The following is a 72,089-nucleotide window of genomic DNA, read 5'->3' as shown; positions in this document are numbered from 1 at the left end:
ACTTATGCTGTGAGGGACTTTTCCAACATGCAAACATGTCAAAGTGTCACCCAAATAAAGCTTGATGATTTTATGGTCACATATTTTTCCTTGATCAGATCCCTGGAACTCACCACAGAATTGCAAATCTTCAGGCCCTGCCTCAGATCCACTGAATCAGAAACTCTTGGTTGGGGACCAGAAATCTGTGTTTTGATAATCCCTTCAGTTGACTGTGTTGCATGCTGAAGTTTTACTACTGCCTAAGTTTTACAGGGCAGGAACCCCTCCATGAGGCCTACAGTTCTCCAGCTTTTTTGCTATGACCTGGTAAGTAAGTTTCTGTATTATTAATCTGTTGCAGTGTAACAAATTATCCTCAGAATTTAGTGGCTTAAAACAATAAACATTTTTATCTCACAGTTTCTGTGGGTCAAGAATTTGGAAGCAGCTTAGCTGGGTGGTTCTGGCTGAGGGTTTCTCATGTGGTTACAGTCAGGATGATGGTTGAGTGTCAGTCATCTAGGGGCTCGACTGGGAGCGTCTCTCCCAGGATGGCTTGCTCCCATGGCTGCTGGCAAGAGGCCCCAGTTCCTCACCATGTGAGTCTCTCTGTCAGGCTGCTTGGGTAACCTCGTGACATGTCCCCCAGAGTGAGAGATCCAAAAGAGAGAAGGATAGAAGTTGCTACGTCTTTTATAACCTAGCCTCAGAAGTCACATTTGCCATTTTCACAGTATCTTATTGGTCACGCAAGTCAGCCCTGTTCAGTGTGGGAGAAGGCTTCACAAGGACACACATACTAGGTGGCAGGGATCTTTAGGGGCCATCTTGGAGGCTGACGACCATATTCTCTCTAAATCAGGACGGAAACATTGGCAACATAAGTTTCCCAAATGTCAACCTAAATAAAGAGTTAAACTGAGGCAAGATGAAATTATGAGAAATTGAGTTTATTAGGGAACATCTGAGGAATTGCAATTCTGGAAACGCATGCTGTAGCAAGTTACAGGCGAGTCCTTTGAGGGTTGGGGGTGGGCTATATTTATGGAGTGCAAAGTGAAGGAAGTACAGCCAGAGCACGAGCAGTAAGTTCGTTGACTTGAAGATGGGGAGAGCTTCTTGGCAGATGTTCATTGGTCAGGAGATAAATCTCAGTCTTCCATAAATCAAGCATTTAAAGGAAATAGTCCTTCCTTTCTTAAATTCTGTTCTTCTGGGGGTGCGTGTATGAGATTCTCTATTTCATATCCTCTGGTTCCATTTTAGATTGAAATCCTTTCACATGAGCATGGCATGTATCTATAATCAAAGGGGATAGTTTTTCTGTCTGTTCATGCCCCTGTTATTGACCCCTCAAAACCCAAGGTATAAAAAACTGTAAATCATGATAATCCCTCTTTTGTGTTTTTTCTAGTTAACTGCCTATTATACATCTCTGCCAGGATGTCCCACAGCACCTCAAGCTCAAAATTAAATTCCTGATATACCCCGCTAAACCTATTTAAAACAAAATTTTCTTCTCATAGTCAAAAGCATCACCATCCATCCAGCTGCCCAAGTCAGGAATCTGGGAACCTCTCTGAACTCCTGCCTCCCGAGTCCTGTTACTCAGCAAATCCTGCTTACTTTATCCCCTGAATAGCTGTCAAACTGCTCCACCTCCCTATTTCATGACCACAATCTTTTTCTCTCAACACAACTGATGTTGCAGCCATCAGCTGGTCTCCCGTCTTTCCCTAGTTTAGAAGTGGGACAGAGTGGAGGCAGGGAGGCCAGCTGGAGGTTGTGGTGTCATTCCTGTTGAAAGAAAAAGTTGTGATGGTGAAGAAGAAAAGTGACTAATGTGAGAGCTACTCAGGAGATAAAGTAATCAGGACTTGGTGATTTTTCTAAAGTGTTATTTTCTTTAAACCCTTAGATAGTTCACTTTTGTCCTTAAAGTCCCAATTCACAGTATGCACGCAACACCTTCTTGACCCGCAGTGGATTTTATCTCCACTTCCTCTCTCGCACACTACACTCAGCCAGTCTAAACTTACTTCAGACCCATGATTGCCAGTTCCTACTCACACCAAACCTTTTTGCTTTTCCTCCTCCATCTGAAATGCCTTTGGCCTCATCCTATTCATTTGCGGAGTTTTTGTGTGTTCTCTGGGGCTTGGTTTAGGTGTTCCTTTCTCTGTTAGGTCTTTTCTGACTCCCAAGTTCGGGGTAGAAGATTTTCTGTGGTCTCCCTCAGCAACCCTGGTTAACTAAGCATAACATTTACCAGTATTGAGATGATGTTACTTGCAGCTCTCCTCCACTAAACTCTGCATTGCCCAAGGCCAGGACCATGTCTTACTAAGCATTGTGTGCCCAGCCCCTGACACAGGTTCAGCATTTTATACAGTTTGTTGAATAAAGGACTACTTTCATATTATCATTTAATATGTTATTATGCTTCTATTCTCAGTGAGAGGTTGTCTCCTTTGATCGACGGCTCATTGTTTCCCTTTGTATTCTCTGCTCTCCCTCTCTCCCTTCTGCCCCGTACCTCCTCCCCTCTTTCCCACTTCCTTTCTTCCCTTCATCCTTTCCCAAACCTTTATTGATCTCCTACTGTATTCCAGTAAGTGCTCTTGTGACTTCTACTATTTCTTCACACTTTCTGCCCTAGATTTCTCCAGTTGCTATTTTCTATTTTAACCAAGAATATGGATAATTTTCAAGATCATTCTAACATATATCTAACCTTATAATAAGTATAGTAGACAAAAGGCTTTGTGTTGAACCACAGATGTGATGCATTTGACTCATGGTGATGCACGTCTTGTTTTATTTTCTTTCTTAAACATATAAACATACCTGGGCGAACAAGTGGACAGAGTTCCTTCTAGAGGACTCTGCTTGTGAGGAAAAGAGTACTAAGGCTATCTGCAGAACTTCACAATGTGTGAGTAGAAGTTAATGTGGCTGTGTCCAAAATCACAAATCATGGAGACTCATGTGACAGTAGTGTGCTGGTAAACTGATTCTCTGAAAAAAGAATCCCTGATTTATAGCATTTGCTAGTTTTCATGGTATAAATACTCCTACCATAGTTGATTTCGAGCTACCAGTATGACATCATTGAACATGGAGTTTGGAAGTGAGGGTAGAATAAGTTCTCGCCAACTGGTACAAGCTGGTCCAGCACATCACTGCTGTATCAGGGACCATAGGTTTCCAGGAAGGAAGTGCTGGCTGCTATTATTAGTTTTCTCAACACCTTGCTCTCTTTTCTGTTCTTTTAAAAATTTTATTGAAGTATAGTTGATTTACAATGTTGTGCTTGCTCTCTTTTCTGAAACTTGCCCTACCCACTGCAGAATTGTCAGCCAGATTTTTCTGATTGGATCAGGGATGCGCCACTCAAGTTGGGCTGAGCAAAGTACTTTCTAGAAAACTTGGATTTGGAATTATTCTGGCTGATTTCATGAACAGAGGTATAAATCAGGGGTTAGTTACAGTGACCGTTTCCATCACATGGGCTTAGGATAGAATAAACCCCATCTGCAGCAAGAGAGACATAGCAACAGGATACAGAGAGAAGGAAATTGCTGCATTTCCATAGGTCTTTAGCATCTGAGCATGAAGAGTGTTCCTCTCTGTCGGTGGATGGGAGAGACTCCCTCATTCTACCTTACCTTTGCTTAAGCTAGTCCCATGTTATTTGAAAATAGAGATGCTAATAGCAAAAAGGATATGGATGAAAAACAACAGTTTATCATACCTTTCTTTCTTGCATTCATCCTCCCAACTATTTATCCAGATATTAACTTCTGAAATCATAAATTCTTGATTAAAGATTTAAGAGAAGGAATGGTTCTTAGAGAGGATTTCTTTCACTGTATCAACTTCCAATGGACTGGTGGTTTTCAAAGCATCTTTCCTGAGAGCCTAGCATTTCTCTGAACTGCCTCTGGCTCTGGAAGGACAACTACAGTGGGCAGAGGTCCAGGCTTCAATTGTAGCATCAATCAGAACAGCTCTGGGCTTATCTCTTTTAAATGTTTTTTGTTCTATTTATGATTTCATTTACATAAGTATTTGCCCTGCTGAAGCTTTAGGTAAAATTGTGGGGAGATCAGCTTGATTTCAGAACCCGTAGTGCTCCCTTCCTTCTCCTGCTCTCCTCCCAGGTATCTGTGTCCTCTCACATCCTCATTAGATCTGTTCACCACTGCAGCTCTCAGTAAAGGGATAGATAACTTAGAAATGCAAGTATATAAGGCTTGAAGTGTTACCTTTCTAAGACTACCTGCATCCAAGTGGAGGACAACTGGAAACCAAGAGAAGCAGCTATAATACTAATACTAATAATAACAATAATAAAAATGTCATCCAAAGGACTTCCCTAGTGGCACAGTGGTTAAGAATCCACCTGCCAATGCAGGGGAAATGGGTTTGATCCCTGGTCTGGGAAGATCCCACATGCCACAAAGCAACCAAGCCCGTGCACCACAACTACTAAGCCCACATGCCACAACTACTGAAGCCCGTGTGCCTAGAGCCCGTGCTCCACAGCAAGAGAAGCCACTACAGTGAGAAGCCCGTGCACTGCAATGAAGAGTAGCCCCCACTCACCACAACTAGAGAAAGCCCGTGTGCAGCAATGAAGACCAAACCCAGCCTCCCGCCAAAAAATATATATATATATATCATTCAAGATGTGGAGAAAGTACATTTTTGGTAGATGTGGGTATGTGATGTAGTTGAGTTGGGGATGATTTTCCAGAACCTTTGGAATTTACCACGTAGGTGAATAACTCTTCTGGGAAGTCATAAGATCTGTTCTGAAGTCAAGGGCCTGATTCCCCATCCTCATCCGGGAACTGAACTTGAGATGAACTGACATCTCCAGTTTTTATGCTGGTTTTTGTTAGACAAAGTACTTGAATTATTAGTACTAACATTTTTTTTTTTTAAGTTTCATTTTCCAGTAGAAAACATGAATGAATGCGCTGAGCTGTGGTACGTCTCTAATGGCTTTTTTGAGACAAGAGTCCTTAATGATGTTTAACTAGCCCTTACTTTTCTTTCTTGGCTCAGGATTTGAGAATGGTTTCTAATAGACGTCACAGGTCTCTAGTTGGTGGTGACTCATCAAAGCTACAGCATTAGTAAGATAATCAGCAGGAAGATGGGCATGTGAATCTGACACAAAACAAACCAAAACCAAAACCAGAGTACAGTCTTCAGCATAGACACTTAAGGCACCGCACTCATTGTGGAGGGGAGACAAAGTAGGGGAGTACACACGGGCTGAGGGATTCTAACATGCCTCAGGCTTCCCATGGAATAAAATACACTCCTCAGAAACCTCCAGGAGAGGAGATAGTATGACATTTTACACATGTGTAAAGTGTGGAAATTACCTTCATTCCCATGGGCTTTCTTTCTGCCCTTAGAAATGTAATCACATATAATAGAATTTTGTATTGAGCCCATCGACTTTGAATGTGTTCTCTGTAGCCCCTGGATTTTATTGTGTGTAACCTAATTAACAAAATATTGAATAGATGCAGTAGTACATTAAGGACAATTGCTAGTTGAATGCTCAAAAGTTTTAGGAAGAAATAGAAAAGATGATTTTATTGCTAAGTAAATATGTAATATAAAATATCTTGTACTTTCTTGTTTTGTTTTGTTTTTGATTTGCCATGAATATTTTAGCTCTGACATCTTGCTGTAGGTTTTGTTTGTGGGGACTGTTACTCAATTGGACAATTTATGTATGACTTTAATTTTAATAAAAATTTGTCTCTGAGAATGATACCTTGTTTGCTTATCTTAAATATATAGGCTAAATTTTGTTCAATTAACAATCATTGTTTCCTTTTTCTTACTTTTCCCTTAGGTAAGGTTCTTTTTCAGATTTTCTTTTATAGTTATTTTAATGTCACTGCTTTACTAGAGTGCCTATTATCTGGTGCTATGATTTGATCTTTTCCTATGAACTTTTTTGCAGTGATGGGACTTTTTCTATCACCAGTTTGTTTTCATCATTCCCTCTTTCCCTGCCCCTGGGTGCAATTTGATTGTACATGGACAACTATATTTTTTAGAACTTGACATCTCCTTTCATATGATTTTGGAAGGCTACAAGAGCTAAGATTGCTTAACATATAAAATCTTTGCCATGGTCAGAGCTTTCTTTCTTATAAGTTCAACAAACAAACATGTTGACTAAGTATTTGCTACCCTTCTTCCCCATACCTCTGGGATGAAAAGTGCTACCAACATAAGCTGGAACTGAACATTTACTGAGTATCTACTTAGTGGTAACTGCTAAGAAACACATCTGCCATTTCCTTTACCTTTTATGACAAACCCATATTAGAAGTAGTAATATCCTCAGTTCACCCATGAGACAACTTTAGTATGTATCAAGTGAATCATACAAATTTCACGGGGCTGGGCATTTCCTACATGTTTCTCTATATAGTTTAAGACTATCATAGGAAGATGTGTGCTTTAAGAGTATCAAACAGCATTTCTGACATCCTGATGTCCTTGCCCCTACACTCTTTCTGAAATTCCATCTACGTATTGGTGGTACCTTTGATTTATTCTTTTCTCTTTGTGAAAAGAGGCTGAAATGAATACAATTAAGAGGGAGTTTTATAGATACCTGTTACTTCTTCGCATTTTCACACTTAATTTTTTTTAATAGTAGAGACTTCTAGAACTCAATATTGAGGATCCATTGGGGTTGCCTTATTTACAGGAGGGCAAAACCATTTACTAATTTAATAAGTATTTACAGAGAACTGAGTGTTTGTGCGTGTAAAGTTGTTTGTTATTTCGAATTCTTTGCTGTCTCTAAGGAGATTGGATCCCAACTGGAAAAGCCAAGAGACAGGCAAATTTTTCTGAAAAGAAAAGGGACATAGAAAGATGGGGGCATATGGATGAAGCTGGTAAGATGGAGGTTGGAGGGGTGCATGAGAATCTGCATTTTAACAAGGTCCATAGGTGATTCATAAGGCCATAATAGTTTGAGAAGCATTGCCTAAGGCAATTTTAGGCTCTCAGGTGGATTAAAAATACCAAAGACCGCCTTTACTGGTTTAAGCTTGCTTGTAATCGCGATGAGCTGAAAGCACATGAGCTGGCAATTAACCAAAGGTGGTAAGAGTTCAGCTGTAAGCCAGTGGTACCAACAGAAAGGCTGTTAAGTGTTGGGAAGAAAGAGCAATCACAGCCAATTAGGTCCACCGAGAAGATTTCAAGCTGGCTGCCTTCAGGCATTTTAAGTTCTTTGAACTTGCACTTGCATGACCCCTTCTGCCATAGGGGGCAGTGCGGGATAGTAAAATCCAGATTGGGTCTCCTACCATTGTTCCTTTCAGTAGCCCTGTGACCTTGAGAAATCAGTGACTAATCTCCCTGAGCCTCAGTTTCCTCCTGGAAGTCTAAAATAAAACAACTCCTTCCTCACAGAGTTGTGGTAAGGATTGAAAGCAAAGTAAGTAAAACATCTGACACATATTAGGTACTCAGTTTCTTCACTCAGCGCTCTCTCTAATTCACAGTTACCTAACTCATACTAACAATGAAGAAAACTATACTTTTATTGGCGCTCAAAGATTGTTAACATGTTATGTTGAAGAGGTAAGTTTTGAAAGAAGTTGTGGGCAGCGGCTAGCTTGACTGACAGCGAAGTTTTCCAGAGGGCGGTGCTCTTACGTGGTTTCTTCCGCTGGGAGCTCAGCAGGGAGAGAGAGGTTCAACCCCGTGCTTATAGCGACTGCAGGAACTCAGAAGCTGGCTTCAGCGTCCTGTGATTTTCTTGCCTTTCCAGGCAGGGATAAGCCCAAAATCATGTTGCAGCATGGCAATCCCTGAGGCTCAGCTTTCCAGAGGTGGTTCTCCAGCTTTGGCGGCACAGTAGAATCACTCAGGGGTTTGTAAGAAGCACTCCCAGGGCCCACCTGAGGGCAGCTGAAAAGAATCTCTGGGGTGGTATTTTACGAAAGCACTCCAGGTGATTTTAAGGTGTTGCCAAGGTTGAGAACCACGATGAACTGTGCTTTACAGACTTAGTACCACTGTGAACCATTCATTACAGGCTTAGTACTTAAGTGCTGGTAAGTGAGGACTTCGTGCCAAGGCTGTGGCTCCTCTGGCTGTCAACACGCTCCCGTGGATCTCCTGGCTCCTAAGAAAGATTTCAGTTTAATCTGTTTTGGAGTGTGACACCTGAAAAACAAAACAAAACTGAAATAAAAGCTGAGTTTTACATATCCAGATGTTATACTCTTTTTTTTTCTCCCAGTTTTAAATGGGATGTTTGGATCCTGGCTGGTTTCATTCTATATACTCTGCAACATTTGAAATACTTGGTAATAAAGAGTTTATTTGCTTAGAAATTTGCTTGCATTTCTAGTTCCTATTTATCCCCTTGTAATAGAGAAATCGCTCATTCTCAGTCTGTTGGGGGAGATGTTGATTCTTGTACCCAATATGTTTTCTAAATTTTTGTTGATCTTGATCGGCTATTTTTACCAAAATTAATCAGCAAAGACACTTAAGATCAAAGCACGTTTAACTAGGGCAGGTTACAATGCACTGTTTGATGTCAGTGTGGCTCCAAGCTCCTTCTAAAACCTAAAGCTGGGGCAACAATAAACATGTTTGAATTCATGTATAGTGAATGGGGATAATTAAGAGTAACTTCCTCTCAGGGTTAAACCAGTTAATATTTACAAGTGTTATGAGCAGTGCTGGTGCCTAGTAAGCATTGGCTTATTTTATTATTCTAGGAAGCAGGGTCAGAGAGAAACAAATGTGTTGGGAAATAGGGGCACAGATTAGTTGGCTGTGGTAGTGAAAGGCTTTACTTTTCTATCTATGAAAATTTGAAACTTAGGGAACAAGTAAAATAATAACACATTTTACAATTTATACAGATGATTGAAAGTGTTTGTGATATTCTGACATGTTTCTGATAGTTCTATGTTTTTTCCCCATGAAGAAGTTGTGTGACTTAGAGTGGCCTGGGCAGTACTGTCAGTGCTATGAATAATAAGGAGGTTTTTAGTTTTATTTTTTAATGTCTGTAGAACTTTATGAAGACAGAGAAATCAGTTGAAATAGCTGAAGCATCCTTAGAGAATGAGAACTGTATACATTTTTGATCTATTACTGTTTTATGTAATTTTTTCTGACACATTAATTTTATCTTCAGAACAGACCTTCAATCTCCTTACTTTGTTTCTAACACTGCTACAATCCTAGTTCTACCCTCTACTTCGTTTCAACTCTACTATAATCACAGTAATTTCCTGTTTCTACTATTCACCAAATAACAGTCAAAGTAATCTTTTACAGCACAAATTGAATCATGTGGCTTCTACACTTAAACTCATTGTATTTCTTCCTATTGATCTTTGAGAAAAAGGACCAGACCTCCTTAGCACGGCCTTCAAGGCCCTGCATGATCTGGTTTCAGCCTCCTTTTTTTCAGTCCTACTTTTGACATTCTCAGCATTCCTCCATTCTGCTCCTCAGTTCTTAGATGCCAAACCTCTTCTCCAGGCCTTGGTAGGTGCACTTCTCTTGGCCTGGAATCTTCCTTCCTCTTGCCTCCAACTCCTTGCCTGTCCCACTCTTCAAACTGGGCCCTTTCTCCTCTTTCAGATCTGACTTTGCATGCCTTCTCTTCAGAGAGGCTCTTCCTGGTCAACCTGTGGAAGGATCCAACCTATTCTACACACCTGTTCACTGTTATTTTCCACTGCTGCATCATGTTTCTTTTATTTTTTCAAAAATTAATTAATTTATTATTATTAAAGTATAGTTGATTTCCAATGTTGTGTTAGTTTCAGGTGTACAGCAAAGTGATTCAGTTGTACATACATATATATCTATTTTTTTCAGATTCTTTTCCCTTATAGGTTATTATAAAATATTAAGTATAGTTCCCTGTGCTATTCAGTAGATCCTTGTTGGTTATCTATTTTATATATAGTAGTTTGTATATGTAAATCCCAAACTCCTAATTTATCCCTCCCCCAACTTTACCCTTTGGTAACCATAAATATATTTTCTATGTCTGTGGGTCTGTTTCTGTTTTGTAAATAATTTCATTTGTATCATTTTTTTTTTTTAGATTCTGCATGTAAGCGATATCAGATGATATTTGTCTTTCTCTGCCTGGCTTACTTCACTTGGTATGATAATCTCTAGGTCCGTCCATCTTGCTGCAAATGGCATTATTTCATTCTTTTTTATGGCTGAGTAATATTCCATTGTATAAATATGCCATATCTTCTTTATACATTCATCTGTCAATGGATATTTAGGTTGCTTCCATGTCTTGGCTATTGTAAATAGTGCTGCAATGAACATTGGGGTGCACATATCTTTTCGAATTATGGTTTTCTCTGGATATATGCCCAGGAGTGGGATTGCTGGGTCATATGGTAATTCTGTTTTTAGTTTTTCAAGGCACCTCCATCCTGTTCTCCATAGTGGCTGTACCAATTTACATTCCCACCAACAGTGTAGGAGGGTTCCCTTTTCTCCACCCCTCCCCAGCATTTATTATTTGTAAACTTTATGATGATGGTCATTCTGACCGGTGTGAGGTGATATACCTTATTGTAGTTTTGATTTGCATTTCTCTGATAATTAACAATGTGGAGCATCTTTTCATGTGATTTTTGTCCATCTGTATGTCTTCTTTGGAGAAATGTCTATTTAGATCTTCTGCACAATTTTTGATTGGGTTATTTGCTTTTTTGATATTGAGCTGTATCAGCTGTTTGTATATTTTGGAGATTAATCCCTTGTTGGTTGCATTGTTTGCAAATATTTTCTCCCATTCTGTGGGTTGTCTTTTTGTTTCATTTATGGTTTCCTTTGCTGTGCAAAAGCTTTCAAGTTTAATTAGGTCCCATTTCTTTATTTTTGTTTTTTTCTATTACTCTAGGAGAGGAATCCAAAAAGATATTGCTGCAATTTATGTCACAGAGTGTTCTGGGTATGTTTTCCTTTAGGAGTTTTCTAGTATCCGGTTGTACATTTAGGTCTTTAATCCATTTTGAGTTTATTTTTGTGTGTGGTGTTAGAGAATGTTCTAATTTCATTCTCTTACATGTAGCTCTCCAGTTTTCTCAGGACCACTTATTGAAGATACTGTCTTTTCTCCATTGTATATTTGTACCTCTTTTGTCATAGATTAATTGACCATAGGTGTGTGGGTTTATTTTCTTAACAACACTCGCTACAATTCATTAACTTTTTTCCTTATTATGTTTCATTCAATAGACTAAAAGCTCCACAAAGTCAGGCAATGCCTCTGTCACAAGGAGATGACATTACCATACACAATCTGTCAAATATCATGGATTCTTTTCCACACTTGGAAGTGCTAATTGTCAGCCACCTCCTAAGTGGTGAATGTCTGCAGTGGGAGGACTCCATCTCCCTTTTTTTTTTTTTTAACATTTTTATTGGAGTACAATTGTTTTACAATGGTGTGTTAGTTTCTGCTTTATAACAAAGTGAATCAGTTATACATATACATATATCCCCAAATCTCTTCCCTCTTGCATATTCCTCCCTCCCACCCTCGCTATCCCACCGTTCTAGCTGGTCACCAAGCACTGAGCTCATCTCCCTGTGCTACGTGACTACTTCCCACTAGCTATCTATTTTACATTTGGTAGTGTATATATATCCATATATCCATATATACACTACCACTCTCTCACTTTGTCCCAGCTTACCTTTCCCCCTCCCCATGTCCTCAAGTCCATTCTGTAATAGGTCTGCCTCTTTATTCCCGTCTTGCCCCTAGGTTCTTCATGACCATTTTTTTTTTTTTTTTAGATTCCATATATATGTGTTAGCATACGGTATTTGTTTTCCTCTTTCTGACTTACTTCACTCTGTATGACAGACTCTAGGTCCATCCACTTCACTACAAATAACTCAATTTCCTTTCTTTTTATGGCTGAGTAATATTCCATTGTATATATGTGCCACATCTTCTTTATCCATTCAATTGTCGATGGACACTTAGGTTGCTTCCATGTCCTGGCTATTGTAAATAGAGCTGCAATGAATATTGTGGCACATGACTCTTTTTGAATTCTGGTTTTCTCAGGGTATATGCCCAGTAGTGTGATTGCTGGGTCATATGGTAGTTCTATTTTTAGTTTTTTAAGGAACCACCATACTGTTCTCCATAGTGGCTGTTTCAATTTACATTCCCACCAACAGTGTATGAGGGTTCCCTTTTCTCCACACCCTCTCCAGCATTTACTGTTTGTAGATTTTTTGATGATAGCCATTCTGACCGGTGTGAGATGATATTGCATTGTAGTTTTGATTTGCATTTCTCTAATGATTAATGATGTTGAGCATTCTTTCATGTGTTTGTTGGCAATCTGTATATCTTCTTTGGAGAAATGTCTATTTAGGTCTTCTGCCCATTTTTGGATTGGGTTGTTTGTTTTTTTGATATTGAGCTGCATGAGCTGCTTGTAAATCTTGGAGATTAATCCTTTGTCAGTTGCTTCACTTGCAAATATTTTCTCCCATTCTGAGGGTTGTCTTTTCGTCTTGTTTCTGGTTTCCTTTGCTGTGCAAAAGCTTTGAAGTTTCATTAGGTCCCATTTATTTATTTTTGTTTTTATTTCCATTTCTCTAGGGGCTGGGTCAAAAAGGATCTTGCTGTGATTTATGTCATGGAGTGTTCTGCCTATGTTTTCCTCTAAGAGTTTGATAGTGTCTGGCCTTACATTTAGGTCTTTAATCCATTTTGAGTTTATTTATTTGTATGATGTTAGGGAGTGTTCTAATTTCATTCTTTTACATGTAGCTGTCCAGTTTTCCCAGCACCACTCATTGAAGAGGCTGTCTTTTCTCCATTGTATATTCTTGCCTCCTTTATCAAAGATAAGGTGACCATATGTGCATGGCTTTATCTCTGGGCTTTCTATCCTATTCCATTGATGTATATTTCTGTTTTTGTGCCAGTACCATACTCTCTTGATTACTGTAGCTTTGTAGTATAGTCTGAAGTCCAGGAACCTGATTCCTCCAGCTCTGTTTTTCTTTCTCAAGATTGCTTTGGCTATTTGGGGTCTTTGTGTTTCCATACAAATTGTGAAAGTTTTGTTCTAGTTCTGGGGAAAATGCCAGTAGTAGTTTGATAGGGATTGCATTGAATCTGTAGTTTGCATTGGGTAGTATAGTCATTTTCACAATGTTGATTCCTCCAATCCAAGAACATGGTATATCTCTCCACCTATTTGCATCGTCTTTAATTTCTTTCATCAGTGTCTTATAATTTTCTGCATACAGGTCTTTTGTCTCCTTAGGTAGGTTTATTCCTAGGTATTTTATTCTTTTTGTTGCAATGGTAAATGGGAATGTTTTCTTAATTTCACTTTTAGATTTTTCATCATTAGTGTATAGGAATGCAAGAGATTTCTGTGCATTAATTTTGTATCCTGCTACTTTACCAAATTCATTGATTAGCTCTAGTAGTTTTCTGGTAGCATCTTTAGCATTCTGTATGTATAGTATCATGTCATCTGCAAACAGTGACATCTTTACTTCTTCTTTTCCAATTTGGATTCCTTTTGTTTCTTTTTCTTCTCTGATTGCTGTGGCTAACACCTCGAAAACTATGTTGAATAATAGTGGTGAGAGTGGACAACCTTGTCTTATTCCTGATCTTAGTGGAAATGGATTCAGTTTTTCACCATTGAGAATGATGTTGGCTGTGGGTTGTCATACATGGCCTTTATTATGTTGAGGTAAGTTCCCTCTTTGCCTAATTTCTGCAAGGCTTTTATCATAAATGGGTGTTGAATTTTCTCGAAAGATTTCTCTGCATCTGTTGAGATGATCATATGGTTTTTCTCCTTCAGTTTGTTAATATGGTGTATCACATTGATTGATTTGTGTATATTGAAGAATCCTTGCATTCCTAGGATAAACCTCACTTGATCATGGTGTATGATCCTTTTCATGTGCTGTTGGATTCTCTTTGCTAGTATTTTGTTGAGGATTTTTGCATCTATGTTCATCAGTGATATTGGTCTGTAGTTTTCTTTTTTCGTGACATCTTTGTCTGGTTTTTATATCAGGGTTATGGTGGCCTTGTAGAATGACTTTGGGAGTGTTCCACCCTCTGCTATTTTTTGGAAGTGTTTGAGAAGGATAGGTGTTAGCTCTTCTCTAAATGTTTGATAGAATTCACCTGTGAAGCCATCAGGTCCTGGACTTTTGTTTGTTGGAAGATTTTAAATCACAGTCTCAATTTCAGTGCTTGTGATTGGTCTGTTTATATTTTCTATTTCTTCCTGGTTCAGTCTCAGAAGGTTGTGCTTTTCTAAGAATTTGTCCATTTCTTCCAGGTTGTCCATTTTATTGGCATAGAGTTGCTTGTAGTAATCTATCATGATCGTCTGTATTTCTGCAGTGTCAGTTGTTACTTCTCCTTTTTCATTTCTAATTCTGTTGATCTGAGTCTTTTCCCTTTTTTTTTCTTATGAGTCTGGCTAATTGCTTATCAATTTTGTTTATCTTCTCAAAGAACCAGCTTTAATTTTATTGATATTTGCTATCGTATCCTTCATTTCTTTTTCTTTTATTTCTGATCTGATCTTTATGATTTCTTTCCTTGTGCTAACTTTGGGGTTTTTTAATTCTTCTTTCTCTAATTACTTTAGGTGTAAGGTTAGGTTGTTTATTTGAGATGCTCCTTGTTTCTTAAGGTAGGATTGTATTGCTATAAACTTCCGTCTTAGAACTGCTTTTGCTGCATCCCATAGTTTTGGGGTCGTTGTGTTTTCATTGTCATTTGTTTCTAGATATTTTTTGATTTCCTCTTTGATTTCTTCAGTTATCTCTTCGTTATTAAGTAGGGTATTTGTTTACCCTCCATGTGTTTGTATTTTTTACAGAGTTTTTCCTTTAATTGATATCTAGTCTCATAGCATTGTGGTTGGAAATGATACTTGATACGATTTCACTTTTCTTAAATTTACCAAGGCTTGATTTGTGACCCAGGATATGATCTATCCTGGAGAATGTTCCATGAGCCCTTGAGAAGAAAGTATATTCTGTTGTTTTTGAATGGAATGTCCTCTAAATATCAATTAAGCCCATCTTGTTTAATGTATCATTTAAAGCTTGTCTTTCCATTTTTATTTTCATTTTGGATGATCTGTCCTTTGGTGAACGTGGGGTGTTAAAGTCCCCTACTATGATTGTGTTACTGTGGTTTTCCCCTTTTATGGCTGTTAGTATTTGCCTTATGTATTGAGGTGCTCCTATGTTGGGTGCATAGATATTTACAGTTGTTATATCTTCTTCTTGGATTGATCCCTTGATCATTATGTAGTGTCCTTCTTTGTCTCTTGTAATAGTTTTTATTTTAAAGTCTATTTTGTCTGATATGAGAATTGCTATTCCAGCTTTCTTTTGATTTCCATTTGCGTGGAATATCTTTTTTTACCACCTCACTTTCAGTCTGTATGTGTCTGTAGGTCTGAAGTGGGTCTCTTGTAGACAGCATATATACAGGTCTTGTTTTTGTGTCCATTCAGCCAGTCTATGTCTTTTGGTTGGAGCATTTAATCCATTTACATTTAAGGTAATTATCGATATATATGTTCCTATTACCATTTTCTTAATTGTTTTTGGTTTGTTATTGTAGGTCTTTTCCTTCTCTTGTGTTTCATGCCTAGAGAAGTTCCTTTAGCATTTATTGTAAATCTGTTTTGGTGGTGCTGAATTCTCTTAGCTTTTGCTTGTCCGTAAAGGTTTTAATTTCTCCGTCAAATCTGAATGAGATCCTTGCTGGGTAGAGTAATCTTGGTTGTAGGTCTTTCTCTTTTATCACTTTAAATATGTCCTGCCACTCCCTTCTAGCTTGCAGAGTTTCTGCTGAAAGATCAGCTGTTAACCTTATGGGGTTTCCCTTGTATGCTTTTTGTTGTTTTTCCCTTGCTGCTTTTAATATTTTTTCTTTGTATTTAATTTTTGATAGTTTGATTAATATGTGTCTTGGCATGTTTCTCCTTGGATTTATCCTATATGGGACTCTCTGAGCTTCCTGCACTTGATTAGCTATTTCTTTTCCCATTTTAGGGAAGTTTTCAACTATAATCTCTTCAAATATTTTCTCAGTCCCTTTCTTTTTATCTTCCTCTTCTGGGACCCCTATAATCTAATGTTGGTGTGTTTAATGTTTTCCCAGAGGTCTCTGAGACTGTCCTGAATTCTTTTCATCCTTTTTTCTTTATTCTGGTCTGTAGTAGTTATTTCCACTATTTTATCTTCCAGGTCACTTATCCGTTCTTCTGCCTCAGTTATTCTGCTATTGATCCCTTCTAGAGAAGTTTTAATTTCATTTATTGTGTTGTTCTTCATTGTTTGTTTGCTCTTTAGTTCTTCTAGGTCCTTGTTAAATGTTTCTTGTGTTTTCTCCATTATATTTCCAAGATTTTGGATCATCTTTACTATCATTATTCTGAATTCTTTTCCAGGGAGACTGCCTATTTCCTCTTCATTTTTTAGGTCTGGTGGGTTTTTACCTTGCTCCTTCATCTGCTGTGTGTTTCCTTGTCTTCTCATTTTGTTTATCTTACTGTGTTTGGGGTCTCCTTCTCACAGGCTGCAGGTTCGTATTTCCCATTGTTTTTGGTGTCTGCCCCCAGTAGCTAAGTTTGGTTCCGTGGGTTGTGTAGGCTTCCTGGTGGAAGGTACTAGTGCCTGTGTTCTCTTGGATGAGGCTGGATCTTGTCTTTCTGGTGGGCAGTTCTACATCTGTTGGTTTGTTTTCGGGTGTCTGTGACCTTATTATGATTTTAGGCAGCCTCTCTGCTAATGGGTGGGGTTGTGTTCCTGTCTTGCTAGTTTTTGGCATAGGGTTTCCAGAACTGTAGCTTGCTGGTCGTTGATTGGAGCCAGGTCTTGGTGTTGTGATGGAGGTCTCTGGGAGATTTTCACCGTTGATATTACACACTCACAAAAAGAGAAAAAGGGAAATATATATATATATATATATATATATATCGTTGCTCCCAAAGTCCACCTCCTCAATTTGGGATGATTCGTTGTGTATTCAGGTATTCCACAGACTCAGGGTACATCAAGTTGACTGTGGAGGTTTAATCCACTGCTCCTGAGGCTGCTGGGGGAGATTTCCATTTCTCTTCTTTGTTTGCACAGCTCCTGGGATTCAGCTTTTTATTTGGCCCTGCCTCTGTGTGTAGGTCGCCTGAGGGCGTCTGTTCCTCCCTCAGACAGGACGGGTTTAAAGGAGCAGGTTATTCGGGGGCTCTGGCTCACTCAGGCCTTGGGGAGGGAGGGGTACGGAGTGAGGGGCGAGCCTGCGGCAGCAGAGGCCAACGTGACGTTGCACCAGTCTGAGGCACGCCGTGTGTTCTCCTGGGGAAGTTGTCCCTGTATCACAGGACCCTGGCAGTGGTGGGCTGCACAGTGTCCTGGGATTGGAGGTGTGGAGAGTAACCTGTGCTCACACAGAGGCTTCTTGGTGGCGGCAGCAGCAGCCTTAGCCTCTCATGCCCGTCTCTGGTGTCCGCGCTGATAGCCGCGGCTCGCGCCCGTGTCTGGAGCTCCTTTAAGCGGCTCTCTGAATCCCCTCTCCTCGAGCGCCAGGAAACAGGCAAGAAAAAGTCTCTTGCCTCTTCGGCAGTTCCAGACCTTTTCCCGTACTCTCTCCCAACTAACTCTGGTGCACCAGCCCCCTTCAGGCTGTGTTCACGCAGCCAACCCCAGTGCTCTTCCTGGGATCTGCCTGAAGTGGGAGCCTTAACTCCCAGTACCCCCCCATCCCGGCGGGTGAGCAGACAAGCCTCTAGGGCTGGTGAGTGCTGGCCGGCACTGGTCCTCTGTGCGGGAGTATCTCCGCTTTGCCCTCCACATCCCTGTGACTGCGCTCTCCTCTGTGGCTCTGAATCTTATCTCCCTCCACCACCCGCAGTCTCCGCCCATTAAGGAGCTTCCTCTTGTGTGGAAACCTTTCCTCCTTCACAGTTCCCTCCCACTGGTGCAGGTCCCGTCCCTATTCTTTTGTCTCTGTTTTTTTTTTTATTTTTGCCCTACCCAGGTATGCGGGGAGTTTCTTGCCTTTTGGGAGGTCTGAGGTCTTCTGCCAGCATTCAGTAAGTGTTCTGTAGGAGTTGTTCCACATGTAGTTGTATTTCTGATTTATTTGTGGGGAGGAAGATGATCTCCACGTCTTACTCTTCCGCCATCTTGAAGCTATTCTGTTTAATGAAGTCATATCTCTCACAGCACCCCATCATCACCAATACAACCAGAAAGTTCAAATGAAAATGACAGGTATTATCAAGTTTGACAAGAATGTGTATAATCCTTGAATCTCATTAACTGCTGCTAAGGATGAAAATTCATACAAATGTTTTGAAAATATTTAGAAGTATGTGGCTGTAGGTAGGTGGCCTCAGTTCATTGCCACATGGATCTCTCCTTAGGGCTGCTTGAGTGTCTTCATGACTTGGCAGCTGGCTTACCCCAGGATGAGTGATCTGGCCTTCGGTCCTCAGGACTGTCTCAGCTTCGGCTGCTGGGGCCCCTCTTGAGCCAGCAGCCTCAGTGAGGCCGCCCTCCCCTTGGGCTCCGGGGCAGTTCAGTGATGGCAGAGGGAAGAGACCCCGAGCCAGGAGTTCCCATCTTCCTTTTATTACCCAAGTGGTAAATGGTGTCAAACACAAGCTACTGGACAAGGTACTAAAATGATCATAATAATTCTTTAAATCTTTTGGGTATTTTATGAAGGGTAAATTTTTCCCATTTCATTTTATTTTTTAAAATTTGATTTTTACTAAGTTTGTATTGAAATATGAGCTAGTTTTATTAAGTACCATAGAAAGTACTGTCAAAATACAAAGTACATGTTTTCAGATGGTTTCCATTTTTATTTTATTTTAGAGAACTAGGTCATACACACAAAGAAATATTTAACATGTTTGTATACCTTTAAAATAGCAAAATGAACAATGAGATTCATTAGTAAATAAAACAAAACAATAATTTTGAATACCCTTGTATGTCCTCTATAATTTCATCCCTTTCCTCTCGCCTCCAAAAGGGAACTTCAATTCAGAATTTTGTTTACTGTTTGCTTATTTTTTAAAATGTTTTTTATCACATAAGTATGTTTCTCTAAGTAATAGATTGCTTAGTTTTGTTTTTGACCTTTATATATATGGAATCATACTGTGTATATTCTTATGTGTCTAGTTCTCTTCACTCAACAGAACTCTTAACATTCATCTCTTGATAAATGTCATATAGTTCATCCAATTTTACTGTGGTACATTATTCCATCACATGACTACAACACCTGATTTTTTTCCCCATTCTACTCTACTTGGACAATCGGGTTGTTTTCAGTTTTTTGATTTTATAATAAAATATTGATAATATTTCTATATTTTTAGGTATATCTCTTGGTGGACTTATATGAATTTCCCTAAGATGTATACTCATATAGAATTGAAGAGTCGTGAAAAATGTATATATTAAATTTTACAAGAGAATGCCTGATTATTTTGCAAGTTGTACCAATTTAAACTCACTAATAATGTCTCAGATTTTTTTTTTTGTTTTACATCTTAGTCAATACTTTTAAATTTTTATAAATCTCATGAGAAATAAAATGATATATCACTGTGTTTTTACTTTGCTTTCTCTTGATTAATACTGTTTGAATATCTTTTCACATGTTTAATGGCCTCTTGTTTCCTTTTCTGTAAAATTCCTGTTGATGTATTCTGACCATTTTTATAAAGGATTATTTATCTTTTTCTTATTGTTTTGTAGGACTTACTTATATATTCTGAATACAGACCTTTTAGCAGTTATATATGTTGCAAATATCTTCTTGGAAAGTGTGGCTTTTTACTACCTTTATTGTTTGTGTGTGTGTGTGTACATTTGTGTATGTATGTATGTATGTATGTATGTATGTGAGATTTCATGAATAAAAGTCTTTAAGTGTAGTTGAATTCATCTTTTTCTTTATAATTTTTACTTTTTGAGTTATTTAAAAGAAATTCTTCCTCACACTGAATCATAAAGTTATTCCCTGATATTTTTTCCTGAAAGTTGTACATTTCTTAGTCCTTGGTCCACCTGGAATTGATTTTTGTGAATGGTGAAGTGGGTATTTCAATCCATTTTCCCCATAAGAGTAACAATTGTCCCAGCTTTTCTGTTCAGTCCAATCTTTGCTTAATTAGCTATAATGATAGCTCTATGTTATATTAGGTTTTTATGTATGCATGGTCTATTTCTGAGTTCTCTACTCTATTCAGTGGTTTGTCTATCCCTGTGTCAGTACCTTGGTGCCTAAATTACTCTATAATTAAGCCAATATCCAGAAGAACAAATACCTCTGATCTTATTTTCCCCCCACCTCAGTAGTGTTTTAGTTATTCTTAGACCATTGATCTTCCACATAAATTTCAGAATCAGGTTGGCAAGTTCCACAAAATATACTATTAGGATTTTTATTGCAATTGCATTGGACCTACAGAATATTTTGGAAAGAATGATAGCTTTACAATATTGTTTATTTCTGTCCATGAACATGATATACCTCTCTATTTAAGTCTTTAATATTTTAACGAGTTTTTATGGTTTTCTAAATAAAGGTCTTACACAACTTTTGTTAGATTTATTACTAAGCATCTAAGTTTTTTGTTGCAATTTTAAATGACATTGCTTTAAAAGCAGATTTTTCTAACTTCTACTGATTTACTGAGATACAATAGGATTTTGCATAATGATTTTATATCCATCGATCTTGTTAAACTCTCTTAATATTTCCCGTATGTTATCTTTAGATTCTTTGGGGTTTACATACAGGCAGTCATCTGATACTGAGTTTTGTTTCTTCCTTTATGATCTTTGTTTTAATTTCCTTCTGTTTCTATTTTGCTTGCTAGTAGGGTATTGTTTAGTTGTTAGGAGCACAGATTCTGGAGTCAGTTTGTCTGGGTCAACCCACCTCTGCTATTAACTTGCTATCTAACCTTGGACAAGCTATAAAACCTGAGTTTTCTCATCCGCAAAAATGGATGAAGGTACATCTATCTCATAGGATGTTGTGTGGATTAAATAAATTAATTCCTGTAAGGTGCTTAAATCAGTGCCTGGTATGATAATGTTCTGATAAATGTTCAATGTAATTAATAGACCCTCCAGTATGATGTTGAAATAGCATGTACTGGGTTTTGTTTTTATTTAATCCAGTTTGAAAATATTTGTCTTTTAATTGTAGAGTTTTTTCAAAGTTTTAAAAAACTCTGTGAAGTGAGGAAGTTATATATTGCATTTCTCTTCTTTTAGCAAGTTCACTAATGATTTTAAAGTTCCTTTGTAACTTAGCCAAGTCTAAAGTTAATATCATTATTTTCCTCCTAGGAAGCATTCTTGTTAATAGCTTGCTAGTGTTACGCCATTGAGGTATGTTAGTTTTAATTTGCTTTTAAAAAAGCCTTAAAAATTAGACATTTTCCTGATTATTATATGGTCGATATTTATGTTTACCTCATGTTTATCATTTTCTAAGCTCACAATTTCGTTTTGCATTTTAGATCTTCTTTCTGAAATAATTTTTCTTTCTGCTCTTCCTTCTTTGGAAATTTCTTTGGAGTTTCTGTTGGCACTAAACACTCAGTTTTTTTTTTTTTTAAACACAGTTTTCTTCTTCTCATAATTCTTTATTATTTTCTTTTAGCATTTTGAAATGCTAAAGCATTTCCTCTGGCTTCCATTGCGACTGTTAAGGTTCTCTTTCATTCTTTTGTAATTTCTGTTTATGCCATTGGTCTCTTTTTTTTTCCTGCCGGTTTTTAAGATAGTTTCTTTGTCCCTTCATTATATCACTTTTATGCTGTGTCCTATCTGCTGTTTAACCTGTAATTTAATTTTTAATTTAATGTTAGATTTTTATGTCTAGTGGTCAAATTTGTGTCTTAGTGCTTCTGAAGTGCTTTGTTCCATTGGCATACTTTTAATAACTTCTTTTATTTTTAAAATGTATTAAACTAATTATAACAAACTTATAGCTTTGTGAATCTTATTCTATAGTCTGTTGTTATGATTGACTTTTGCTCATGTTACCTTGGTCCTCACATGTTTATGAATTTTGTTTCTTATCTCTATAAAATCTTTGAAGTGTGGGTTTTAAGTACCTTTTCTCTTGTAGGATTGTGTTTGTTTCAAGTGCTAGATAATACTACCAACCTGAGTCGATTTTCAAATAATTTTAGCTTGGGATATAACTTCTAGTTTTAAATGCATGTGATATGGGCTCTATTCAGACCTAGGCAAGTATCTTCCCCATCTCAATTTGTCCAAAGGGACTTTTCTCTAGATTACTCACTGATACTGCTTTGTGAAAACCCTAGCTTCATCTGATTATCTCTGATACAAACTTTTGCATTCTGCACGCCCCAGGCTTTGCCTCCTGTCCCCTCAGTCATGGGATCCTTTACAACTTGGGATCAAAACCACCAGAGATTGTCATATGCTCTCAAAGTAATGTCTGCTCCAGAGTTTGCTTACCTCTTAGGAAACACACTTTGTACTTTTTTCCTGGCATCTGTAGATTTCCCTTAGCTTGCCATTAGCTCAGCCATGTAGTTAAAATGTGGGATAAAGATTTTTAAAAAATATTTTCAGGTGGTCTGTACTAGAAGGACTTTCTGGACATCTAGTCTGACATATTCACAGCACATTCCCAATCTCTACATTTTAACTACTTCACAGAAGTATGTTTTTAAATTAAAATAATAGTAGCTAATATTTATTTATTTTACTTAAGTATCAAGATTCTGCTAAGTGACTTACATGTGTTATCTAATTTAATGCTTACCACAATCCATCCTAGTATATACAATGGTAGTCTTTATTTTAGAGATGAGAAAACTGAGGTCTAGAAAGGTTAATATAATAGCTTCTCCCAGTTCACACTGCCTGACTGTTTGGAGCCAGACCTCAACCCAGGGTGATCTGACTCCATTGAAGGTTTTATTCTCCTTTTCTCCCACTTTTTATAATGAAATGTTTCAAACATAAAGAAAAGTTGAAATAATACAATTAACTTATACCTCCAACATTCCAATGTTGTAAACATTTTGTCGTATTTGTTTTCTCTTTCTCTATGTACATACATATTTTTTGCTGTACCATTTGAAGGTAAGTTTTAGATATCATGACATTTCACTTCTCAGTATTGAGATTTCATTTGCAAAGTGACCTTTTAGCTATCTTCAGAGTGGTCCCTTTGGTGAATTCTTATTGCTTTCCTGGCAATGAGGAAAATTTTTTACTTAAGTGGAGGGAATCTTTTTTCTTTGAAATTCAAGGTTTAGTAAAGTGCCTGGCACTTAGGGGAATCAATGAATTTACCTAGGTGAATAGGAGCAGAGGTAAAAATTATCTAAGATAAAAAATATGTTCTAATTTAAATGGCAGGAAAAAGAAATACATTGAAGAGGCTAGTTACCTGTCCTTGAGAATTATGCTATAGCATTTCACCCTGACAAGGAATGCAGAGAAAACTTCCATGTGTATCTATGTGGAAACAGTTATTCCCCTGTCATGCACTATTTTGTCCTTTATCTAGATGGTGATCCCCTGGAGTAGGGACTCTGTCTTCTGTTCCTGGCATAATTGAATCTATGAATTCATACCAATGTACTATTTATAGTAGATGTAATTTCTACCTTATTATTGCCACTGTTCCTGGTACTGAAAGCCAATTCTACTGATATTGTTACTGCTACTGAAACTATTACTATTTCTATCATCAATATCTTTCTGAGGAAGACAGAGCCAACCAAGGGATTTTATTCCCATCTTATAGCTAAGGAAGATTTGAAGTGAATTAGCTCAAACTTGAATCTAGATATTCTATCTCCAAGTCTAATGTTTCCTCTGTGCCATTCCTTTTGATTCATCATTTGTTGAACTATCACTATGTACCAGGAACTATTCTGCAGGTTAAAGTAGCCAAGAGACTAAGAGCCGAAACAGTGTGTTTGCAGAACTGCTGATTTCACTAATACCTGACATCCATAAAAGGGCATGACTGGTATCAGCTGCTTTTTAAAACTCAAGCTATATAAATGATTATGCACATATTAATAGAATATGAAAATATACTTTTAGATGAATATATATTTAGATATTTATAGGTATCACCTATGAAGCGTAAGTATTATTTATAAAATGTAATATATATATTACATATGTACATATGTGTGTGTGTATATATATTATTTATTTATATTCATGTGTCTCTGTGTATACTGCAGTGGCTTGTGCCTAACTCTGTCTGGGAATGGGTGGGAAAATCAAGAGGTAAGGAAGCTGATGAATCAGGGAGGTCCTGGGGTTCCTGAGGCTGCTGATGAGAGATGAGGGCTAAGGAAGAACGGGTTCATTGCCTTGAATGCCAGCTGGAGTCAAGCTCTGAGTGTTGGGGTCAGTAGGTACCCAGTGTATGGGTTGATTGTCTGAGAATATAGAACTAGGGGGGTGTTTGCACACGTTTTACCTGGACCAGCTACCAGGGTCCTGCTCATATCGCGGCATGTGGAACATTTGCTAGAGATGGTACACGAAGTAGCAGGGAGTCAGTGAGCATCTGGGCTGATTGCCTTTAATAAGCTACTGTGTTCGATTCCTGAATCTATTCCTACGTTTATACTATTTCTGCCTTTTAAGAGCCTCCTGCTAATGCACCAACTACTACTAGATTGTTCCACTCTGACCTCTGAATTGATGTTCAACTTTTTAAAGAAAAGCAAACACTGCTAATTTCATAATGAATTTCTTGTGTGACAAATTGGTGCTTGATGGTGGTGATCTGGTACATTGGTTCAACATGCCCCCCCAGAGAAGAAGATGGAAGATCTGTCCTGTTCTTAGATCTTTATACTCATATTTGGACAAAAATTTGTTATCTTTCTGGTACTCAGGAATACTTTGTCTGATGTTTATCTCCCTTATCATCATCATCCACACATCTATTACATGGTAGCAAAGGAATACATATTTAATATCAGGTATCAAGTGTAGAAACGCTACATAACTGTGGAAAATCAACTGCAAATTGGCAGTTTTATTTTATGTAACATTCGACCTTTTGGCAGTAGCTATCTCTACGTAATCTCCAGACTCTCCTCATTGTAAAGTGCTTTCCTAGCAAAAATATACTAGATAATATAAATGCAATCTGAAAAAAAAAACTTGGTAATGTCTATAATCCTTTGTATTATAGACCTCAAACTTGTTAGAGGAATATAAAATATTGGTGCAGCAAGAAGTGCATTCTTTTTTAAAAATTTTATTGAAGTAGAGTTGATTTACCATGTTGTGAAGAAGTGTATCCTTAATGACATCCTTATTTCATTTTTAAGCAAAATGGAAGGAAGCAAAATGGCTCAAGCTCAGACCTTAAATGTATTAACATAGAAATACCACAGGGCATTCTAGATACTGTACAAACAAGTCAAGCAGTAAAACATAATCATAGAAGAGTGAGGAAATGAGAAGGATTGAGAAATCTTTTATTGGGACTTTATTCATTAGGAATCTGTGGACTCCATGGAAGGTAAGAATAATTGCATACTCTTTAAGGGATGGATCAGGTGACCATCTAATGAAAGTGGCTTCTTGGGACCTGAGGTTACCAGTTCATAGAGTGAGACCAGACAAAAGGCCCATCCTTGTGCTACTTTTTATAACCATCTGTCCTGTGGAAGGGAGTTAAAACGTAAGGAGGATTCACACCAAGGCTTTGGTTCTCACTGAATGCAGAACAGAGGAGACAGGATGCTGGAGAGTGAGGGAGAGAAAATACAAACAAATAACTGTTATTTAGTGTTTGAATGGAAGATTCAAACACTAACGTCTAAGTTGGGAGCTGAGAGGGGCTAGGAATGTGGGGCTTAATGAGGAGAACTTCACATGACTCTGTGTTGCTCCTTCCTCAAGAACTGGCTGACTGTTTCACACCATAGAAGTGAAGGCACAAAGTTCAATTTTGAATATTTGCTGTCACTTAATATTGAATAGCTCTGTGATATTGGAGGATTTCATGAACCTCAGTTTTCTTACCGAAAAATGGGGCTATTGATATCTACCATAGAGTTGCTTTGAAGGCTAATACATGTCCAAAAGTCTACCAGTGTCTGGCAAAGGCCAGGTACATAATACCAGTAGCTATGTTGTATTTGCAATTCTTAGTGCATTTTGTCTCTAATATGATGTGTCCTCCTGTCAAAATCACCCCTGGCTGCTGCACAGTGAGAACAGGACAGTGTCTTACAGAAGCTCACGAACAGCCCTCCGGTGTCCCTTCCCTCCAGCTCCCCAGGTGAAGTCCTCTGGGCGCAGCTGTCAGTGGGGTCCCAGGGTGACCCCAGCAGTGATGGCTGTGTCCGGGGTGCTGTCTGTGTTGCTCAGAGTGCGGCATGCCCTGGCCGACTCAGTACATCACCACCACGCCAGTTCCCCACGGAAGGGGTCCAAGGTCCCCTCTCTCAGCCTGAATCTCCCTCTTACCTGGCACCCAAGCACAGCCACTCATGTTGCTAAGAAGCTAAGTTTCTTAGCTTCTGTCTTTAGCCCCTTCCTCTGCAGGTGCAGTGGTGAGTCTGTGGCTGTAGCAGGAAACACACACTTCTCTGTCTCCCACGTTCATTTTCTCCCCCAGGTGCCTGGGGGAAAGCTCGTGCTCACAGACCCCTTCCCAAAGGAAGTCAGCTCCCGCGAAAAGGCCCCCTGCCTGTCAAGGCTTGAATGTCAGGGTGGAAACAACTTAGGCTAAGCTCTCAATCCTAACACCTTGTTTTCTTCATTGTTCTCTCCTTGATCAAAATGACCTCATTTGTCAGTGTTTTGCTTATTTCCTATCTCTGCATCTATTCTGTAAGCACATTGAATGAAAGGACCACTTTTTTAAATTGTTTTTTTTTAATCTCTCCACTATTATGTTCCTAAGACCAAGCACAGTGTCGAATATATGAAAGTTTGGATGAACAAAGGAGCAAATCTTTCCTATCATCTGTGCCTCGGTTGGGTGACTTCCTTTTCCAGCCCAGAGGAGCTGTGCTCCCTGCGGAGCCGGGGCTCAGGTCACATGGGCCACAGCCCCGCCTCAGCTCTGATGAATCCCCTGCACCTGTGCTTGTGTGTCACCTGTGCCTGTCACACGCCCAGCGCCGCTGTAGGGGGGGGATGGGGTGGGTGGGGTGGAGGAAGGCCCCAGGCTGAGCCGTGGAGGTTACCTTCCCTCCGCGGGAAAAGGGTAGCTAGCTTGCTCCAGCGGCTTCTCTCATCTTGGCAAGGGAATGGAATCAGCTATTTCCGGAATCAATTCTAGCGCCAATCTCCACGTCTGTATTAAGAGGTTAATTGCTTTTCACCTGCACGTCCCCAGTCTGGCTTCTTCAAGAAAGCAAAACAGTGTGATGAGAGCCGCATTTCTATTCTAATATCATTTGCTGCATCAAGTGCTCAGAATCTCTTTATCTGAGGCCAAGTGCACATTCCCACTTGAGAGACAGTTGCTACCCGCAGCACAGTGAATAGTGGCTGCTGGACGACTGCTTGTTTGGAAACCCTTGAGGATATTGCTAGGTCTCTCATTTACTGTGGGCTGGTGGAGGCGACTCCATGTTTTCTAAGGGCAGTCTTTAATGAGCACTGGGTGGCTTCTGACGTTGCCCTCCCACACACTGTGGGTAAAGGCAGTGCTGGGAGCCATACATTTTCATCTGTGGAAGTATTTTGTATTGAGCCCTGTCAAAAACAACACTGCCTTTGGGACACAGAAAATCCAATTTGATAGCAGTGTTCCTGCTTTTTTCACTTGGACACATTGTATCAGTTAGGGTGTAGTCTTTGGACCTCAGCTATTTTTCAACCGGAAAAGTAATTTGGGACTAGGCTCTGTGCTGTTAGTGATGACTTGAAAAACTATACTTACAGGCAGTCCTGTCCTAAAATGACCCGAATTAATACCTAACATTGTAAAGGGTGGGGAGGAGAAAGGAGGAAAGTAATTAGCCCATACGCTTTCCTTGGGAACTCTCCATGTGCATAAAGCACTCAGGAATTTCATGAGGATGCTAGTCCCTCAACTGCTCCCTGCCCAAAACATCTTTCAAGAAAGAGAAAGAAAGATTTGGGGCTGACAAGGGAGGTTCAGGGACCAGGAATTTCTACTCTCTAAACTGGAGACGAGTGTTGGGTGGGAGGTTGTTTTCCCAGATCAACAGAGCTCTCATCCTGCGTTTTGCAAATAGTCATTCAGATGATTTGTTCATTAATTAGTCAACATGTATTTAAGTGTCTACTGTGTGTCAGGCAGTGCTGAAAAGAGAACACTTGGATCTTGTCCTCAAAATCTTACAGGGGATAGAGATATGTAAGTAAACAAATACAATAAAGCATTATAGGACTGAAATTCAGTTATGTGCAGATACAATATCAGCTTGGGACAATATTTCTCAACCTTGTTTTTTTCCATTATCACCCCCCTAAAAGAGCCTTTTAAAAGACATTTTTTCCCTAATCACTTTTCTGATATTAAATTTTTATACCACACATATATTATATATCTGTTTATGTACCTCATGGAAGTCTCTGCTTTACACAGAAAAGACTTTGTTTGGCTCTCCAAAATCAATGTTTGCGTACTTGGATGTGATGTCACCCCCACTGAGAATGTATGGCCTAAAGAAAGGAGAACTCATTTCTCACTCGAGAGTCCAGGAGGACCTTATAGAAGAGAGATGTGTTACCTAAAGTATTAAAATATGCATAGCATTCTATCAGATAGAAAAAAGAGGGACAGCAGTGTGAGAAGAGGGGGCAACATGTGCAAAAGTACAGAGGCATGAAGGGGACTGTTTAGCATGTGGCATGCACAGGCAGAAATAAACCTCTTTGAGGCTGAATTCTGTTCAAGGTGCTGCTTTACCTGATTTGCCCATCATGTGCACAAAGATGTTGGTTATAAGAGACAGGTTCTGCCTAGTTCAGGTAAGTATCTATAACAATATCTGAAAATATTCTCATTCATGTGACTTTTTTTTGGACAATAAAGAATTTGCCAAGGATGTTTGAGCTCAAATTCTAGAGTCAAAATTATGGTTCTTACATAAAATTCATAAAAGCGGGGGTGAGAGTGAGAGATAAATAGAGCACATAGCATGTTTAGGGCAGTGACACTATTCTGTACAATACCAAATTAATGGATACATGTCATTATACATTTGTCTAAATCCATAGACTGTGCAAAACCAAGAGTTAACCCTAATGTAAACTGTATACTCTGGGTGATAATGACTAGTCAATGTAAGTTCATCGACTGAAACAAAGGTACCCCTCCAATGGGGGATGTTGATAATGGGGGGGTATATGGGAAATCTCTGTACCTATAGATCAATTTTGCTATGAACCTAAGACTGCTCCCCCTCAAAAAAAAGGTCTAGGAGGAATGGCCAAGATGGTGGAGTAGGAAGACCCTGAACTCAACTCCTCCCATGGACACACAAGAATTACAAATACTTGCAGAGCAACCACTGATGAGAAAGATGGAAAGACTAGCAGAAAAGGTCTATAACTAAAGATATAAAGAAGAAACCACAACAAGATGGGTAGGAGGTGTGGGGAAGGGGTATAGTCAAGGTATACCCTGGGTGGGTGATCCATAAATAGGAGGATAATTACAACTGCAGAGGTTCTCCCTGAGGAGCTAGGGGTCTGAGCCTCACATTGGGAACTGCAACCTGGGCGGTCCTGCAACAGGAAGATGGGCCCCCAGAAAGTCTGGCTTTGAAGGCAAGGGGGACTTCCCAGAAGGCTGTGGGAAAAAGAGACTCCACTCTTAAAGCACACATACCAATCTCACAGGCTCTCACAAAATCTCAGGGACCCAGGGCAGAAGCAGTAATTTTAAAGGAACTCTCACCTGCTTATCTTGGAGAGCCTCCTGGAGTGGCAAGAGGCAACTGAAGCTCACCGTGGGGTCATAGACACAGCTGGCAACCATTTCTGGAAGCTCGTTTTACTACAAGGACACTGGTCCTGGCAAGCACCATTTTTGAATCCTCCCTCTAGCTTATTAGGACTGGGACCTGCCCTTACCCCCAAGCCTGTCAGCACCAGTACTGGGACACTTGAGATCAAGCAGCTACCCAAGTAGGGACACAGCCCCACACACTAGCCCTGACCCTTTGAGACCAAGCTGCCTGGGAACTAGCCTTGTCCACCAGAGGGCCCAGGACCTGTCCCTGCATACCAGTGTGCCCACCAGTAGGCCAATACCAACTCTGAGAACCCCATCCCCTGCAGGACCAGTGGGCCAGCATGAGCTCCAGGACCAGCTTCACCCACCAATGGGCAGATTCCAGCCCCAAGACTCCCTGGGCCTTGGCCCCACCCACTATTGGGCTGACACACAAATTGTGGGACCCCTAGGGCCCTGCAGCCAGAGACCCTAGGGCCCAGTTGCACCCACCAGTGGACTGACACTAGCCTTGGGACCACCTGGGCCTCGACCCTACCCACCACTGGGCTGACACCAGCTTTGGGTCCTCCAGGCCCTGCAGCCAGAGAATTTAGGACATGGCTCTGCCTACCAGTGGGCCAGCACTAGCCCCAGGACCTGGCCTCAACCACCAGTGGGTGGCACCAACCTTGGGATACCCTGGGCCCCAGCCCCACCCACCAGCAGGACAGCATACCAGTTCTGGGACACTTTGGTCTCCTCATCCAGCCACTTCAGGATCTGGGACCATACACCAGCATGTTGAGAACAGCTTTAGGACACCCTGAACCCTACAGCCACTCATGTCAGGAACTGGACCCACCAACCAGAGCAGAAATAAATAAAATAAAGAGTAAAAAAAAAAAAAAAAAAAGAAAAAAAATCAATGAAACTAAGAGCTGGTTCTTTGAAACGATAAGTGAAACTGATAAACCTTTAGCCAGACTCATAAAGACAAAAAGATAGAGGGCCCAAATAATCAGAAATGAAAAAGGAGAAGTTACAACTGACACCACAGAAACACAAAGTATCATAACAGATTATGAACAATTATAGGCAAATAAAATGGAAAACCTAGAAGTGGACAAATTCCTAGATATATACAATCTTCCAAGACTAAATCAGGAAGAAATAGAAAATATGAAAAGACCAATTACCAGTAATGAAATTGAATCAGTAATAAAATACTCCCAATAAATAAAAGTAATAAAATACTCCCAACAAGTAAAAAGTCCAGGACCAGATGGCTTCACAGATGAATTCTACCAAATACTTAGAGAGGACTTAACACTTATCCTCCTCAAACTATTCCCCAAAATTGCAGAAGGAATGCTTCCAAACTCATTCTATGAGACCAGCCTCACCCTGATACCAAAACGAGACAAAGGTATCACACACAAATAAAAAGCAATCAAGTGGCATTATTCTCTCACCCTGATACCAAAACCAGACAAAAGTATCACAAAAAAGAAAATTATAGGCCAATATCACAGATGAACATAGATGCAAAAATCCTCAACAAAACATTAGCAAGCCAAATTCAAAAATACTTAAAAGGATCACACACCATGATAAATTGAATTTATCCCAGGGATGCAAGGATTTTTCAATATCCACAAATCCATCAATGTGATACACCACATTAACAAATTGAAGAATAAAAATCATATGATGGTCTCAATAGAGGCAGAAAAAGCTTTTGACAGAATTCAACATCAATTTATGATAAACACTCTCAACAAAGTGGGTATAGAGAAAACATACCTCAACATAATAAAAGCCATATATGACAAGGCCACAGCTAACATCATACTCAATGGTGAAAAGCTGAAAGCATTTCCTCTAAGATAATGAACAAGACAAGGATGCCCACTCTCACCACTTCTTTTAACATGTTATTGGAATTCCTAGCCACAGTAATCAGAGAAAGAAAAGAAATAAAAGTAATCCAAATTGGAAAGGAAGAAGTAAAACTGTCACTGTTTGCAAATGGTATGGTACTATACACAGAAAATCCTAAAGACAACACCAAAAAACTACTAAAACTAATCTATAAATTTGTAAAGTTGAAGGATAATTAATATATAGACATTAATTATACAGAAATAATATACAGCAAATTAATATATATAAATCTGTTACATTCTATACACTAACAATAAACTATCAGAGGAGAAATGAAGAAAACAATACCATTACAATCACATCAAAAGAATAAAATATTTTGGAATAAATCTAACTAAGGAGATAAAAGACCTGTACTTGAAAAACTATGAAACACTGATGAAAGAATTTGAAGATAAAAACAGATGGAAAGATATATGGGGTTGGTGGATTGGAGGAATTAATATTGTTAAAATGACCATACTACCCAAGGCAATCTACAGATTCAATGCAATACCTATCAAAATACCAATGGCATTTTTCACAGAACTAGAACAAATAATTCTAAAATTTGTATGGAAACACATAAACCCTGAATAGCCAAAACAGTCTTGAGAAAGAACAAAGTTGGAGGTATCAAGCTCCCTGATTCAAACTATACTATAAAGCTACAGTAATCAAAATAGTATGGTACTGGCACAAAACAGACAATAGATCAATGGAATGGAATAGAGAGCCCAAAAATAAACCCATGCACCTATGATCAATTAATCTATGACAAAGGAGGGAAGAATATACAATGCAGAAAAGACATCCTCTTCAATAGTGTTGGGAAAACTAGACAGCTATATGTAAAGGAATCAAGCTGCATTATTCTCTTACATCATGCACAAAAATAAACTAAATATAGATGAAACAATTAAATGTAAGACCTAAAATTATAAAACTTCTAGAAGAAAACATAGGTAGTATCCTACTTGACTTCAGTCTCAGTAATATTCTTTTGGATTTGTCTCCCCAGGCAAGGGAAAAAGAAGTAAAAATTAAAAAAAATGGGACTACATCAAACTAAAACGCTTTTGTGAAGAAAAGGAAACTATCAACAAAAAGAAAAGGCCACTGACTGAATGGGAAAATATATCTTCAAATGGTATATCTGATAAGGGGTTAATATTCAAAATATACAAAGAACTCATACAACTTATTATCAAAAAAAAAAACAAAACACAAAAACCAAACAACCCTATTGAAAAATGGGCAGAGGATCTAAATAGACATTTTTACAAGGAATATATACAGATGACCAACAGGCACATGAAATGATACTCATCATCAATAATCATTAGAGAAATGCAAATCAAAATCACAATGAGATATCACCTCACACCTGTCAGAAGGGCTGTTATCAAAAAGACAACAAAAAAGTGTTGATGAGGATGTGGAGAAAAGAGAACACTTGTGCTCTGTTGGTGGGGATGTAAACTGGTGGAGCCACTATGGAAAACATTATGGAGATGTCTCAAAAAATTAAAAATAGAACTATCTTATGATCAAGCAAATCTACTCCTGGGTATTTATCTGAGGAAAATCAAAGCACCAATTAGAAAAGTTATATGAACCCCTATGTTCATTGCAGCATTATTTACAATAGCCAAAATATGGAAACAACTTAAGTGCTCATCAACAGATGAATGGATAAAGATGTGAATATATATATAGTGGAATATATATATATATATATATGTATATGTGGATACTGAGTTGAAAGGGCTGAAAAGTCCTGGATTGTGCTATTATCAATTTAGGAGCCACATTTTCTAGAATCCCTTGTATGGCTAGATTAGAAGTGGCCAAAAGAGGAACTTGCACAAAATTTAGTAGGCAGGAGTGAATCAGAGGCCATTACAGTTGGAAGGCTGTAGTGCTCAGATACTGTGATGCTCAGATGTGGAGGTGACTGCTGGGTCTTAGCTGGTCTTCACTCTCCTCTGCTCCACATCCAGCTTGTCTTCCTAACTGCTGGCCCTGCTGACCAACAATGGCCCCAGGCCAACCACCAGATGCTTGGCTGCGAACCCACACAGGTGGTAGTGACACAGAAACATTCACTTCCCATAGATCTCTTCATGGGCTCCTTTGTGGTTCTAATTTGGCAGGGGGAATGCTTGCCTTCTTGGATTCCCCTGCAAACTCCAAATTATCCACCCATACCAGCTAAGCAGGTTGACTAGTAACTCTTTCTCTGGTCCTGCAAATTTCCCTTAGCACCTTCTACATAAGTGTAACTTCTAATTTCTATAGTAAATTCTTTATTCTCGTATTAGTCATCATGTCTCTGCTTCACTGACTGAATCCTGAATGATTCTCTTCGAGGACATTGGCGTTGCAATTGCCCCCTCTCTCTTCTGCATCAAAAACTATCTCCTCTTTAGAAGACCATTTCTACCAGACAAAGTACAGTTTTCTTCCATTTAAATAAAAAACAGTCTTAATTCCACACCCTTTTCTGTCACAACCATATTTATTTGCTCCCAGTTATTAGCAAAACTCCTTAAGACATTTGTCTATCATCAAATGTGTCCAATTCCTATCCGTTCTTTTCTTTGGAATTCATTTTAGTCAGGTTTCTCCCCAGCATCTTCCACTGAAATTGATCTTCTCAAGTTCCCCAAGGACTCCGCCATTGCTAATTTCAACAGGCAATTATAATCTCTCATATTACTTTACCCATTGATTTATCATTTGTTCCTTCTTGCAACCCTTTCTTCACTTGGCCAAGGTCTCTCTGTCTCCATCTCTCTTTGTCTAAAACATAGACTGTTTCTTCTCCATCTGGTTTTCCGTTTATTCCTTATCTTTCCAGATTTTATTGGTGGGGTGTCCCTGGGTTCAGTTGTTGAATTCTTTCAGTCCTTTTACCCCCACTTCTTAGGTGAGTACATCTAGTCTAATGGCTTTCTTTACTTTCTGTGTGCTGATGTTGCCAAAGTTTAATCCTCCAGCCCAGGCCTCAACTCTCCAGAATCCTTTCTCTAGGAGGTCGCTTGACATCTTAATTTGGATATCTGACAAGGGCTTAAACTTTTGTCCAAAACCAAATTCCTCATCTTTCCTCCCATCCCCCAAACTGTTCCTTCCTCAGCCTTTCTGTTTTCAGACTTTCAGATGCTTAGCCCCAAAATGTGGAGTTGTCTTTGTCTTTGTTCCTTTGCATTTCATCCCAAAGGCATCGTCAAATTCTGTTGACTTTACCTTCAAAATACATGCAGAAGCCAAGCTCTTCTCACCACTGCTCCCAAGTTGGTCTAAATGGTCACCATATCTTGCCTCGGTAATTTCCATCAGCTCATAGGTATAATTATTCTTGGTTCTGCTCTTCCCCCTCTCCTGATCTATTCTCAGGGTAGCAGCTAGAGAGAGCCTATTAAAATGCAAGTTGAATCAAGTCAGTCTTCTGCTCCAGATTTTCCAGTAGCTTCTCATCTCATTCAGAGTAAGGCCCCAAATCTTTACAAATTCCTACAAAATCTACTTTGTCTACCATTCTGCCCTAAAACCCCTGGTTCATTCCATTATAGCAACACCTGGCTTCATGTCATTTTTTGGAAAATGCTAAGCATACCATTGTCTCAGGGAGTTCATACTTGTTCCTTCTTGGAATTCTCTTTCCCAGATATCAACACTGCTCACTGTCCCTCCTTCAGGTCTCTGCTCAAATGTCACTGAATCAATGAGGCCTTTCATGACCACTGTATTTAAAGACCATCTTCTTTAAAGAGCAACCTCATTCCTCACTGTGGTTTCCTAACCCCTTTTGCTACTGTATTTTTTCCTCCATAGAATGTGTGTGTGTGTGTGTGTTGGTGTGTATCAAACATCTATTATATATACTGGAAATAATGTATTCTATATTATACAGTGTATCTATTATTTTTATCACAGAACATAGGAGTATTAATAGATGACCCCCACCCCAAGGATCTCCTGCATTCCGTGTAAACTCTTCTCTGACACAATTGTTAATAGCTATTCTTGTGATAGTCACGGTCAGTCACCCCAGTACATAACAGCTTCTCCTCCTCCTCTTCTGTCCCCATACCCTTTCCCTGCTCCTCTTCCTTCTCTTCCTCCTCTTCCCCCTTTCTTCTTCTTCTCCTTTTTCTTTTTTGCCTTTTAGTTCATTGGCAATTAGACAATAATTTATTTTTGTTTATAATTTGTCTTTCTCTTCTAGAATGTAAGCTCCCCCTCCTATAATGTATGTAGTTTCCTTCTTCCCCAAGAGGGCAAGAACTTTTTTAATAAAAAATTTTAGCACTGTTTTATTTTCTTCTAAAAGTTTTATTTATTTATTTATTTATAAAATTGAAGTATAGTTGACATACAATATTATATTAGTTTCAGGTATACAATAAGATCCAACATTTATGTACATTAAGAATTGATCATCATGATAAGTCTAGTGACCATCTGTCACCATACAAAGTTATTATAATATTATTTACTATATTTCCTATGCTGTCCATTACATTCCCATGACATTTATTTTATAATTGGAACTTTATACCTCTTAATCTCTCTCACAGATTTCTTCCCCTGCCCCCACTCTCCTCCTATCTGACAACCACCTGTTTGTTCTCAGTATCTATGACTCCATTTCTGTTTTATTATGTTTGTTCATTGTTTTTTTTTTTGATTCCACAAATGAGTGAAATCATACAGTATTTGCCTTTCTCTATTGCTTATTTCACTAAGCATAATATCTTCTAGGTCTATCCCTGTTGCCACAAATGGAAAGATTTCATCCTTTTTTTATGGTTAATATTCCATTTTATATGTATCCCATATCTTTATCTATTCACTTATCAACAGGTACTTACGTTGCTTCCATATCTTGCCTATTGTAAATAATGCTGCAATGAACATAGGGGTGCATATATTATTTTGAATTAGTGTTTTTGCTTTCTTTGGAAAAATACCCAGAAGTGGAATTAGTGGATCATATGGTAATTCCATTTTTAATTTCCTGAGGAATCTGCATACTGTTTTCCATAGTGTCTGAACCAATTTACATTCCCACCAACAGTGCACAAGGGTTCCCTTTTCTCCACATCCTTGTCAACACTTATTATTTGTTGGCTTTTTGATAATAGTCATACTGACATGTGTGAGGTGATATCTCATTGTGGTTTTGATTTGCATTTCCCTGATGATAGGTGATGTTGAGTGTCTTTTTATGTGCTTGTTGCCATCTGTGTGTCTTCCTTGGAAAAAAGTCTACTCAGGTCCTCTGCCCATTCTTAAATCAGATTGTTTGATTTTGAATTGTATGAGTTCTTTATATATTTTGGATATTAATCCCTTATTGGGCATATCATTTGCAAATATCTCCTCCCATTCAAGAGGTTGCCTTTTCATTTTGTTGATGATTTTCTTTGCTGTGCATAAAGTACAGTTTTATGTTTGCAGAAAAATTGAGAAGTAGGTCCAGGGATTTATATTTGCTGCCCCCTCACAGGCATACCCTCCCCCATTATCAACATCACTTGCCAGAGTGGTGCATTTTTTGTAACTGATGAGCCTCCATTGACACATCATTATCATTCAAAATCCATAGTTTACGTTAGGGTTTATTCTTGGTGTTGTACATTTTCTATGGGTTTTGACAAATGTATGATGACATGTATCTACTATTATAATATCCCAGAGAGTAGTGTACTGTCCTAAAAATCCTCTGTGCTCTGCCTATTCATCCCTCTCTCCCCACTAATTCCTTGCAACCACTGGTCTTTTTACTTTCTCATAGTTTTGCCTTTTCCAGAATGTCATATAGTTGGAATTATACAGTATTTAGCTTTTTCAAGTTGACTTCTTTCACTTAGTAGTATGCATTTTAGGTTCCTCTATGTCTTTGTATGGCTTGATACATCATTTCCTTTTAGGGTTGAATAATATTCCATTGTCTGGATGTACCACAGTTTATTTCTCCATTCATCTACTGAAGGGGGAGTTTTATTCATTGTTGTAATACTAGGTCCTAAAACACCACCTGGCACATAGGAGGTGTTAAATACATGTTCCTTATCCTCATTATGCAATTATTCTTTTTGTGAATGACATCACCCTCAAGTAAGTTGCACAATCCTGTAGTCAACTGAAACCAAATTAGGTGGAATTTGAGATTCTTCCATGTGCCCCTTCACTCTCATCCTCTCAAATCTACCTCTTGACCATCTCTTGAATTCATCCTTTTCATCCTCATTGTCAATGACATGACTCAGGCTTCATTAACTTATCCCCAAATGACACACAGTAGCTTTCTGATTTGTCTTTCTGACTCTTATGCATAATCTATGTTCCTAAAACACATACTAATGTTGATGTCTTTCTCAAAATATCCAACAGAGTAAAGTTTAAACTCATTTACAGCCATTTACAATTTCTCCATATCCGTACTTACAATGTGCACAACCACCTGTTCAGTCGCTCTTTTCCTAAAGTTCCACCTCCTACTCTGTGCTCTGAGTTATTTAGAGCATTCAAAGTAAGGTGCTGTTGTTTGTCAAGTCAGGAGCACTTGTGTGAGTCCTAGACTTCTTCCTGTCTTCTTTGCGGTTTCTCTCTCCCTTATTTGGCTGTTTTTGAAATAATTGATTCTACTATCAATTCCATATTTAGGAGATGAATTACAAATTAATCACAGAGAAAAATGTGGTGCTCTTGAAATCTGAGGATGATAGTGTTGGCCTCTGTATTTCTGCAAATAGTAGCTGAGTGGCCATTTCGTAAGGTCACAGGTTAGAAGATAGAATTCTTGTAAACTCATAGAAGCTTTGTGGCTGCTACCTACAGAAGAACTATACAAGGAAGGACTCCAGATTTTGCAATAGGGTCGCAGTGAACACTTAGAAACTAGGCTGATCAGTCCTTCAAATTAATCTCCATTTTAAAATGCTTATATCGTTCATCTTCCATTATTATAATACTCACTATACTGATGTCAGATTTTTATTTTTGTTTAAGTGAAGCAGAAAGAAACTTTTTGAAAAAAATACTTAAAAAGGACTGGAATTCCTGTTGTGAAAATAAGAAAGAATGGGTTTTTCAGATTCTATAAGCTCCCACCTTGCTTTCAACATTACACACACACACATGCACGCACGCACATGCAAGTGCACACACATATCATTAAACCTAAGAAGGTTTGGAATAATGATAAGAGCCAAATGTACAAGTTAATAAAGAGTGAAGGGAAGGATGTCAGCCTATCTTCTGAACAGACAGGGTAATCTATTTTTTTAGTAATAGTTGCATACCCTAGTAACTAAAGGATCTGATGTAATGAGATACAGTTGAGCTTTGGGAAATTGCATCAACTATTTGATTTCAAGTGATTTCATTCTGTCCTTAACTCACAACATTAGACTTTGATACTGAAACAGGAATAGAACATTGAATCAGATATTTTTTCTTCTAGTACTGGCTATTTCAAAGAATTTTACACTATTACTGCATCCCCAAGAAGCAGGTAGTATTATTATCCTTATAAAGTACTTCAGTTTTCTATTGTTAGAGTATGAAAAATCCTGAAATGATAAATGACTTGGACATTAGCATAGAGCAAATGAGGGTCAGAACAGTGTTTTAAAATTCAGATTTCTTAGTTTCCAGGATTAGAGTCACTCAACTGATCTATTTTCCTCTACAACTTCCTGGGGTATTACACTTTGGGCTCTGTATGGTTGAAGTTAAAGTCCACTAAGGCTATTTTATCAAGTCAGGAATTTTGAGTTCTAATTCTCATTCCAACTCTTCATTTTCATTAACACTAGTATTTCTGAAATTCAGTTGTATAATCTGCAAGATGAAAATTTTTTTTGATAAATTGATTGGCATTTAGAACTTTCTTTTCTTCCAATTTTATCGAGCTAAAATTCACATACAGCACTAAATAAGTTTAAGGTGTACAGCATAATGATTTGACTTACATACATCATGAAATGATGACCACAATAAGTTTAGTGAACATTCATCATCTCATATAGATAGAACATTAAAGAAATAGAAAAAATTTTTCCTTATGATGAGACCTCTTAGGATATACTCTTTTAACAACTTTCATATATAACATACCATAGTGTTAATTACATTTCTCATGTTGTACATTACATCCCTAGTACTTACTTATCTTATAACTGGAAGTTTGTACCTCTTAACTGTCTTCATCCAATTCCCCCTCACCACCCCCAACATCCCCCTCTGGTAACCACAAATCTGATTTCTTTTTCTCTGAGTTTGTTTGTTTTTAAAATATAATTGACCTACAATATTCTATGTAAGCTCCTGTTATGCAAATTAGTGATTTGATATTTCTATACATTTCACACTGATCACCATGATAAGTCAGTTATAATATGTCACTATACAAGATATTACATGTTTTTTAAAATTTCTATTTTATTAAAAACATTTTTATTAATTTTATCAGAGTATAGTTGCTTTATAATATTGTGTTAGTTTCTTGCTGTACAGCAAAGTGAGTCAGTCATACTTATACATACATCCACTTTTTATTCAATTTCCTTCCCATTTAGGTCACCACAGAGCACTGAGTAGAGTTCCCTGTGCTATACAGTAAGTTCTCATTAGTTATCTATTTTATACATGGTAGTGTATATATGTCAGTCCCAGTCTCCCAATTCATCCCATCCCTCCCTTCCCTCCTTGGTAACCATAAGTTTGTTCTCTACACCTGTGTCTCTATTTCTGCTTTGCAAATAAGTTCATCTCTACCATTTTTCTAGATTCCACATAAAAGCAATATTATATGATGTTTTTCTCTTTCTGACTTACTTCACTCTGTATGACAATCTTTATGTCCACCCACATCTCTACAAATGGTACTATTTCATTCCTTTCTATGGCTAATATTCCATTGTATATATTTAAAGGTTATTGACAACATTCCCCACACTTTACAACTTCCAGTTGTAAAATAACTTTGTTATTTTTACTGCCTCACTACCACACAAGATTAAGTATCTAATTTTAAGATGGAACTATAAATTCAACTGAAAACAGTTACCTCCAACAAAAAAAACCTCTGCAGAATTAACAACAACAAACAATACTCATAATATTAACTAATTTATCAAGCATTTACTGCTTTAGGTGGATTATATACATCAACTCATTTAATTCTCATAACATCTCTGTGAGGTATGTTCCATTATAATATCTTCTCCACAGGTGAGGAAACAGAAGCACACTGATTTTAATAATTTTCTTATGATCACACACCTAGTTCAGGCCAGAACTGGGATTTGGGAAGCAGGTTACAAAACCCAAGTTCTTGGCCACTATACTAAACTGTTGAGCCATATACCCTAAATACAAAAGACATTCTAAGCAATGTTGATATGGGCCCATAATCTATACAAAGAATAGAAATATAAGATATAAGCACGTGCTTTAAAAGCATAATAAATGGGGCTTCCCTGGTGGCGCAGTGGTTAAGAATCCACCTGCCAATGCAGGGGACACGGTTCGAGCCCTGGTCTGGGAAAATCCCACAGACCATGGAGCAACTAAGCCCATGCGCCACAACTACTGAGCCTGTGCTCTAGAGTCCACGAGCCACAACTACTGAAGCCCATGGGCCTAGAGCCCATGCTCTGCAACAAGAGGAGCCACTGCAATGAGAAGCCCTCGCACTGCAGCAAAGACCCAACACAGCCAAAAATAAATAAATAAAATAAATATATTTTTAAAAAAGCATAATAAATAAATGTGCAGAGGGAGATTATATATATGGTAAATGCATGTCAAGGATGGGATTCACAATGATTTGGCTCCACAATGGGAGTTGATAAGAGTTTTATGTTTATTCCTGATTACCTAAAGAAAATTAAAAATCTAAGAACTATGAAGTCAGTATTTTCCCCCCAATTCCTTCAAGAGTAGACTACTTTATACACATCAAATTCCACATGAATAGAAAAGCAACTTCAAGATTTGATAAATGTTTTCCTCTGTAAAAATCAAAGAACTAGAATCAGTCTAACTATTGCTCTTTAGAAATCACTTCCTTGGGGAAACCTCCCAGTATTGTCCTAGTCTGAGCTAAATGTCTCTCCACCTCATGTTCACTTCTGCTTGACTCTACACATAAGTTTTGTAATTGGAGATGAGCTTGTCTGTCTCCTTCACTGGTCTGACCTTCAAGAGTAGGGTTTTGTCTTATTCATCTTTGCAGCCATCTACTTAGCAGATGCTTTGTCAATAAAAGGCACTCAATAAATGTTTATTGAAATAAAATAAATGTGTGTTGAAACTAGTTTGGAAACTTCTGGAAAGATAATCCTTTATTTAATTTCTTATTCTAACTGTGTCTGACTTTTACTATTTATATGGTGTATCTACTTTATACAGACATAGATATGTAGTCATATCTACCTAGCATATTTATATATATTTATCATGTATGGTTAATTAAATTATACTGGAATAAGTTCTTCACATGTATTAAAGAATTAGAAGTAGCTTAGTTTAAGCTAGGTTAGGTTGTGGTAACAAACACGTCTTCAAATGTCAGTAACTTAACACATAAAAGTTTACTTCTCAGTCATGCAAAATGCACTCCAGATCTGGTGACTCTCTAGAGCAGCTCCTTTCCAAATGGTTCTGCACGGTCCAGGCCTCCGGCATCCTGTAACTCTGCCATCCAAAACAGGAGGCTTCCAGGTCCCCATGGCAGGAAAAGAGAGCTGTGCACTGGCTCCCAAATGCTTTGGTCTGGAAATGACACACGTTACTTCTGCTCATAGACCTTTGGCAAGAACTAGGCACTTGGCTCTGCCTACTACATGGGGGCAGGGAAATGGGGAGAGAACAGCTGGAAATGCCTCTGCCATAGAGGGAGAGAGAGCGAAGTACGATCCAATTATCAGTATTTACATTTAGTTTTCAGTCTCACGTATTCATTTAAAAAAATGAAAATTTATTAATGTTTTGGAATATGTAATACATTATTTCAAGGAACTTGTGACTTAAAAACCAGGAAACACTCCTCCTTCCTCCTCTTTTTCTTTTTTACAGGAAGGCAAACACAGCTCAGTTGGAGCCCACAGTGTGCGCTATGTGACTTGGGGTGCGTCGGGGGACTAAGTGTGCGTTCTGATGAAGCGGCAGTGAGGGGATGGGCTGAGATGCTGTCAGAAATCAGGGGTGCTCAGGGAATGGCAGAATAAAGACCAAAACATTGCAGCCACCACCACTCTTCCCAGAGGAAGTCCCATCTCAGAGCATCTTGGGAGTTCTAGGATGGTCCGCAGGGGAGTCCTGGGATGAGAAACACATGGTGCCCTGGGGGGCTGGAGACCCCTTGTCCCAAACTTGGCCCTAAGGAATCTAGCTCACACCACCTATCATGCAAACCCCAATGCTCTTGGACTGCCCCCTCCCAGTCACAGTGCAGCGGTGTCCTGTCCCAGAGACCTGGCCAGGTCCGTGGGAATAGGCTCTGGACCAAATGTTGGGCAGTGGAGGGACCATCTGAGGCCAGAAGGGGGAATAAATTGCGCCCGCGCATGCCTCCTGTCTGTAGCCTCCAGAAGCCAGAAGGGCCCAGGGCAGCAGTTTTGTGGGCATCTGGGACCGATCTCTGGTGTCAACCCCCCAGGGCCTGAGGCACCATTCCATTGCACATTCTTGGGTCCAGTTGTTTCTACTGGAATCTGTGAAGCATCTACGGTTTGTTCCAGGAGACCATTGCTACCTGTTCAACTTTCCCTGAATAGCCTGTCTCAGGGCATGACTCTTTCTGACCCAGCCCATCCATCAGCACCCTGCAATGGGGGGGATGGCACCTTCACTCAAAACCCTCCATCAGGGAATGGTGCAATGAAATTGTCAGTGAGAAGGTAGCCCTCTGCAGTATTATAATTGACAGCATTGGCATTAATTGTTTTTTTAGTGAGTTAGCAAATGAAAAAGACAAACGTAAGTTAGAAGAATTTTTCAGCCACAAAGCTTTTCTTTAATGATAACACCAGGAAATCAGTAGACATTACCTATAATACTGGTTCTTAGCCCCCTGATGAGGTTTCTGTCCAAGCAAATATTTGTGACCTCTCTCCTATCTTCAAAGTCCTGGGAATTCCTTTGTATGTTATTTGTTGCTTTTCCCTTGTTGCTTTTAATAATTTTTCTTTGTCTTTTATTTTTGTAAGTTTGATTAATATGTGTCTCAGCATGTTCCTCCTTGGATTCATCCTATATGGGATTCTCTGTGCTTCCTGGACTTGAGTGAGTGTTTCCTTTCTCATGTCAGGGAAATTTTTGGCTACAATATCTTCAAGTATTTTCTCAGGCCCTTTCTCTTTCTCTTCTCCTTCTGGGACCCATATAATGTGAATGTTGGTGCGTTTAATATTGTCCCAGAGGTCTCTGAGACTGTCCTCATTTCTTTTCACTCTTTTTTCTTTATTCTGTTCTGTGGCAGTAATTTCCACCACTCTGTCTTCCAGCTCACTTATTCATTCTTCTGCCTCAGTTATTCTATTGATTCCTTCTAATGTGTTTTTCATTTCAGTTATTGTATTGTTCATCTTGGTTTGTTCTTTAAATCTTCTAGCTCCTTGTTAAACACTTTTTGTATCTTTTATTTACTTATTTTTTTAATTTTTTATTTTTTAAATAAATTTATTTATTTTATTTATTTATTTTTGGCTGTGTTGGGTCTTCGTTGCTGCGCACGGGCTTTCTCTAGTTGCGGTGAGTGGGGGCTACTCTTCGTTGCAGTGCATGGGCTTCTCATTGTGGTGGCTTCTCTTGTTGTGGAACATGGGCTCTAGGCACGTGGGCTCAGTAGTTGTGGCTCATGGGCTCTAAAGCATGGGCTCAGTAGTTGTGGCACACGGGCTTAATTGCTCCGTGGCATGTGGGATCCTCCCAGACCAGGGATCGAACTGATGTCCCCTGCATTGGCATGCAGATTCTCAACCACTGCGCCACCAGGGAAGTCCCTGTATCTTTTAGATCTGTACCTCCATTCTTTTTCTGAGATTTTGGATATCTTTACTATCATTACTCTGTGCTGGGAAAACTGGGCAGTTACATGTAAAGGAATAAATTAGAACATTCTTTAACAAATACCATACACAAAAACAAACTCAATATGGATTAAAGACCTAAATGTAAGACTAGATATTATAAAACTCTTAGAGGAAAACATAGGCAGAACACTCTGTGACATAAATTGCAGCAAGATCTTTTTTGATCCACCTCCTAGAGTAATGAAAATAAAAACAAAAATAAACAAATGAGACCTAATTAAAGTTAAAAGCTTTTTCACAGCAAAGGAAACCATAAACAAAATGAAAAGACAACCCACAGAAAGGGAGAAATTATTTGCAAATGAAGTAACCAACAAGAGTTACTTGATATTTAGAGATATTTTATATCTCTAAAATATATAAACAACTCATGCAGCTCAATATCAAAAAAAAAAAAAATCAAAAAATGGGCAGAAGATCTAAATAGACATTTCTCCAAAGAAGACATACAGATGGTCAAGAGGCACATGAAAAGATGCTCAACATCACTAATTATTAAAGAAATGCAAATCAAAACTTCAGTGAGGTATCACCTCACACTGGTCAGAATGGCCATCATCAAAAAATCCACAAATAATAAATGCTGGAGAAGGTGTGGAGAAAAGGGAACCTTCTTACACTTTTGGTGGGAATGTAAATTGGTACAGCCACTATGGAGAACAGTAAGGAGGTTCCTTAAAAAACTAAAAATAGAGCTACCATATGATCTAACAATCCCACTGCATATATCTGGAGAAAACCATAATTCGAAGATACATGTACCCCAACATTCATTGCAGCACTATTTACAATAGCCAGGACATGGAAGCAACCAAAATGTCCGCTGAAGGATGAATGGATAAAGAAGATGTGGTTCATATATACCACAGTAATGGAATATTACTCAGCCATAAAAAAGAATGAAATAATGCCATTTACAGTGACATGGATGGTCCTAGAGATTGTCATACTGAGTAAGGTAAGTCAGACGGAGAAAGACAAATATCATATGATATCACTTATATGTGGAATCTAAAAAAAATAGTACAAGTGAACTTATTTACCAAACAGAAATAGAGTCACAGATGTAGAAAACAAACTTATGGTTACTAAGGGGGGAAGCGGGGGGAGGGAAAAATTGGGAGATTGGGATTGACATATACATACTACTATATATAAAATAGATAACTAATAAGAACCTACTGTATAGCACAGGGAACTCTACTCAATACTCTGTAATGACCTATATGGGAAAAGAATCTAAGAAAGAGTGGATATATGTATATGTATAACTGATTCACCTTGCTGTACAGCAGAAACTAACACAACATTGTAAATCAACTATACTCCAATTAAAAAAAAAAAAGTCCTGGGAGAGTTGGGCAAAAAGAGGCTTGTCCATGGCCAAGTGCTGTCAATATAACTTGGTCACTGCTTCTCTCTCTTGAGGTAACCTGCCTTTCTTTTCCTGTATTCTAGAAAATTACCAGTGAAAACATCTAATCACAGCATTAACTCTTTCAATTGGAATGCTGAGAGGTGAGCTTCCTCAACTCCTGAATAGAGAGATTAAAATAGAATGCATACTTACAACAGAATGTAAGATACAAAGACTGAAGAACTCCTAAACTCTAATCCTTTTTATTTGTTGTATCTTATCAAGTATCTGATGGACCTGGAATGGCCTAAGCCTTGCACTATCGTACTTTTCTAGGGGCAATTTCTTAAATCTGTTAAAGGAAACATTGTGAGATGGCAAATGGCCAAGAAAGTACCCTCAGCCTGTTTCTTCCTGATTGTCAGAGTTCCCAAGACACCATGGGGAAGCACAAGTTTTCATCAGGGTATTTAATTTCTGAGAGCACACGGCTGAACTGCATTGCCCAGGTCCCACATCTCAGTGAGGTCATGTCGCTGAAATGTGAGCAGTGATGGCAGTTAAGAGAGGCTGTGCCTTTTTCCATCCCTCTTTCTCCCATCAGTACTGCAGTAAATGAAGGAGTTGGCAGATGGAAACTGTCTGTATTCTTGAGTCACCCTGTGGAGGAGCTGCAGGCAGTAGAGTCTCCTGGTCCACATTAGACTCTGACGTCAATGAGAAAGAAACCGCTGATGTGTTAAGACTCTGAGATTTCCGGACTAGTTGATCACGGTGCAGTACAAGCTAGTCTGCTAATACAGACATGATATATGCATATAGGACATGCAGATGCACAAAATTCAAGAGGTTCAAAAGGCCTCACCATCCCCTTTGCAAGAGGCAAACACTATTATTAAGTTCTTGTGTATCTTTCAGAGATATGTGCTAATAACAGAAACAGTAATAATTATGGTGATAGCAGCAAACACTTAATAAAAGACTGCTGTAACAATTGACCCTAAAAGTTATTATTCTTCAAACCCAACAGAAAGTGATCTAAAGTCATCAATGTGTGTATGGTGACCACAGCCAGTCTTTAAGGCACCTTCCATAGACAGAGGCCTTGCGGTCTTCAGTCTGTGCCTTTGAGACTGACCTGGCAAAAGGGCAAAGAACATAGAAGATAGCACATAAAAGGCTTTTATGGGCCATGTCTGCCAATTACTGGCTAGAATTCAGTCACATTCTCACCCTCACTGTGAGGCTGGCAAATATAGTCTAGTGTGTACCAGGAAGAAGAGGAAATGTGTTTGGTAATCAACTAGCAGTCTTTGCCTTACTTATATATTAATTTACTTAATTCTTACAACAGCTCTATGACCTAGGGACTACTATTATGCCCACTTTACGTATTGATAAACTGAGGAACTGAAAAGTTAATTCATTTGTTGAAGATCAACTAGCAAGTGACAGAGCCTAGAAGTGGCAGAGCTTAGGCATCAAAGCTGGGCCTAACCACTCTGCTATATCCTTTCTTTATACAATGTAGTATATTATACAGACTGTTCTAAACCTTGTTACTTTTTTTTTCCTTAAGGATATTTAGTTGAGATTATTCAATGCTAGTACATATAAGGTTGTACAGTTGACACTTGAACAATGTGGGGGTTAGGGGCTTTGGCACTCACAGAGTCTAAATCCACTTATAGCTGGCCCTCTGTATACTTGGTTCCTCTGTATCCACAGTTCACATCTATGAGTTCAACCAACCACGGGTCATAAAGTGCTGTAGTATATACTATTGAAAAAAATCTGCATGTAAGGGGACCTGTGCTGTTCAAGGGTCAAATGTAAGTATCTTTTTAAGACCTATATACTATATTGTATAAATGAGTTGTAGTTTAACTCTCTCATTATGATGATTGTTTTAATTTTTTTTCCCCGTTTCAAATAGTGAAGCAGTGAATAGCCTCAAAAGTCTGTATTTGCACACATGTGCATGTGTATGGAGAAAAATAATTTCTGGAAGTAAAATTGCTCAGCCAAAATAGTATACACATAGTTATTTTTTATAAATGTTTCCAAAGTTCCCTACAGTGAGAGTATTTTTTTATACAAAAAGTACAATTTACATTCTCATGAACAAAGTATGCAAGTATATATTTCTCCACACTCATGCCACACAAAGATTTTCAACTTTTTTGACATTTGCCAAATTATAAGTAAAACGGTATATGATTTAAGTTTTCTTTTTATTGATACAATAAATGCTAAACATTTCTAGGTATACTGAAGCACAATTTGAATTTCTTTTTAAAGTGGTTCATGTCCTTTACTCACCACACTTTTGGAATGTTAGATATTATCTTATTGATTTATAGAAGACCTTTATATACACATTTACCTATGATGTATGTTGCTATATTACTTTGGCCGATTTTTAGTTTCTCTTTTGATTTAAGTCATGGTGGATTTTTTCCTATCATAAAATGTCACTTTATTACATATTAAATTCCATTTTGGTCTATTTCTAGAACGTTTGTAGATCTATTTACATTTTACTACCACACATTTTTACTTACTGTAGATTTAAAAGTTTCAATATCTTATTGTAAAAACCCCCACTATTCAAAATTTTCTTGGTTTTTCTTTCCCTTTTATTTTTCCATATGAGTTTTGAATATCAGCTAGAGTAGTTCTTAATAAAGAAGCTTATTGTTATTGTTCTATAGAACCTATACATTTTTAGATTGACTTAGAATTGATCCTTCCTCCCAAGAGCATTTTATATCTTTTTTTAGGGGATCTTCCTTTTAGTTTCTTCAGTTACATTTTCATGTTTTCCTTGTCTAAATTTTTTAAGCATATTACGTTTAATCTTTTTTTTTGTTTTTTTCTTATTCTTCCATTATACTTTTAATCGGTTGTTATTTTTATATAGAAAAGCTACTTATTTTTGTATATAAATTTTGTCCTCAGTCACATTACAATGATTATGATTAAGAGGCTGTGAGTATAGTGGGTAAGATCACATTGGTCCGTGCCAGACAACCTGAGTTTGAATCCCAGCTCTGCCATGTCCTTGTTGTTACTGTAAAGATTAAAGATAATTCATGAAAAATGCTTAGAACTGTGCCTAATCAATTTAACCATCCTTCATCAGATATTTGGCATAGAAGTTTGCTTGCTTCTGAAAAAGAATTTTGATGCTTTCTAGTTTCTATACTTGGGGAAAATTTAAGATGACTAGGACACATTTTCTTCCTTGATGGGAAACTCTATTTTCATTCGCCAATTCATTTGATCCTCCAATTCTCCTTTGATAGAAGAATAATTAAGTTGATTTTATAAATGTGGAATTTACTACACAGAGCAGTTAGAAAAACATCTGAGCCAAAATTTGGATCCAGGCTCCCCTATCTAAAGCCAAAACCAAGATTTAAACAAGCCAATATAGTAAAAGAAAAGCATTAGAGACTTATTTATTTGAAAATATATGCCTTCCTAATTGCAGAATTTATATACTCTTACATTTCTACATTCATTGATTCATGGAATGTTTTTCTATAACACACTTTAATGTACAATGTACTTTACACTTAAGTTCAATTTATAAGAAAATCTTAACTATAGCTTCAAAGAAATAAAAAAAGAGTAGAAATAGTACTGTCAATTTTGACACTTTTATATCTTTTCATTTTTTTGTATCTTTTCTCCCCTCTATCCCTATTACTACTCTTAACTCTAGCCCATATAATACCTGGACTAGATTACTACGAGTGCCTGTAAAATGCTCTCTCAGACTCTAATCTTGCACTCCTTAAAGCTATTCTCTGCACTGTCACCAGCACGATACATTGCCGATCACATTTCCCCTCAACCAAAGTTAGAGCTATTTAGGGTGGCCTCAGGCTCTCCCAGGTTAAACCTCTTACCTCCTCAGCCTGGAATCTTGCTAGAATGCTCTAGCAATGTCAGATGTTCAAAGTTCTCCTGGGCATACTGAAGGGCCTTTTCTTCTTTGTGAATTTGACTCCTCACTGCCCCACTGCCTTCTTCTTCCCCTAGTAAACAGTACTGTGCCTTATATATGGGAGTTTCTCAATAGATGTTTGTTTCCTGAAAGAATAAACAAATATCCCCACCCCCTACTTTTTTCAACTCTTAAAACAGCAGTTTGTATTGTGGAAAATCTTGAGAAGATTAGTTAAATGTCAGGAATCTTGGCGTTTAGTCCTTGTTCTGTCTTTGACTCACTGTGGGATCCTGGACGTGTGTCTGTATGTTTGGGCACATAAATCTCCAAGCAGATTATTGGGGTAAAATTAGGAGGGCACTAAATAGGCAGGGAAGCTTTGCATATTATTTTATTCAATTTTTACAACAACCTATGGAGTAGGAATAAATATCCCTGTAATGTCAATGGAGAATGGTGATGCAAATAAGCATTATGCCCAATGGGAAGAAGAAAAGATCTTTTCATGCAGGGGTCTAGTGAGGGAAGATAAGGAAATTCAGGCTGAATGTCTTCACTGCTGAATCTATTCCCCCACAAGCAAATTTTGGGAAGAAGGCCAAAAGTAGGGAGAAACAGGGAAGTTTGGAGAATCCTGGAGCAAGGGGCATTTTTGTTTCTCAGGATAGCCTGAGGAAATTGCAACCTCTTTTGTGAAGTCAAACACTCCGAGTATTTAGTTTGCAGAACTGAAGAAGATTCTAGGCAAATGCCTGAAGAAGATTCTAGGCAAATGAGCCTATGCCAGCACCTCTGGTTCCCATGGCATGTGTGTGTCATTTGGGAGTCCAAAATTTCTTGTGGCACTTGTAGGTGGTACACAAATGCTAGGAGGACTAGAGGAACCATGGGGTCAGGACAAGGAGGCTGCAGAGGATGGGACTGTGTGACTGGAGTCGGGAGAAGGGTCTGCCCATTTCCATAGTGAGCATGAGTTGGAGACAGGTGGGACCAGCCTCACTCCTGCAGACTGCCCAGTCAGTTGGACAAGCCAGACCAGAGCACATTAGTGCCAGAACATCTCTGCCTCAAGTCTGCAAGGACTTAGAAAGTCCCTGGGGAGGAGGTCATCAGAAGGAGGGAGAAAAAAGATATAATTTACTGAGATTAAATCCCAAAGCCACGGAGATAATACCTGCAAAGCATTGGCTGAAACTGGAAGAGACTGAGTTATGTTCATTGAGGAGTTGAAGATAGTTGTTTCTATTGAATGGACTCAAAAGCAAGATGAGATTCTTTGTAGAAAATAATTATCATGTTTTGCGCATTTGAATTGTGGTGTGTGTCATCAACTCTACTATCTTCTTAATAATTCTTTCAGTCAGTCAACAACTATTTATTGGTTATGTTACTATATACTAGTTTTTCTGCTCATAACTTTTGCTGATGTTTTCAATGCCCTATTTGAAACAACTCTCCCTGTGACCATATGCTCTCTTGGAGACTCATATAGGCCTCCTAAAACCCAGCTTCTGGAAACCCACTCCTATCTTTCCTTACAGCAGAGGTTCTTTACCCTTCATAATCCTCCCTTTAATATTGTTTTCCTGGGGATTTCCATTATGATTTTCAAGTAACTGACTTAAACAGAAGGTATGGTAGGCGTATATATATAAATGTATATGATATAAGTCTGACACTTTTGTTGTCACATACACCCAGGTTCCCTTTGCATTAGCTCTGTGGTGACCCCACCTCCTTCCCTGGATGCGAAGGCTAAAGCCCTGAATGGAGGTGTTTTGTAATGTAACTCAAAGCTGGGGAAGGAAAAGCTAGTCCTTTAGCAAAACAAGGTTGAGGATGTATGCCAGCAGGAGGTTCTCTTTCCTGCTACAGGGCTGCTTGGTTGCTTTTTGGATATTCTACTTGAAGGTCAGGCCACTGTGGAGAATCCAAAGTATCATTTCTGCCTGAGCAATGAGAGAACCAGAGGAAGAAAGGATGGATTAAGGCTCTTCTCTGGAGGCCAACTAGAAGAGAACATGGGACCTAGGATAGGGGTGTGCAGGTTGAGGGGTTAAAAGGAGTGAATGGCAGTAAGAAAGAGTTTGTGGAGGCATCTAGGGGAGACCCTCTTCTGGTTGGTAAAGGGAGAGCTCACATGCTGTCCCCAAGAGCTAAGTAATGCGGTCCCATGCCATAGGTAGGACTGTGATTCCTTTGCAGGAAACCTCCTAGATCTCTGCTCCCATTGTAGACTCTGTATAGTTTGAACAAACAGTAAATAACTAATTGAGCATTTTAAAAGATTCTGGTATATGTGCTTCATGGCCCAAAGAGGTGGTAGATGCTCTTCTCTTCCCCCTCCCCAGCTGATGTTCAGATTCCCTCAGAGTGGAAGGCAGGGTGGTGAAAGACCTCCATGGGACCCCATCAGGCCATGGTAGACAGACCGCGCTATGGCTCCCTTCCACAATAAGACATTTAGTGGCCAGGTAAACCTGTGGAGAGAAGCCAAAGACTAACAAGTGTAGTGTGGCATCTGATTCAACTCAAGAAATTGGCTCCCATCTCTCCCATCTTCTTCTGTCTAATGTTAAGCATTTGTACTTGCTTCAGGCTCCAAAATTGTCACTCCATCAAATTATACTTTCATATATTGTTATAGAATACATAACAATATATTGCCATGCCAAAGCTTTTTTTTATTGTTATAGAAGTTAGGAATATAGAAAGAAAAAAACAATAAAATAAAATAAAATAATCTGAAACATTTCCAACTTCTTGTTTCTTACATGAGATGATGGAACATTGAGGCTAATTCTTTTCTTCATGTCCATACAAAGTATAATTTTCCAAGGGCAGTTTTTCTATTACTTGATCGTGGGATTTGTAGTGAGTGCTGCAACACAGTCCTGCAAAAATGCTGTGACAAGAAAGCTGAACACACAGAGATTTGGGGCAAATAGGGCACTTTCTACTAAAAGGTTGCTGCTGGCCACTGCTTCTGTATCCTTGAAGGTTTCACTGGAGGTTGAAGGTGGAAGTTTTAGTTCAGTCCCTTTGTGATTGAGTAGACAGAACAAACCTGTTCACAGTTTCTACCATCTTCCTGTGGACATGGGTTTGCCATTGCTTTTCTTTTCTTTCCTTTTTTTCTTTCAGTTTTCCTTTTCTTAATATCGTTTTCAGCTAGTGAATTATTTAAAGCCAACACCTTTGTAATTACCATACAGACCAAGAGACAGAACTTTACCAGCCACCCCAGGAACCCCTGGGTGAGGCCTGGCCCAGTTACAAACACTGCCTACTTTTTACTCCCTCTCCCTGACCTTTACAGTAATAATGGCCTTACATTTTTAAAAATCGTTTTACCACCCAAGAGTGCATCCTTATACACTATATCTTAGTATTTTCCATTAAAAAATGATGTCTGGTGGTACAGTGTTTAAGAATATGCCTGCCAGTGCAGAGGACATGGTTTCGAGCCTTGGTCCGGGAAGATCCCACATGCCGTGGAGCAACTAAGCCTGTGCACCACAACTACTGAGCCTGCGCTCTAGAGCCCATGAGCCACAACTACTGAGCCCATGTGCCACAACTACTGAAGCCCGCATGAGTAGAGCCCGTGCTCTGCAACAAGAGAAGCCACAGCAATGAGAAGCCTGCGCACTGCAAAGAAGAATAGCCCCCACTCGTCTCAACTAGAGAAAGCCTGCGAGCAGCAACGAAGACAAAACACAGCCAAAAAAAAAAAAAAAAAATGATGTCTGTAGATTCTCTTTTAATCTACAGGCCTTCTCCCCACCCCTACCTCATCCCTTTCTTTTCCTTATAATTTTCTTGTTAAAGGGTCTAGACAATTTGCATTGTCAAGTTTCCTATTGTCTGAATTTTGCTAACTGTATATTCTTGGCTAAGTTAACATGTTTCTTCTTGCCTCTCTATTTCCTGAAAATCGGCAGCAGGATCCAGAGAGTTGATCAGCCTCATGTATGACACTTTGGCAAGACTATAGAAGGGACATATATCTGGTTGTCTCTGTTTTTGTTAGCAGACACTGATAATATATAAATACATTAATTCATTGAGTGGAGAGTAGTTGCAAACGGGGATAGTCGATCATTTAAAAAATTATTTTTTAGAATATTCTTATAAACAGATAATTCCCTTCATCTATTATTTGGTTACCCAGTGGTATAGTCATATAGGAAAGGCAGAATAAATGCTTGATTCTTTCTCTTTATTTACCATCCTTTGAAGGTGATCATTTAAACTTTAATAATTAATTTAAATATTATTAATGAATGGATTTATTTATTTATTTCAATACATGAAAACTATTTTCTTTATTGAAGCTAAATTATCCTATCTTTGGCTGGTGGAAAATTCATAAAGTTGGTTACTGAGTCTTTTTGCCATGTTTCTAGTAATCTCTGCTTCTTTTTTGGCAAGGTATATCAAGCTCATCTTGTACATATCCTGCCCTAGACATGGAATCAACCATTTATCCAAGAAACCCTGGTTCCTGTTATAGGAAAAGGTGACTCAAAACCGTATTTATCTTATCTTATTGCTAATACTGCTTTTCTGACTTCACAGTTCTCCTCCTTTCATTGTTTTCGAGTAGTGCTCATAAACTGGTGGCTTGCTTTCTGTGATTTCCTGCATCTGCTTCAACTGGACATTCACTTTCCTTCATTTTTATTTCCCTTGTTCTGTAAAATTTTGACTCAGTTCTCACAAGTTTCTTTTCAGCATGGGCTCTGTTTCAGAAGAAAACACTGTCTGATCAGTTTCATAGAGTCTAGACTTCTCTAGCTCCTTTGTTTTTAATACAGTTTCCTTGGACTCTCCCACTGTTAGATTGGACAAAATCCCTTCCAGTTTCAGGTACTGTTCTCAGATTCACTTGTCATGATTTCCAGTGAGCATGTGTTGCCTATTAGTAGCATTTCGTATGCTCACAACCGTCAGACATCTTATTGTTTTCCTTTGCTTTCTCCTTCACAAACACTGATACCATGCAGATCTTGTGGTTTTTGGTGTTTTGTCCCCATTTGTTTTGCAATTTAGGGTGTGTGGGGATGCCTTGTTCTTTATGGGCCTTCTTAAACAAATGATGTCTATGAATATTTCTTTGTATCTAGATACTTTACATCAATATTTAGGAAGATGCAAAAACTATGTGGCCACCATCTTCCCAGAATATTTCTTTTTTAAAAAATAAATTTATTTATTTTATTTTTGGCTGCGTTGGGTCTTCGTTGCTGCGCGCGGGCTTTCTCTAGTTGCGGCAAGCGGGGCTACTCTTTGTTGCAGTTTGCGTGCTTCTCATTGCAGTGGCTTCTCTTGTTGCAGAGCATGGGCTCTAGGCCTGCAGGCTTCAGCAGTTGTGGCACGCAGGCTCCAGAGCTCAGGCTCAGTAGTTGTGGCACACAGGCTTCGTTGTTCTGCGGCATGTGGGATCTTCCGGGACCAGGGCTCGGACCCATGTCCCTTGCATTTGCAGGCAGTCTCTTAACCACTGTGCCACCAGGGAAGTCCCAGAATATTTCTTTCCTGATGGAGTAAGAATAGGGAGAGAAATAGTTCCAATAATTTTGCTCCTTTACTTCTACTCATTTTAGATCTTTTCCCTGAGTTTACTAGTTAGTTCTATGACTAGTATAACTAGAATTCAATTGATGCATAATCATAGCATGACTGATAATACAGCCACTTAAAAAGAAGATTTTTTAAAATCACAGGATCATCATTAGCCATATTACTGTTGTATGTCATCCTTTATTTTCCTTTCATTTTCATTTTATATATTCTTTTTCTCTCCTTCTTTCTAGATAGTGTCCTACTATTTTCAGGGTGTTATATACAACTTTCAATGCTCTATAGCTTTCTTAGAGGCAGGTTATAAAGAGCTACTGATGTCCTTCTTGTGCTTCTCCCTAATTCAACCCAAGCCTGTCTTTATATAGATAGGTAAAATGCCTCATAGTATAAAATAGTGACTTTATTTGATTAGTCTTGTCCAAGATAATTAAGCAAAATTAGTTTGGTCTGTAAACATAGACATCAATTTGTTTTGCTTTCTCCCCCTGTTTAAATTTTAAGTTTAGTCATTACACATTTTGGACCAGATTGGAGAATTATGGTCAAAGGAAATACCTGAGGAAGGCTGTTTCTCTTGGCCTCTGTAAATAACCTGACAAAGAGACTTTTTGCTTAATCAATGCCTAATGTGTACATTTGGAATGCTCAGATGCTCAGTATTATTAGACATTTACAAAACAAAAGCTGTTTTCCCCCTGCATTGTAAATAGTGTACTTAGAGTTTATATGTGAAGTATCATATATCTATTGTGGAGGTTTTTCAGAGTAACAAAGATACTGAATCATCTCACTAAGATTGTTGGTTTAAATAATTAGTTTCTGTGGTATATTTCACAATACTTCACATGAGAAAGTTAAAGTCCCTCCAATCAATATAGCATTGAGTGATTTGGAACAAGAATATATTCTTGCTTATACTCCTGCTACTCCAGGCTGACTGGGCATAATATTTATATATGAAATGAAAAACAGACCAGAACAAGATTATAGGATGACTTTTTTCCCTGAGAGGCTAACGAGAATAAGCAGGTGTAATGTCATGCTAACCTAGAGAACAAAATTGTAAATATAGAGAGGAGAAAGAGTTTTCCGAGTTTATATTGCTGCTATCTTATGGGGATCAACTTCCGTTGGTATCATAATGTGTTATGTTGAAAAGGGTAGACAAGGTGGCTGAGCAGCTGGTTGGAGAGTCCCCAAGAGATTACCTGGGAAATGCAGTTGCAACGCATGTAGGAGCAGCCTCACAAGTGAAAATAAATCCACAGCATGTGGTTATCCTCCTGAGAGTACTTGTCATTCACTGCATTGTTCATCTGAATGGAGCGTCTCTTTCAGATCACAAAATGCAAAATGGAAAATGTTATATGTTGTGCAGATCAGCACCGTGTCTGCAGTTTTCTAAACCTGATGTAAAAGTAGAGTCTGTAGATGATAACCAGGAGCTCTATTGGCCTTTTAGAGAATCACATTATTCAAATGTAGTTGAGGTTCATCTACAGTGGCTCCTATTATTTCAGACCAATGTTTAATTGATATGCTCAGTCTATTTTCTCTTCACTCCTCAGCACCACTATTGATCAAAAGTTAAATTGGACCAAGTTGCTATGCACAAAATATTGTCAGCTCTGTTAACACACTTTTTTCTTTTCCAGTCTTGATGCCCTAAACTATACTTAACCAAATCACTGTTAAATTAAATTCACATAAAATTAGAGTTCATATATAGATTTTTTGCTGTTTTGAATTTCAGAGAGAGAAATACTTTGCAAGAACATGCATATAATTCAGGTGAGTGGGTAGAAAATATTGCGAAAGCAGTTAGTGATGTGTTGTATGGAGACGTGAGAGGTTTCCTGCATCCCTTCATTCTGTCTGAAATTAATGAATTGTTGCGTGACATATAAAGAAGGTTCAATGATTATAACTTTTAATCTGTTTCTAGAAAATTTTAAATCTTACTTTTACCATTTACCATGACAAATATTTTACCTCCATTTGCCACTCTTGAAAATTACTTTGTTCTTCAATTTTGTTCAATAGAAGAGGCAGATGACTAGTCTTTGTAATTTTTTTCTGTGTCAGATGATTTTCCTTAAATGTAGACTGAATTTATCAGAAGATTATAACCTAGTGCTCTACTCAGTCTTTTTGAAATAACTTAGGCAATAATGCTTTCTAACTAGTGCATTTCTTTTGGATTACTGACCACTTGAAAGAGTTCAAAATGTTTCATTAGATCTATTTAGTCCTCTTGGAATTGCCAGCAAAAAGAAGAGGGTCAGAGGCAGAGGTTGATGTCACTAAAGCCTTTTAAAATACCTTTGTGAAGCTCTTTAAATTTGGCAATCAGAACCACAAGTTTCTGCTAAGATTATGATCAGACTCTTTGGGAGAAAATGAATAGGAACATGTTTATGGCACATAACCCTTCTAAGTATGAAATCTGTGACTGTATTAAAGACCCACTTTTTCACTGATTTAAACTGGAAGTGCTTTGGAAATCACATATTACACTCCAGGAGATTAAAAAGTTGATTTCTACTACCACTTCCTATGCATCTGAACTAGTAGTCACATGGGACCTGGAAATCATATTGTAAACTGAATTGTAACACTGGATGGCTTCTGGGTGATGTCACAATTAGCATTTATTTTCAAAATTACTTATAACAAATGAAAAAAAACCCAATAGTTTTCAGTCATGTTGAGTCTCTCCATAGTTTCTTGTTCAACATGTGTCTCAAAGGTAACTTATAGGTAACTTGAAGTTGACAGTATCAGGCAGGAGCATCCAGTCATGGTCCCAGGTTGCCTTAGATCTCCTGTTTCTGACGAGGAAACGTGTGAAAGAGACATGGAACTGTCCTTGCCCGCACCTTACATGTTGTAGTGCTGTCCATGAGAAAGTGGCCATTCAGCTGGGGACTGCATTTTCCAGGACTCCCTTGTAATTAGATACAGCCATTGATTGGGTTTTAGGAAATAGAAAGTAATTGGAAGTGATGCACATAATTTTCAAGTCTGACTCATAAAAGCCTCTGTCACACTCTTCTCCAGGCAGGAAAGAATCCCACTAGCTAGTTGGGAAGGTAAGAACCCCCAGGATGAATGTATAAGCTCTGAGGTGAAGATGGCAAAATTTATGTGATCTTGAGTTCCTGTGACCTCATGGAAGGGCTGCTCCTCCTGTTTTTCTCAGTATTATTAGGTGAGCAAGAAAGAAATTTTAATTAAATAGTGTCTCTGAAATTTTTGGTTTTATTTGTTACAGCAGCTAGGGTTTCTCTAACTAATAAAGCATGTAAAAGATTGGATGCAAACATATATAGGCCAAACCTAATAACTGAATTAAAGGCATGGGAAGGTTGGTAGAGAGGGAGAAAGAGTTTATTTCGGGTTCTAAGTTACTGAAGATATATCATGGAAGTTTAATGCATTTTAATTCCAAGATAAGAAAAGATATTGTAAACTAGTTTTAGAATTGGGGCCAATGTAGGATTCAAACATACTCATTCATTCATTCATTCATTCATCCAACAAATGCCTACTATGTGTAGACACTGAACTAGGAATTTAGGATAACTCAATGAGAAAGAGAGGCCAAAAATTTCAGCCTGTCTCCAAACTCTACTGCTTCTACTCATTAATTCTTGTTTTGCTTTTGGTTAATGAGGGGATTCATCATATCTTCAGTCACAGTTGTCATAAGTGAGTAAAACCCCACTGTTGTTTGCTCGTATAATTACAGTTCTTTATGAATGTTGAGTGGTTTTCATTAGGGCCCCTTCTGAAGGGGAAGAGAGTGCTGGACTTGGATTTCTATGGTTCTTTCTCCTGGGTCTAGCCTGGTTGATAGCAGAATAAACAGGGATATTTATGAGGCTGTGAAACACCTGCTGTTAAAATGTGCAGGGTTCAATATTTAAAAGGAATTGCATTTAAATACATGATAAAATTTCCAGATTACCTTGAGAATTGGGGCTGCTACTGTCAGTTATATTGAAAGCATTCCAGCACGCTAAGTTACCTGACAAGTTGTGGTGTTCTATGTGCTGTATTGATATTGGAGTATTTGTTTTGCTTCAGTGGGTACTTAATTATTTGTTTCTTCTTGACAATGTACTAGAATTAATTCATAGCATTATGAAACTGCCTCCTTTTGAGAACAAAACTGGATGTTTTAACCCCAGTTCATCATCTGAATGTTTAGACCACAGTTTAAATATATTAAATTAGGGTCATGAATTACTTTTTTTTTTTTTAACATCTTTATTGGAGTATAATTGCTTTACAATGGTGTGTTAGTTTCTGCTTTATAACAAAGTGAATCAGTTATACATATACATATGTTCCCATATCTTTTCCCTCTTGCATCTCCCTCCCTCCGACCCTGCCTATCCCACCTCTCTAGGTGGTCACAAAGCACAGAGCTGATCTCCCTGTGCTATGCGGTTGCTTCCTACTAGCTATTTATTTTATGTTTGGTAGTATATATATGTCCATGCCACTCTCTCACTTTGTCACAGCTTACCCTTCTCCCTCCCCATATCCTCAAGTCCATTCTCTAGTAGGTCTGTGTCTTTATTCCCGTCTTGTCACTAGGTTCTTCATGACCTTTTTTTTTTCCTTAGATTCCATATATAGGTGTTAGCATACTGTGTTTGTTTTTCTCTTTCTGACTTACTTCACTCTGTATGACAGACTCTAACTCCATCCACCTCATTACAAATACCTCCATTTCATTTCTTTTTATGACTGAGTAATATTCCATTGTATATATGTGCCACATCTTCTTTATGCATTCATCCGATGATGGACACTTAGGTTGCTTCCATGTCCTGGCTATTGTAAATAGAGCTGCAATGAACATTTTGGTACCTGACTCTTTTTGAATTATGGTTTTCTCAGGGTATATGCCCAGTAGTGGGATTGCTGGGTCGTATGGTAGTTCTATTTTCAGTTTTTTAAGGAACCTCCATACTGTTCTCCATAGTGGCTGTACCAATTTACATTCCCACCAACAGTGCAAGAGGGTTCCCTTTCCTCCACACCCTCTCCAGCATTTATTGTTTGTAGATTTTTTGATGATGGCCATTCTGACCGGTGTGAGATGATACCTCATTGTAGTTTTGATTTGCATTTCTCTAATGATTAATGATGTTGAACATTCTTTCATGTGTCTGTTGGCGATCTGTATATCTTCTTTGGAGAAATGTGTATTTAGGTCTTCTGCCCATTTTTGGATTGGGTGGTTTGTTTTTTTGTTATTGAGCTGCATGAGTTGCTTGTAAATCTTGGAGATTAATCCTTTGTCAGTTGCTTCATTTGCAAATATTTTCTCCCATTCTGAGGGTTGTCTTTTCGTCTTGTTTATGGTTTCCTTTGCTGTGCAAAAGCTTTTAAGTTTCATTAGGTCCCATTTGTTTATTTGTGTTTTTATTTTCATTTCTCTAGGAGGTGGGTCAAAAAGGATCTTCCTGTGATTTATGTCATAGAGTGTTCTGCCTATGTTTTCCTCTAAGAGTTTGATAGTGTCTGGCTTTACACTTAGATCTTTAATCCATTTTGAGTTTATTTTTGTGTATGGTGTCAGGGAGTGTTCTAATTTCATACTTTTACATGAACCTGTCCAAATTTCCCAGCACCACTTATTGAAGAGGCTGTCTTTTCTCCACTGTATATGCTTGCCTCCTTTATCAAAGATAAGGTGACCATATGTGCGTGGGTTTATCTCTGGGCTTTCTATCCTGTTCCATTGATCTATATTTCTGTTTTTGTGCCAGTACCAAACTGTCTTGATTACTGTAGCTTTGTAATATAGTCTGAAGTCAGGGAGCCTGATTCCTCCAGCTCCATTTTTCATTCTCAAGATTGCTTTGGCTATTCGGGGTCTTTTGTGTCTCCATACAAATTGTGAAATTTTTTGTTCTAGTTCTGTGAAAAATGCCATTGGTAGTTTGATAGGGATTGCATTGAATCTGTAGATTGCTTTGGGTAGTAGAGTCATTTTCACAATGTTGATTCTTCCAACCCAAGAGCATGGTATATCTCTCTATCTATTTGTATCATCTTTAATTTCTTTCATCAGTGTCCTATAATTTTCTGCATACAGGTCTTTTGTCTCCTTAGGTAGGTTGATTCCTAGATATTTTATTCTTTTTGTTGCAATGGTAAACGGGAGTGTTTTCTTAATTTCACTTTCAGATTTTTCATCATTAGTATATAGGAATGCAAGAGATTTCTGTGCATTAATTTTGTATCCTGCTACTTTACCAAATTCATTGATTAGCTCTAGCAGTTTTCTGGTAGCATCTTTAGGATTCTCTATGTATAGTATCATGTTATCTGCAAAGAGTGACAGCTTTACTTCTTCTTTTCCGATTTGGATTCCTTTTATTTCTTTTTCTTCTCTGATTGCTGTGGCTAACACTTCCAAAACTATGTTGAATAATAGTGGTGAGAGTGGGCAACCTTGTCTTGTTCCTGATCTTAGTGGAAATGGTTTCAGTTTTTCACCATTGAGGACAATGTTGGCTGTGGGTTTGTCATAGATGGCCTTTATTATGTTGAGGAAAGTTCCCTCTATGCCTACTTTCTGCAGGGCTTTTATCATAAATGGGTGTTGAATTTTGTCGAAAGCTTTCTCTGCATCTATTGAGATGATCATATGGTTTTTCTCCTTCAATTTGTTAATATGATGTATCACGTTGATTGATTTCCATATATTGAAGAATCCTTGCATTCCTGGAATAAACCCAACTTGATCATGGTGTATGATCCTTTTCATGTGCTGTTGGATTCTCTTTGCTAGTATTTTGTTGAGGATTTTTGCATCTATGTTCATCAGTGATATTGGACTGTAGTTTCCTTTCTTTGTGACATCTTTGTCTGATTTTGGTATCAGGGTGATGGTGGCCCCATAGAATGAGTTAGGAAGTGTTCCTCTCTCTGCAATATTTTGGAAGAGTTTGAGAAGGATAGGTGTTAGCTCTTCTCTAAATGTTTGATAGAATTCGCCTGTGAAGCCATCTGGTCCTGGTCTTTTGTTTGTTGGAAGATTTTAAATCACAGTTTCAATTTCAGTGCTTGTGATTGGTCTGTTCATATTTTCTATTTCTTCCTGGTTCAGTCTCAGCAGGTTGTGCATTTCTAAGAATGTGTCCATTTCTTCCAGGTTGTCCATTTTATTGGCATAGAGTTGCTTGTAGTAATCTCTCATGATCCTTTGTATTTCTGTAGTGTCAGTTGTTACTTCTCCTTTTTCATTTCTAATTCTATTGATTTGAGTCTTCTCCCTTTTTGTCTTCATGAGTCTGCCTAATGGTTTATCAATTTTGTTTATCTTCACAAAGAACCAGCTTTTAGTTTCATTGATTTTTGCTATTGTTTCCTTCATTTCTTTTTCATTTATTTCTGATCTGATCTTTATGATTTCTTTCCTTCTGCTAGCTTTGGGGTTTTTTTGCTCTTCTTTCTCTAATTGCTTTAGGTGCAAGTTTAGGTTGTTTATTCGAGATGTTTCCTGTTTCTTGATGTAGGCTTGTATTGCTATAAACTTCTCTCTTAGCACTGCTTTTGCTGCATCCCATAGGTTTTGGGTCATCGTGTCTCCATTGTCATTTGTTTCTAGGTATTTTTTGATTTGCACCTTGATTTCTTCCGTGATCACTATGTTATTAAGTAGTGTATTGTGTAGCCTCCATGTGTTTGTATTTTTTACAGATCTTTTCCTGTAATTGATTTCTAGTCTCATAGCGTTGTGGTCAGAAAAGATACTTGATACGATTTCAATTTTCTTAAATTTACCAAGGCTTGATTTGTGACCCAAGATATGATCTATCCTGGAGAATGTTCCATGAGCACTTGAGAAAAATGTGTATTCTGTTGTTTTGGGGTGGAATGTCCTATAAATATCAATTAAGTCCATCTTGTTTAATGTATCATTTAAAGCTTGTGTTTCCTTATTTATTTTCATTTTGGATGATCTGTCCATTGGTGAAAGTGGGGTGTGAAAGTCCCCTACTATGATTGTGTTACTGTCGATTTCCCCTTTTATGGCTGTTAGTATTTGCCTTATGTATTGAGGTGCTCCTATGTTGGGTGCATAAATATTTACAATTGTTATACCTTCCTCTTGGATCGATTCCTTGATCATTTTATACTGTCCTTCTTTGTCTCTTGTAGTAGTCTTTATTTTAAAGTCTATTTTGTCTGATATGAGAATTGCTACTCCAGCTTTCTTTTGATTTCCATTTGCATGGAATATCTTTTTCCATCCCCTCACTTGCAGTCTCTCTGTGTCCCTAGGTCTGAAGTGGGTCTCTTGTAAACAGCATGTATACACGTCTTGTTTTTGTATCCATTCAGCCAGTCTGTGTCTTTTGGTGGGATCATTTAATCCATTTACTTTTAAGGTAATTATAGATATGTATGTTCCTATTCCCATTTTCTTAAGTATTTTGTGTTTGTTATTGTAGGTGTTTTCCTTCTCTTGTGTTTCTTGCCTAGAGAAGTTCCTTTAGCATTTGTTGTAAAGCTGGTTTGGTGGTGCTGAACTCTCTCAGCTTTTGCTTGTCTGTAAAGGTTTTAATTTCTCCATCAAATCTGAATGAGATCCTTGCTGGGTAGAGTAACCTTGGTTGTAGGTTTTTCTCCTTCATGACTTTAAGTATATCCTTCCACTCCCTTGTGGCTTGCAGAGTTTGTGCTGAAAGATCAGCTGTTAACCTTATGGGGATTCCCTTGTGTGTTATTTGTTGTTTTTCCCTTGCTGTTTTTAATATATTTTCTTTTTATTTAATTTTTGATAGTTTGATTAATATGTGTCTTGGCGTGTTTCTCCTTGGATTTATCTTGTGTGGGACTCTCTGTGCTTCCAGGACTTGATTAACTATTTCCTTTCCCATATTAGGGAAGTTTTCAACTATAATCTCTTCAAATATTTTCTCAGTCCCTTTCTTTTTCTCTTCTTCTTCTGGGACCCATATAATTCAAATGTTGGTGCATTTAATGTTGTCCCAGAGGTCTCTGAGACTGTCCTCAGTTCTTTTCATTCTTTTCTCTTTATTCTGCTCTGCAGTAGTTATTTCCACTATTTTATCTTCCAGGTCACTTATCCGTTCTTCTGCCTCAGTCATTCTGCTATTGATCCCATCTAGAGTATTTTTAATTTCATTTATTGTGTTTTTCATCGTTGCTTGGTTCCTCTTTAGTTTTTCTACATCCTTGTTAAATGTTTCTTGCATTTTGTCTATTCTATTTCCAAGATTTTGGATCATCTTTACTATCATTATTCTGAATTCTTTTTCAGGTAGACTGCCTATTTCCTCTTCATTTGTTAGGTCTGGTGTGTTTTGACCCTGCTCCTTCACCTGCTGTGTGGTTTTTTTGTCTTCTCATTTTGCTTATCTTACTGTGTTTGGGGTCTCCTTTTCACAGGCTGCAGGTTCATAGTTCTCATTGTTTTTGGTATCTGTCCCCAGTGGCTAAGTTTGGTTCAGTGGGTTGTGTAGGCTTCCTGGTGGAGGGGACTAGTGCCTGTGTTCTGGTGGATGAGGTTGGATCTTGTCTTTCTGGTGGGCACATCCACGTCTGATGGTGTGTTTTGGGATGTCTGTGGCCTTATTATGATTTTAGGCAGCTTCTCTGCTAATGGATGGGGCTGTGTTCCTGTCTTGCTAGTTGGTTGGCTTAGGTTGTGCAGCACTGTAGCTTGCTGGTCATTGAGTGAAGCTGGGTCTTGATGTTGAGATGGAAATCTCTGAAAGATTTTCGCCGTTTGGTTTTACGTGGAGCTGGGAGGTCTCTTGTGGACCAGTGTCCTGAAGTTGGCTCTCCCACCTCAGAGGCACAGGCTGATGCCTGGCTGGAGCACCAAGAGCCTTTTATCCACACGGCTCAGAATAAAAGGGAGAAAAAAATAGAAAGAAAGAAAGAACGAGGATAAAATAAAATAAAATAAAGCTATTATAATAAAAAAAAGAAAAAAATTATTAAGAATAAATGTATTCAGAAAAAATTTTTTTTAATTTTTAAAAATAGATTTATTAATTTTTATAGTAAAAAATAAGAAAAAAATTATTAAGAAAAAATAATTTTAATTTTCAAAAAAAATATGAAAAAGCTTATTAAAAATTTTTTTTTAATTTCAAAAAATAGAAAATAAGGAAAAAAATTTTAAGAATACATTTATTAGGAAAAAAAATTTTTTTTAAGTAAAAAAAGAAAAAACAATAAAACACGGATGGACCTAACCCTAGGACTAATGGTAAAAGCAAAGCTATACAGACAAAATCTCACCCAGAAGCATACACATATACACTCACAAAAAAAGGAAAAGGGGAAAAATTAATATATCCTGCTTCCAAAGTCCACCTTTTGAATTTGGGATGATTCGTTGTCTATTCAGGTATTCAACAGATGCAGGCACATCAAGTTGTTTGTGGAGCTTTAATCCGCTGCTTCTGAGGCTGCTGGGAGAGATTTCCCTGTCCCTTCTTTGTTCGTACAGCTCCCGGGGTTCAGCTTTTGATTTGTACCCACCTCTGCATGTAGGTCGCCTGAGGGCGTCTGTTCCCCGCCCAGACAGAACGGGTTTAAAGGAGCAGCTGCTTCGGGGGCTCTGTCTCACTCAGGACGGGGGGAGGGAGGGGTACGGATGCGGGACGAGTCTGCGGAGGCAGAGGCCAGCGTGACGTTGCACCAGCCTGAGGCACGCCGTGCGTTATTCTGACGCAGTTGTCCCTGGATCACGGAACCCTGGCAGTGGCGAGCTGCACAGGCTCGCGGGAGGGGCGGTGTGGAGAGTGATCTGTGCTCACACACAGGCTTCTTGGTGGCGGCAGCAGCAGCCTTAGCATCTCATGCCCGTCTCTGGGGTCCGTGCTGATAACCGCGGCTCGCGCCCATCTCTGGGGTCCATGCTGTTAGCCGCGGCTCGCACCCGCCTCTGGGGCCCGCGCTGATCGCCGTGGCCCGCGCCCGTCTCTGGAGCTCGTTTAGGTGGCTATCTGAATCCCCTCACCTTGTGCGCCGGGAAACAAAGAGGCAAGAAAAAGTCTCTTGCCTCTTCGGCAGCTGCAGACTTTTTCCCAGACTCCCTCCTGGCTAGCACCGAAGCCCAAGCCTCAGCTCCCAGCCCCCGCCCGCCTCGGTGGCGAAGCAGACAAGCCTCTTGGGCTGATGAGTGCTACTCAGCACCAATCCTCCGTGCGGGAATCTCTCCGCTTTGCCCTCTGCACCCCTGGGGCTGCGCTCTCCTCCGTGGCTCCGAAGGTTCTCCCCTCCACCACCTGCAGTCTCTGCCCACGAAGGGATTTCCTAGTGTGTGGAAACCTTTCCTCCTTCACAGCTCCCTCCCACTGGTGCAGGTCCCGTCCCTATTCTTTTGTCTCTGTTATTTCTTTTTTCTTTTGCCCTACCCAAGTACGTGGGGATTTTCTTGCCTTTTGGGAGGTCTGACGTCTTCTGCCAGTGTTCAGTGGGTGTTCTGTAGGAGCAGTTCCACGTGTAGATGTATTTCTACTGTATCTGTGGGAAGGAAGGTGATCTCCGCGTCTTACTCTTCCGCCATCTCGCCCCCTGTCTGTTGGAAGATTTTTAATCACAGTCTCAGTTTCAGTGCTTGTGATTGGTCTGTTCATGTTTCCTATTTCTTCCTGGTTCAGTCTCGGCAGGTTGTGCATTTCTAAGAATTTGTCCATTTCTTCCAGGTTGTCCATTTTATTGGCATAGAGTTGCTTGTAGTAACCTCTCATGATCCTTTGTATTTCTGCAGTGTCTGTGGTTACTTCTCCTTTTTCATTTCTAATTCTATTGATTTGAGTCTTCTCCCTTTTTGTCTTCATGTGTCTGGCTAATGGTTTATCAATTTTGTTTATCTTCTCAAACAACCAACTTTTAGTTTTGTTGATCTTTGCTATTGTTTCCTTCATTTCTTTTTCATTTATTTCTGATCTGATCATTATGATTTCTTTCCTTCTGCTAATTTTGAAGTTTTTTTTTCTTCTTTCTCTAATTGCTTGAGGTGCAAGTTTAGGTTGTTTATTCGAGATGTTTCCTGTTTCTTGAGGTAGGCTTGTATTGCTATAAACTTCCCTCTTAGAACTGCTTTTGCTGCATCCCATGGGTTTTGGGTCATCGTGTCTCCATTGTCATTTGTTTCTAGGTATTCTTTGATTTCCTCTTTGATTTCTTCAGTGATCACTTTGTTATTAAGTAGTGTATTGTGTAGCCTCCATGTGTTTGTATTTTTTACAGATCTTTTCCTGTAATTGATTTCTAGTCTCATAGCGTTGTGGTCAGAAAAGATATTTGATACGATTTCAATTTTCTTAAATTTACCAAGGCTTGATTTGTGACCCAAGATATGATCTATCCTGGAGAATGTTCCATGAGCACTTGAGAAAAATGTGTATTCTGTCGTTTTTGGGTGGAATGTCCTATAAATATCAATTAAGTCCATCTTGTTTAAAGTATCATTTAAAGCTTGTGTTTCCTTATTTATTTTCATTTTGGATGATCTGTCCATTGGTGAAAATGGGGTGTGAAAGTCCCCTACTATGATTGTATTCCTGTTGATTTCCCCTTTTATGGCTGTTAATATTTGCCTTATGTATTGAGGTGCTCCTATGTTGGGTGCATAAATATTTATAATTGTTATATCTTCTTCTTGAATCAATCCCTTGATCATTATATAGTGTCCTTCTTTGTCTCTTGTAATAGTCTTTATTTTAAAGTCTATTTTGTCTGATATGAGAATTGCTACTCCAGCTTTCTTTTGATTTCCATTTGCATGGAATATCTTTTTCCATCCCCTCACTTGCAGTCTCTCTGTGTCCCTAGGTCTGAAGTGGGTCTCTTGTAAACAGCATGTATACACGTCTTGTTTTTGTATCCATTCAGCCAGTCTGTGTCTTTTGGTGGGATCATTTAATCCATTTACTTTTAAGGTAATTATTGATATGTATGTTCCCATTACCATTTTCTTAAAGGTTTTGGGCTTGTTATTGTAGGTGTTTTCCTTCTCTTGTGTTTCTTGCCTAGAGAAGTTCCTTTAGCATTTGTTGTAAAGCTGGTTTGGTGGTGCTGAACTCTCTCAGCTTTTGCTTGTCTGTAAAGGTTTTAATTTCTCCATCAAATCTGAATGAGATCCTTGCTGGGTAGAGTAACCTTGGTTGTAGGTTTTTCTCCTTCATGACTTTAAGTATATCCTTCCACTCCCTTGTGGCTTGCAGAGTTTGTGCTGAAAGATCAGCTGTTAACCTTATGGGGATTCCCTTGTGTGTTATTTGTTGTTTTTCCCTTGCTGCTTTTAATATGTTTTCTTTTTATTTAATTTTTGATAGTTTGATTAATATGTGTCTTGCCGTGTTTGTCCTTGGATTTATCCTGTATGGGACTCTCTGTGCTTCCAGGACTTGATTAACTATTTCCTTTCTCATATTAGGGAAGTTTTCAACTATAATCTCTTCAAATATTTTCTCAGTCCCTTTCTTTTTCTCTTCTTCTTCTGGAACCCCTATAATTTGAATGTTGATGCATTTAATGTTGTCCCAGAGGTCTGAGACTGTCCTCAGTTCTTTTCATTCTTTTTTCTTTATTCTGCTCTGCAGTAGTTATTTCCACCATTTTATCTTCCAGGTCACTTATCTGTTCTTCTGCCTCAGTTATTCTGCTATTGATCCCTTCTAGAGTATTTTTAATTTCATTTATTGTGTTTTTCATCATTGCTTGGTTACTCTTTAGTTCTTCTAGGTCCTTGTTAAATGTTACTTGCATTTTGTCTATTGTATTTCCAAGATTTTGGATCATCTTTACTATCATTATTCTGAATTCTTTTTCAGGCGGACTACCTATTTCCTCTTCATTTGTTAGGTCTGGTGTGTTTTTACCTTGCTCCTTCATCTGCTGTGTGTTTTTCTGTCGTCTCATTTTGCTTATATTACTGTGTTTGGGGTCTCTTTTTGCAGGCTGCAGGTTCGTAGTTCCTGTTATTTTTGGTGTCTGTCCCCAGTGGCTAAGTTTGGTTTAGTGGGTTGTGTAGGTTTCCTGGTGGAGGGGACTAGTGCCTCTGTTCTAGTGGATGAGGCTACATCTTGTCTTTCTGGTGGGCACCTCCACGTCTGGTGGTGTGTTTTGGGGTGTCTCTGGCTTTACTATGATTTTATGCAGCCTCTCTGCTAAAGGATGGGGCTGTGTTCCTGTCTTGCTAGTTGTTTGGCATAGGGTGTCCAGCACTGTAGCTTGCTGGTCATTGAGTGAAGCTGGGTCTTGATGTTGAGATGGAGATCTCTGGGAGATATTCGTCATTTGGTATTACGTGGAGTTGGGAGATGTCTTGTGGACCAGTGTCCTGAAGTTGGCTCTCCCACCTCAGAGGCACAGGCCTGATGCCTGGCTGGAGCACCAAAAGACTTTCATCCACACAGCTCAGAATAAAAGGCTGAAAATTTAGAAAGAAAAAAAAAAAGAAATAGGATAAATAAAATGAAGTAAGATAAAATAAAATAACGTTATTAAAATAAAAAAAATAAAAAATACTTATTTAGAAAAAAGAATAAAAATTTTAATGTAAAAAAATAGAACAAACAAAAAATGGACGGACAGAACTCTAGGAAAAATGGTGAAAGCAAAGCTATACAGACAAAATCTCACAGAGAATCATGCACATACACACTCACAAAAAGAGGAAAAGGGGAAAAAATAATATAGTTTGCTTCCAAAGTCCACCTCCTCATTTTGGGATGATTCGTTGTCTATTCAGGTATTCCACAGATGCAGGTACATCAAGTTGTTTGTTCAGCTTTAATCCGCTGCTTCTGAATCTGCTGTGAGAAATTTCCCTTTCTCTTCTTTGTTTGCACAGCTCCCGGGGTTCAGCTTTGGATTTGGACCCGCCTCTGCGTGTAGGTCGCCTGAGGGCATCTGTTCTTTGCTCAGACAAGACAGGGTTACAGGAGCAGCTGCTTCGGGGGCTCTGGCTCACTCAGGCTGGGGAGAGGGAGGGGTAGGATGTGGGGCAAGCCTGCGGAGGCAGCGGCCAGCGTGACGTTGCAGCAGCCTGAGGTGCGCCATGTGTTTTCCTGGGGAAGTTGTCCCTGGATCACGGGACTCTGGCAGTGGCCGGCTAAACAGGCTCCCAGGAGGTGCGGTGTGGATAGTGACCTGTGCTTGCACACAGGCTTCCTGGTGGCTGCAGTAGCAGCCTTACCGTCTCATGCCCGTCTCTGTGGTCTGCGCTGATAGCCGTGGCTCGTGCCCATCTCTGGAGCTCCTTTCAGCGGCGCTCTTAATCTCCTTTCCTCCCGCATCAGGAAACAAAGAGGCAAGAAAAAGTCTCTTGCCTGTTTGGCACCTCCAGACCTTTTCCCTGACTCCCTCTCGGCTAGATGTGGTGCACTAACCCCTTCAGGCTGTGTTCACGCAGCCAACCCCAGTCCTCTCCCTACGAGCCGACCTCCAAGGCCCGAGCCTCACCTCCCAGCCCCCGCCCGCCCCGGCGGGTGAGCAGACAAGCCTCTCGGGCTGGTGAGTGCTGCTCGGCACTGATCCTCTGTGCGGGAATCTCTCTGCTTTGCCCTCTGCACCCCTGTTGCTGCACTCTCCTCCACGGCTCCGAAGCTTCCCCCCTGCCACTTTCAGTCTCCGCCCGTGAAGGGGCTTCCTAGTGTGTGGAAACCTTTCCTCCTTCACAGCTCCCTCCCACTGGTGTAGGTTCCATCCCTATTCTTTTGTCTCTGTTATTTCTTTTTTCTTTTACCCTACCCAGGTACGTGGGGAGTTTTTTGCCTTTTGGGAGGTCTGACGTATTCTGCCAGCGTTCAGTGGGTGTTCTGTAGGAGCAGTTCCACGTGTAGATGTATTTCTGATGTATCTGATGTGTATCTGATGTATCTGATGTGATCTCCATGTCTTACTCTTCCGCCATCTTCTCCTCTCTCCTATGAATTACTTTTAAAAGGAGAGAAGTTACAGCTTTTCCACCCTAGAGGAGATTTCAAGGTTGCAAGATGAAAGGAGACAATGGTAGGAAATGGGGGCTATTATCAGGAACCAGGTTATGACAGGCTCATGGGAACATGGCTT

The sequence above is a fragment of the Balaenoptera physalus genome (genome assembly GCF_965194825.1).
Source record: "Balaenoptera physalus genome assembly, chromosome: 18".
NCBI classification, from domain to species: Eukaryota; Metazoa; Chordata; class Mammalia; order Artiodactyla; family Balaenopteridae; genus Balaenoptera; species Balaenoptera physalus.
Note: the sequence above shows the minus strand (reverse complement) of the source record.